A 70,668-nucleotide genomic window follows, 5' to 3' on the forward strand; every position below is an offset into this window, starting at 1 on the left:
TTATTGAATAATATTCCATTCTGATTTGTAAAATATATGTAATTTAAAAATCTTGGGAGTCCGGGGAGGTCCCTGCTTACTGGAAGCTAGCCAATGTTATTCCAATTCACAAGAAGGGCGTGAGGGAGGACCCAGGAAACTACAGAGCTGTTAGCCTAACCTCAGTTCCTGGAAAAATTACAGAGAAGATTATACAGAGTACTATTGAACGGCATTTAAAGAACAATGCAATCATCGGGCACAGTCAACATGGGTTCACAAAGGGAAAGTCCTGTTTAACTAATTTGATATCCTTCTATGATAGGGTCACCCACCTAGTGGATGAAGGGAAGGAGGTGGATGTAGTTTTTCTGGGTTTTAGTAAGGCTTTTGATATTGTCCCTCACAGCATCCTTCTGGACAAGTTGTCCAGCTGTGGGATGAGCGGGTTCACGGTGTGCTGTGTGAAGAACTGGCTGAAGGGCAGAGCTCAAAGGATTGTAGTGAATGGGCCTACGTCTGGCTGGTGACCGGTCACCAGCAGTGTTCCTCAGGATTCAATTCTAGGGCCAGTTCTGTTCAATATATTTATCAATGATCTGGATGCAGGATTTGAATGCAGTATTAGCAAGTTTGCTGATGATACCAAACTGGGAGGTGCTGTTGACTCTCTTGAGGGACAAGAGGCCTTGCAGAGGGATCTAGACAGACTGGAGCATTGGGCAATCATCAATGGGATGATATCTAACAAGTCCAAAAGCCCGATTCTGCACCTGGGATGGAGTAACACTGGGCACAAGTATAAATTGGGAGAGGAGTGGCTGGAGAGCAGCCCTGCAGAAAGCGATCTGGGGGTGCTGGTCGACAGCAGGCTCAATGTGAGTCAGCAGTGTGCCCCAGCAGCCAAGAGGGCAAACCCCATCCTGGGGTGCATCAAACACAGCATAACCAGCCGCTCAAAACAGGTGATTAGCCCACTGTATTCAGCATTGGTGTGGCCTCACCTTGAGTACTGCGTGCAGCTCTGGGTCCCCACAATTTAAGGAGGTGAAGGTCCTTGAATGCATCCAGAGGAGGGCAACAAAGCTGGTGAAAGGGCTGGAAGGCATGTCCTGTGAGGAGCAGCTGAGGACTTTGGGCTTGTCTAGTTTGGAGAAAAGGAGGCTGAGGGGCGACCTCATTGCTCTCTACAGCTTCCTGAGGAGGGGAAGTGGAGAGGGAGGTGCTGATCTCTTCTCCCCAGTATCCAGTGATAAGATGCATGGGAATGGTTCAAAGCTGCACTAGGGGAGGTTTAGACTGGACATGAGGAAGCATTTCTTTACTGAGAGGGTGGTCAAACACTGGAACAGGCTTCCTAGGGAGGTGGTCGATGCCCCAAGCCTGTCAGTGTTTAAGAGGCGCTTGGACAATGCCCTTAACATGCTTTAACTTCTGGTCAGCCCTGAAGTGGTCAGGCAGTTGGACGAGATGATCGTTGTAGGTCCCTTCCAACTGAAATAGTCTATTCTAAACACTTACTAATAATTCCCCTAAAATGCCATTTTTATGTCCAAGAGCCAATGAGACTTGCCACAAAAATGAACCACAAGGGTTGGTTTTCTTACAAAAAGGTGTGAGCACCTTTCTTTCCCAGTCTGAGGGAATAAATCCACACTTATTCAAGTGACCCAGCACAAAACTGTGTTAATGCAATGATCTGATCAATTTATATACAGAAAAGAACAGGAATCAGTCCCACAGTGGTCTAAGGAACTTCAAAAAAATTCCCAAGTCATAGCTTGTCCCAAAACATGGGAACAAGAAACAAAGCAAAGGCCAAGTCTTTCACTCTACTACACAAGTTAAAAATAGCTAAGAAAGCCAAGTAAGCAAAGCCAAAGCCAGAGCTATGGTGGCAGGAAGACCGAGGTTGAAGGGAGTTACAGGCATGTCTTCATATGGATATTAAGTTCCTACCACAGCAACGGGGAGTAAAGGGACCATTGTTTTCTGGAAAACTGGAAGCTGGAAGACGTGTGAGTTAAGCTCACGACAGAAGGACTTGCAGTTGCACAAGAGAGAGAAGCTGAAAATGTAATAAGGGGAGAAACAGCCTCACAGATGAATGTTTTCCACCGTCTAATCCCTGCAGATCCCAGGCAACACAAAGAGAATGCCACAGGGGAAGAGTATCTCTTGCAACTTCCCTTACTCTTCAACCTGGGGTGAATACTCAGCCGTGCACGGTGTCATTTTGGGTTTACACCACCACAGATGAGATCAGAAGCTCAACATCCTGCTTTGATTTTAGATGAGAAAGACGGTAACAACTGGACTAGTAACACGAACATCCTCAGAAGCAGCAGTGTTAGGAGTAGAAAAGAGGAGCCTCTCCCGGAAGCTGAAGTGAGCCTGGTTCTCATGTACGCTGAGGCCACTTGACATCATTCTGGATAAAACGGGGTTTACAAGGGAATGAACGTATAAATTAGCCCTGCTTGAAGGGTCCTGGCTGACAGGCAGAGAGTGGGTTTGAGGTGGAATTAACTTCATCTGTCCTAAGCCACCTGCATGGGCTCCCTCTGAAGTCCCTGGCAGTAGGTAGGTGCCTGTCAGAGAGACATGGATCCACACTGCACATCGCAGCCGAAGTCCAGCTCTGTTGAAAGCAGAGTGGTGTGGGACAGCAGAACTGGTTGTTGGAGATCACAGCCAGAGCCCACAGCAGCTTCAGCAGGGTTACCCACCTTCAGCAGGGTTACCCACCCAGCCTGCCCCTTCCACAGCCCTGCTGAGGAGTGCCTGTGCTTGTCAGGAAGCTCCTCTTCCTCCTCCTCTTCTTCCCCGGGGCTCAGACTCAGAACTAGAAGTCCCCAGGCTGTGCTCTTATACTTCAACACTCACTCCAGCCTTCTGGTTATAGTGTGCCAGTACACTGAAAACTTCTGATGGGCCCTGGCCAAAATTTGCCCAGGCACTAGTCCCTGGATTCAACAAGCTTTACACCAACCAAAGTGGCGTTATCAACAAAAGAATAGGTGAGCTCCTCACGTCAAGAAAACACGATGACCCAGACTTGGACTCAAGTCCCCTACCTCAGACTGGATGAGATCCCAGCTGACAGCTGCTTGGATTGACCGAGTTTTCCACCACCAAGAGAAATCCAGTCTGCAAGACCTCAAAGTGCTATGATTTTTTCCTTTCTGCTGCCATGCCGTACAATAAATAGATCATAATGTCATGTAGATGAGACTTGGATCTACGGTCATGCCCCTGTTCCTTGACTCAAAAGCACTTCTCTGTGTCCCAAAGCAAGCTCTGGCTACAGCCTGACACCATAGCAGAGAGTGGCTCACCCACAACCAGACCTTTTCTCTCTCTTTTCCCTCCCGAGGAGAGGCGAGGACATCTTGGCACGGAGGCTGAACGGGAGCTGTAGCATACTCCATGCCCAACGCTGCTGTGCAAACAAGCCTACTGCCTGCTTTCCCCTCTCCCTGCCAGTGCCTCTGTGTGTCACCTGCAAGTCGGAAGGTACCAAGGAGGCAGAAAGCAGGCAGAGAGCCACCGCATCAGTAAACGCAGCTGCGGACCCCATTTTATCCTGCTGGGGCATTAACAGATCAACAAACAGCCTGTTCCCATTGAGCTTTGACACAGATCCAAGGGTACACCTAACTCTAGCTGGTTTTTTTCCCTTTTTTTTTTTTTAAATGTCTATAAGGTGATTACATCCGGGTTTGTGTCCACACAGCAAAACCAAAGAGCATTCATCGTAAGAATAATGATGTAAATGTGGCTTCTTATCCTCCAGTGACTGCCCATCTGGCAAAAAGGTTTAGAAAATGTAACAATAGTTTTGAAATAAATGGGAGGAAAGTAAAGGCCAGCAGTGTACTTTCCACATCAATGGCAAATATACTTCTGATGTGGAAAGTAAACAGCTTTGAACAAGAGGAGAAGCCGCAGTGGACAACTTTACCCCTGTGAGCTGCAGGCTCGAATGCCAGTGCATTAAGACTGAGGTAGAAAATCCCAAGTTCATCACCTCACATTGCAAAACCAGCTATTAAAAGCTGTATCGTCTGTGGCCGGATAGTAACAGGCGGCCAGCTAGAATTCAGAGGATTAAAAAACCTTGCTACGTATTTCAAAAGCTTACCTCCTTGTATGGAGCGATATGGGTCGGCACACCTGTATTCTACAAGCATTGCTCAAAACCACCCCCCTGGCGAGGCTATTTTTGGGGGGTGTCTGCATGCAGAAAGAGATGCAAACCTGAAAGTCCTGAGAAAACGCTAAGGCAGCATCTGCCAGCTTGCTGCCACCCTCTCCCATGCCCTGCAACGCTCACCTGCCGGGGCGGGGGAAACTACCGCCTAATTACAGGTCGCGTCGCCGTTTGTTTCTTTTCGGGTCTGTTTTTTATCGCTACCCCGGGGTGCGCCCCGCTCCCCCGCGGCGCCGCTCCGCCCCAGGCCCGTGGGGCTGGGGTCCGCCCGGGGGTCAGCGCTCCCCTCCGCGCCGTGCCGTGCCGCCGCTCGGGCGCGGCCGGGGGGGACCCCGGGGAGGCGCCGCGGGGCCGGGCGGGGCGGGGGCGGCCCCGGGGGCGCCGGGAGCTCCCTCTGCTGATTGGGCTGCGTGGCCCGGGGCCGCCGCCGCTGCCGCCGCCGCCGCCCCGCTCGCTCCGCTGCTGCTGCCGCCGCCGGACTCCGCCGCTCCCGGGCTGCTGCCGCCGCCGCGCCGCGGCTCCACGCCGCCTGCCTGCCTGCCTGCCTGCCTGCCCGCCCGCTGCCTGCCTGCTGCCGGGCCCCATGGCGAGCACGTCGGCGGAGATCATCGCCTTCCTGCTGACCATCTCGGGCTGGGTGCTGGTCTCCTCCACGCTGCCCACCGACTACTGGAAGGTGTCCACCATCGACGGCACGGTCATCACCACCGCCACCTTCTGGGCCAACCTCTGGAAGACCTGCGTGACCGACTCCACCGGCGTCTCCAACTGCAAGGACTTCCCATCCATGCTGGCGCTGGACGGTCAGGCTCCCGCCGACCCCCACCCCAATTTCCCCCTCCCCTCCTCTCCGTGCCGGTCTGCGGGAGTCGGGGGCTCCGGGGTTCCTCCCGGGCCGGCCCCGCAGCCGGCGGGGGCGGGCGATGCGCCTCGGCGGGGGCTGGCGGGCAGCGGGGGGTCGGGGCGCGCCCAGCGGGGCCGGGGGGGGGGGGGGCGGCGGGGACCCCGGCGGAGGCGGCTCCCACGCGGGCTCGTGGGCAGGTGCCCTCGTGTCCCCTAGCAGGTGGCAGCGCCCTGCTTGTGCACACCCGTGGAAGTGGGTTTTTTCCCCTAAAGCCCGCTGATTGAGATCATATTTGGTGCCTGAGTGTCCATTTTGGCCTCTCTCGCTGTCGCTACCTGCCTTTTTTTTTCCCCCCATCGGAAGACTCCGTGCTTGTGGATTTGACACAAGAAGAATGCAGGCGAATTTTTCTCACCGATTTATTTTCCGACTGTCGTGACATTCCTCTTTTTTTGTGGTTTTGCCAGCTGTGCAACGGTCGGTGGAGAAGAACAAGCCTTGGCGTCATTTTGTTTTAATTAATGTTCCTTTGCTTTTTTTGCTAAACGGTTATTAACTCGGATGTAATTGCTTCATTGATAAATGACAGCATAAAAGCTTGGGGCAGTAAGGGATGCAAAGGTATGCAAAAGCGATGCATAGCTCGGCTTAGTTTTAGGGCAGTGTTATTTTGAAGCAAAGCTGAGAGTTTTGCTGTAGTGCCTGAAACCAAAGACTGAGTTGGGTGCTGCGTTTCTTCCCTTGCTAAGGGGAAACATTTGTGCCCTTTAAGGAAGCCCTTCTGGGAAACTGGGTCACTGCAGGAAATCTTTACAACTAAACTTTTAGTTGATAAATCCACACTGATTGTGGCTGGTAGAAACAGTGGAAATGCGGATGGCATCAGTTTATAGCCTCAGGAGTGACTGTAAAGAAAGGGAGGAAAGGTTCTTAAAATTACGGCACCTTTTCCAGGTTTTTATAGTCATAAACGAATACAATATACAATGTCCCAGTGGCTTTGATACTCACAAAAAATCAGGCCTACTGTTTACGGTCTGGCCAAACACTCCCTTTGCACTGGAGTCTGAGAGTGGATTTTGGTGTGAAAGGTTTGTTTAAACGGAAAAGAAAGTCTGTTAATCAAATCACTAACAGAGAAAAATGTTATCATATCAGGGATTAATATTATCATGAAGCTAATTAATACCAATATCAGAAAACCTTTAACCTCTGTATGTACAAAGGGCTAACAGAGGTCAAGATACTAAAAAGAGGTAACGCAGGCAGCCCTTAAGCATCACTATTGCAAGATGCTTCCCTTGGATGGAGAAGTACCGTTCCCCAGACCTTCTTTTGACCCAGCTCCATGGTGGCAGAGGGGTTTGCTGGTTCCTCTGAAGGGGTGGGAGAGCAGATGGGCCTCCGTTGGCATCAGTCACTCTCTGGCCAAGTGTAGCAGCTGAGAACGTGGTTTCCAGGCTTAGGCAGGGAGCGGCGGTCTGTGTGCAGGCGGGCACAGAGTGATCGCCAGTGCGTAACCTTTCTGATCCACCGAATCTATTGTTTAGCTGTTCTTTTAGTTCTGGGTTAATCTGTTTTCAGAGTAAGAAAAGCGCAGTTACAAAGTGTGCAGAATTTGGAACATTTAAAATTCCAAAAAGAAGAAGAAACTTGACAGCAAAGTCCTTACCACCCCGTCCTCCAAACTCTTGTGCATTGAAACCCTGTGTATTGGGTAACATGTTCCACTTGCCCAAGGAATGAGTTTCTGAGGCACCTTCTGCACAGGGAAACAGCCATCTGAGCACTAACTCATGTTGGACAGAAGTGAGTCTGAAACGCATATCTGGAAGGGCCTTATCCCATCTTCCTGGCCAGCCTGTTTATCAGTAGTGGAAGGTTCTTGGCTTCAGTGTTTCTCAGTAACATCTCTAAATGCTGTGGGGCCAGATCCTGGTACCCAGGCACAATGCAAATGAAAGGTAGGCTGGAGAGAGAGTAACGTAACCCCCCCAGCACAGGGCAGGCAAGCTGGGACAGGGTGGAGGGGCAGCCACCACAGTCAGAGGTGCTTTCAGTCACCTAGCCTAGCCCAGACTCCCCTCGTGGTTACAGGCTCTGCTGGGAACCCATTAGCACCTGACAGTGGGTGTGTACGTCCCCTTTTCACCCTAATCCTTCCCCGGTGCAGTGCATCACACATAGCTTAGAAGGATTTGTATGTCAGCGTGAAGCCGAATCTGCCTCGGCCCTCAAGTAGCCTCTCCCTTCCCTCCTCTTCCTCTTTGCACAGACTTACGTGGCTAAGCTGGATCCCGTTCCCTGTGATCGGGAACATGGGAACTTCCTCACTCCATCCTCAGGTGGGGAGCTCAGAAAACACAAAAAAGGGCAGATCTGGCTTCCCATTTTCCCTGAAGTGTTTGTGAGCAGAAGCAACAACGCTGTAGAGATACATGTAGTGATAACGTGTTGCTCTCCTCGAAATGGTAGGGCAAGACTGGGAAATTACTAGAAATATTTTTGTTGTCCCAGGGAAAGGTGGCTCTGCTCCACTCCTTCCTAATGCAGCTGGAGAGGACTTGTCTCACAGAGCAGTTCCTCTTCTACAGAAATGTTTTTTTGTCAAATCGGAAACCTCTGAGTTTTGCTGGTCTTCTTGTCCAGAGGGACCGCTCAGGTCTGCCAGAGGATCAGAGGCAAAATGAGGGGGTAAGAAATCGGGGTATCACCATGCCAGTTGCTGGGGCTCTCCTGTGGGGTGCAGGAGAAGTCCTTCCTTCTTCAGAAGCAGTGTCGTAGTTTGGGTCAGGAGTGATCCAGAGATGGTTCCCCGTTACCCTTGGTTTGGTTTGCATCACGGAGTGGTCTTGGACTGTGCTCCCCAGATGGCTGTAGGGCGGCACGGCAGCGGGGCTGCCCTGATGGCTTTAAGGCCATCACTGCACACGAGCGGCCACCAGAGAAAATTGCATGTGATGCCCTTCCACCTTTATGCATTCCTGTACAAGGAATCAATTTGGCCAGCCCTCGTTAAAGGCTCAGCCCCACATTCTGTCAGCAAGCAAAAATATTTTTGCTGTCTGTGGGACTTACAGTCATTTTGGGTTTACTTTTGTGCGCTACCGGTCATAGGTGGAAACTTAGCGATGAAACCACCTCCCCGAAAGAGGACGTATCAGTTTCCATGTTTCCAACGGTGGATCCGATGACCTTTTGCAAGAACAGAGCTGAACAAAAATTTACTTACGAGCTAAAAGAGGGTATTAGAGCTTAGAAAAACATGCAAAAGCCATGGGTGTGTACTTCTAGAAGGAATCTGCGCTGTATCTGTAAGGCAACCTCTTATACTTCATGTGATGCAGACTGCAAGATGCCACCAGAGGCATTCATTGTGAAAGTGACAGTCCCCAGAACTTTGCATTTATTTTTTTTTTATGCATCATATGATATGAATATATGAATTCCTCCTAAATCTTTATGAGCATCAGAGGCAAGCGTGAGAGCAGTGAGGCAAGAAAGATGAAGATCTAACAAGATTAATTTGAATGCAAGACAAAACACATTTGTTTAAAAAAAAAAAAATCACCTTGAAATAGGTTTCTCTTGGAATGCTGCTAAACATGACTTTATGAGTAATGCATGTTTGTCTGCTTAAAACATATGGCTTTTTCTTGCTTGGGAGCTTCATTTGGGTGGTTAATATGTACATGACAGGCTTCCTACAGGAGTTGGTGCAAATACAGACAATAAAAAATTGGAAAGGGGGACAGTCTTTTGTCTTGAGTGGAGGAGTGTGAAGAAATAGGCAGCTCCCCTTTACACTTTTCTGCATTATAGCTCTTGGTAAGCAATATAATGTTCTTGCTTTCTAGGAAGCAAAGAAAAAGTTTAATTACTCTTACACCCAAATGCTATACATAGTTTTAACCTCGGGTCCAAGCAATAGGAGGCTGGATTTGGTGAAAAGGTTGATTTCAGCCTTTCATGCTTCCTAATGCTCCAGTCAACCTAGTGGGACTAATAGAGTCTTCTGCTCTTCCACGTTACTGGTGTAGATTGTGATTTTTTTTTTTCATATGTTTTGTTTTAAAAATGTGTGCCAGTTGGATGATTGCTGTGGTGAACTGAAACAAGTCCCGCTGTGGCTGGCCTGCCCAATTCGGTGAAATATTTAGTGAGGAAGGTTATTCATTCAGCAGAACTGAGCAGTCCTCCAGCTCATGCTGTTTATAATTGAAAATGATTTCTGAGTGAGTGAGTTAATTATTTCTTGCTGTCTCACTACCCTCACTACCTATTCTAAAACTGTGTATTGACCTTCAGGAACTGCTGAATTTCAGCCCTGTGGTTCCTAGCATATGCTGGATATTTTGGTTGGGGTGAATATTTATTGTTTTTCCTAGGAGGTTCAGACATAAATAAAACTTTAGAGGACCTCCGGGTAAATATGTTCATGGTTCAGCACTTTAATGTGTCAATTAGCTACTAACAGTGTCAATAAATTGGGCCTGTCAAAAATAATAGCTTCCTTGCCAGTCTTCATCTCCCGCTTTACCTGTGTGCCGCAAGAAATACATTACGCACCACCGAAAGTAGTAAAAGCCCATTTTCCATGCCTGTAGCAAAAATTAACAAAGCAAGACTGCTTTCTTCAGACCTGGGTCTTGCACAAATGACTCGCTCTCTTGTATTCCAACATGCGAGTCGTATGACAGTCACAGTTATTTCATTGACTATTGTATTTCTTTAGCAGATGGGCTACAGAAGCAGGCTGCAAACGGAAGAAGTCTGTATGCGTGCCAACAAATATAGATAAATGCCAGTAGGCTGTGTTCGCAGACATGCAGCACAGCACCTAAGTTCGGTAGGACTGATAAAACGAGGTGTTACGTGCTACAAATTGCTTCTTGTGTGCTGCTTGTTGCACAAAGCTGTGAATCAATGGGGTTTTTTTAAACAGTGTTCAAACACAGAGCGGTCATCCTGGAGCTGATATGCCTCCAGCAGCAGCTAAAGTGGGTGGCAGTAAGGAGAGCAGAAGGCGGCCAAGCGTCAGTGGTAGCCATCTGCAGCTCAAGGACCTGCCAGCCAGACACAGATTTCTCTTTAATGAATGTATCCACTCTCTTTTTGAATCTCTGTAAACCTTTAGCATCCACATATCCTGTGGAAAGGAGTTCCACAACTTCGTTATATGAACAAGCGCACTTTTCGTTTTGAATCTGCTGCCTTCTGTTTTCATTAGATGTCCTCTAGTTCCTCTTCTAATATATTAATTTCCTATATATTAAAGACTTTTATGCGGCGTTTTTTGTTTATTTGTTATTACGTAAAATTTGGTGTAATAGGCAATGAAAATGTGGTTTAGCTCTCAACATTTCCACCCACTGGAGATCAAAGCGAAAAGAATGAATACCCTGATAGTGGAAGTACATTTTCGTTTTAAATGAGATATAACAATAGGTTATGAAGAAAAACATCTTGTGATGGTTATTCAGCTGTGTAAGATTGCAGTGTTCCACCCTGTAAACAGTGATACAAGATTATCACAGTCTTTCAATCACAAGATATTCTCGGAAGGGAGAAGAGGCCAAGCAACCTATTGTCCTGCTGAAAGGCCCTGCCCCTGGGAGGGCCAGTTCAGCGCGGCTTCAGCCAGCCCAGCAAAATTGTACGTGGCTAAAGCCAGCCGCAAGCCATTTGTCCAGGCTTAAGTATGGCAGTGATTTGTTTTATCTCAGAGGGCTACTGCTGTCCATGAAGCTGAGCATGTGTTTGACTTCCTTGCACAATGAGGGCCGCCTTGGCGGATCCAAATCAAATCGGTGGCATGTCCAGGCAGGCCCAGGACCCCAGCCAGGGTCAGGGCTGCCAACCTGCTGCCAGTTGTATTGCACTTGCGACACACATGCGCACAAGACTGACATGTAAGACTTGCTCTGTGTGCACAAAGTGGCTCTGCAACCTGTGACAGCCGCTGCACAGACCACGTGGAGTTGCTCTTCAAAACCTCTTGGGTACAACCTCTTGCAGATACTCTACCCGATGCCACGGGATTATTTTTTGCAGTCCTGAATGCCACAGTATGTTTCTTATGAGCTGGGCTCAGGTGATGATGCCCTGTGAAGGGCACGCATCACCTAGAAGAATACACTCAATAGTAAGGTGACGTTACTCCAGCCAAGGTCTGATTCGGTTTGCAGTAGTGAATGCCTAACGCTGCGCAGAGGGAGAGGAACTACAGTGAAACCCATTGTGGTCCCAGTTCTCACATTAGCCTTACTCTTTCTCACCGCAGGTTACATCCAAGCCTGCAGAGGACTGATGATCTCCGCCGTCTGCCTGGGCTTCTTTGGTGCCATTTTTGGACTAGTTGGGATGAAGTGTACAAAAGTCGGAGGCTCCGATCAGACTAAAGCAAAAATAGCTTGTTTAGCTGGACTGATTTTCATACTGTCTGGTAAATATACCTTATTTCTCTAAGTTTGCGTATGTGAAGTCATACAGTTCCTTCTTTTCCGCAGAAATCCGCGCACAATTCTCCATGACTTCATTGGCTTCAGGGTCAGGCCCAAAGCTCTTCTGCTGGCTCCACTGAATGGTTTGTCTTATGCTTTTCAGGGTTGTGCTCTATGACTAGTTGTTCCCTGTATGCAAACAGGATTACGTCTGAGTTCTTTGATCCTTCTTTTGTTGCACAAAAGTAAGTACTTTCCTATACCCATAAATCTTTCAAAGAAATAGACCTTAAGTTTCGTACTGCACGCCAGGGCCCGTTTAGACAGAGAGCAGGTGCTTCTCCTGTTGGGCAGAGGAGGAGAGTGGGCTGCAGTTTTGTTTAATCATATTTTCCAACTGGAGTAACCGTGTGCTGAAATTTAATGAACGAACACCTTCCCGTACAGTGATTGCTTTGTAATCTTTGTGCCCAGGCTTCTTGCAGCTCGGCAGGGTTCTGCCCCGCTTGCCACAGAGCAAATGGGATTGATCAGGAGTGAAGCTTGCGTTTCTGTCAGAGATGCAGCAAAAGGATTGCACAAGACAGAGGCGCTCATTAGGCACATCATTCGATAGGAAAGGAAGAAAATTATTTCCTTAAGCTTTTGGTAGAAGGTGGTTTCCATACAGGTGTTGAGCACTGCACAATCTTGACTCCTCTTGAAGAGAGACTTCTGCAGGCTCTGTGGACTTTTTGCTGATGGATTTTCAAACCCAGATGACTGAAGTTTGGATCATAAACCTTATCGTAACCCGTGATCTTATAAGCACTAACATAAATGCTTTGACTATACTTGTAATTAAATTCAAGGGAGCAAGTGTTTATAGAATTGCAGGATCCATACCAGAAATAATGAGCATCCCTAAAGATTCCCTTTAAAGCTGTGCAAGTTCTCAGGACCTACAAAGGCAGCAATTCATGAACCAGTGCTTGGATTTTGGATTCACGTCTTAACTACCAAGTCTGAAAATGTTGGCTGTAAATTATAGCATCATAGACTTTCCTTTTTTGGCTTCTTACATAATGTAAAGTTATCTTTAAAGGCAAGGATTTCAAAGTTTTCTTGGTGGTGGTTCCAGAATATGTCAAGCGTTGGGTATACATTTCCCTGAGGCCCAAGTAAGGGCTCAGTAAGGAACCCTGAGCCTTTCCATTTCTCCTTCATAGAAAGAAAATAGTCTGAATAAGTAACATTAACTGGATCCATGTTTGCGGTAGGGCTGACACTGCTTCTCCTGTCTTGAAAACAAGTTCATATTAGTTTCCTCCATAATTTTGCTATTGTTTCTGCTTGTTTGATATGGTGAGGACAGGATCGAAAGGCCTCCAGAAGAAACAAGGATGTGAGGTACTGTGAAGAAAATGGAGCCTGGCTATATAGCCAGAAGTTAATTATTCATCAGGCTTACTGTTCCTAGTGAAAAATACCGTGGCTGTTGACAGAAGTCCCTTTCCTATACTGTATTCCTACGCTCTGCTGCAAAAGAGCAGGCAGACCTCACAGTGGAGTTTTAATGTGAGGGAATGAGAAATCCAGTTTAAATATCGAAATAGAGGTAGTCAGTCCTGGTTTCGGCTGGGACATTGTGGTATATTGTGGAAATTTGGCATTGGCTCTTCACTAAGAGAGGGTTTCAACCTTTCACCTTTTACTGCACATTTCTTTCCTGAAGTTATTCTGGCAGTGTCAAAGACAGGCTTGAGATACTGTTAGTGGAAAACAGATGACACAAGATGTTTAGCATCATCTCAGCTGTCAGAATTTCCCTCCAGCCTTCTGCATTTGGAAGAGGCACCCTGACTATGTATGGGTGCAGGAGGAATCAGAGACCGGCCTAAAGGTGTTGCCCAAGAGACTTCTGGTTTGAATTACGTACCTAACTGAGGAATGACAGGCACCATGGGGACATACTAAAACCTGCCTTACTTAGAAAGAAATCTTAGGCTGGACTTTATGTCCCGATGAGATAGTTTGCACTGCCAGTTTAAAACAGTTCCAAAGGAATTGCATGACCCTACATAGTAACACGCGCGGTCTTGGGGACAGCACAGGACGCCTTGGTGCTTGCAGCCAAGATGGATTTCATTTTTCTTCAGACACCTCTAATAGGGGAAAACCTGTGCTTCTATTTTGCTGTCTTGTTAACGTTGCTCCCACAGCTTCTCTTAGGAAACTATTTTGTCACTGTACTACTTTGAATTAAACACACACCCCCCCTTATAGTCTTTATCCTTTTTGTCCCTTGCCACAGTTTGAACTCCATAATCATGATCATTCTTACAGATGAATGGGGTTAGTTTATCCAACTTATCTGACTAACTTCCCATTCTCTTTTATAGAGAATTGTTTCCCTTCAGCTTTCTTGTCTCTGAATGGATTGTGCACAGTTCATACAGGCCCTCTTTCCACTGTCCCGCTGTTACATTTGAATCTATTTTTCATTTTCCAAGAATTGTAGGAATTAGACATTCCAAATGTGTATTTCCCTTGGGTAGCTGTGCTGATGCGGTAGGTAGGTAGATATGTCCTTTACATATGCCGACATCCAGTTGGCTAATGAAGCTTCTACTGGTTTGCTTGGAAGTTTACTTCATGGTCCTAATGTACGTAACAACTAGAATATTTTTCTTCTATACTGATATTGTACCTTCTTCCTTTCACTGAATTCTGCCTCCCTGGATTGCAGCAAAAAATCTGCTTTTAGTCTGCTTGGTCAGTGTAGTTTAAGGTGGCTTTCAGTTCTCTGCAGTTGAATTCTCGTAGTCCTCAGCGGTCACCACTTCTAAGCCTCTTCATCAATGAATGTCCCGCTCCCCCCTGAGCTGCCAGTGATCCCTAAGCAATCTCTAATCAGATTGATTTCACTGATTGGAGACAGTGGATACGCAGTCACAGACTTCGGAGAGTGGCTGCTTTGGTTCTTGCAACCAAGAATTATAAGAACAGAAGAGTGAGTTTCCTGCAAAGATTTTAATGATAAAGAGGGAAGGGAAAAACAGCAAGTGCAGAAATTTCTTCTTAAAAATCCTGTATCTCCTTTCTTTTTCTTTTTTTCTTGTGGTACCAATATATGTAAGGGTCTTTTCATATGGTAAGGTTTTTTTACATACTGGATTTTGATGGGAGGGTAGGGTTGGCTTCTTAAATGCTGAAAAGATGGATTGGATAAAATCCAGGAAGCCATACACAGGTTGATATGCAATTGAAAATTTGAAGTTTTCCTCATAAGCACCAGTGTAAATCAGAAAGATTTTTTTCTCTGTTTAAAGATGTAGAGGAAAGACCAATTAGGCCAGCTCTGCAACTCATTAACCTAGCGGTGTGGCAGTCACCCGAGAAGGGTCCATATATGCAATCTGTTTATGCATGTTATAGTAAAAAATGTTGCTTTAAAAGTACAAACAATCCCAAGAACAAAGGCCGGACCCCATGTCTTCTTTCCCAACTGGTAGGCAACAGTCAGGTAACCCTTTTCTACCCAATTAAACCCAATGGAATCTTGATTTCTTTTCTGTACAACCGAAGAGCTTCGGGAGGGGAGATGGCAATCGGTTTCCTTGTCTCTCTCACATTAGCCTCTGGCCACCCGTTTAATGTTGTTAGATGGAAATGTGGAAACGAACTTGTGTTTCCCACTTTCTAGGCAAACGGTCTTGGCAAGTAAGTTGTTACAGCAACAGCCTTCCTGGTCCAGCTGTGTCCTCCAGCACTGCGGCGGTCTGCGCTGACTTTTGTGGGGACCCTAACCCTGGTCCGTGTTCCTTAGGTGTGCTCTGGCAGTACCTGCGGGGATGGAGGGATCCCCAGGATGGGGCTTGCCTCGCATCGGAGTTGGTCACTTCGATCTGCCTTTACAGCTCGTTAAAAGAGGTGCCTTGAGGGTGTTTTAGAAGTGTACTTTGTGTGTATTATTTCTTGCGTGTTGACTGTAACGGGATCCTAGGTGATGAGCTCTGATGTAGATATCTGCTTCTAACAGAGAACCCCCAGTCCTTGAACAAGACAGAAATCTGCTCGAGTCTTGTGGAAACCGTAGCACATGGTTGGAAATGTGAGCATAGCCAGAATTAAAGCTTTACAGGTTTGGCAGATTTTGAAGTCAAATGGAGCTGGGTGTGGAGTTTTCCAGGGTGAGAGGCAGCTGAGCTATGGTCTCCAGCAGTTTAATTTGGGGGTTGGGTGCCGCAGTCCCACACTGGGTATGGAAAACATTTGGGGGAATCTGATCCTTTTTTAGCAAGGGATGATAAATAAAAACTCTGCTTAGATGATGTGAACGGAAAATGAAAAAGAGGCCTAGAAGTTACAGCACTAGCGGGGCCATGAAGAGTCAGGTGCAAGCCCTCACCAAGTGTCCTACCTCTGAGCTCCAATGTCTCCATCTCTTTCCGGCAGTAAGTCCCTGAGTCAGAAATGACTTTAACCTGGGTGTCCATAGCATCTAGCACTGACATCCTAAGGGTGGCTTTTTCTCCCTGTGTGACTTTTGGTTTTTTTAAAGTCTGTGCTTTACCTCTGGTTAGAATCTCAAGAAAACATGGAAAAGTGATTTTTTTTTTTTTTTTTCTCCAGCCAGTGTTCACCCTCTTGTGACCTGTTACAGAAGTCATTATATCATTTTCTGGGTGTCTGGACTCACAGGCAATTTTTGAGTGTTTCCACAGTGTCGTCTTTGTAAAGATACAAGTTTTGTAGAACAGCTTACAGGTGTTTTCCGTTATGTATTTCAGCTAATGTGAAATGAGGATGTGTTCACATGGAAATGTTCAGAACTAGCTGAAAAGCATGCAACTGCACAGTCTTTCAGTTGTACAGGCAGGCTGTCAAGCAGAGGCTTTCATTCGGCTGCCTCACCAGCGCTTACCATAAATAAACTTGCTAACAAAGGCTTGAGCAGCACAGCCACCTGACCAGTAACTGCGGCTGGATGGGGGACAGGGGCCTGTGTTTTCAGCGCAGGATCCTAGGAGTCAGGAGGAGATAAAGGTTTCCTCAGGGAGGAACTGGAGCAGAGAAGAAGGAGCAAGAGACACACAGTCTGTCCTAATAGTAAGGAATATGAAACTCTGGAGACTGTTGGGCCTGCGGTCTAATGCAGGTCATCCTGAAAGTGTTTTAAAGAGCGGTACCTCAGGCAAAGCTCTAGGGAATGGAGCAGACAAGTGGCAACCATGGCTTGCTGCTCGTCTTGAAGCTCCAGAGCTCAGGTTATGGGCACTGAGCTCGAGCAGGGGGAGGAAAAGAATCTCTTCCCCATGCTCTTCTTTTCCTTCATTTACTACTTTTGCTTTAGAAACTTGCACTTACCCTTGTGTGACAATGCTCCTAAAGCACCACCATCTCCTCTCAGCAGTGAAACTGAGCAGTTTCTGGCTGCCATCAATTTGTGGCTGCCCTGGGCGGCAGAGGGAACCGTTGCTGTGCCCAAGGACTCGGAGGGGAGCCACAGGGACTAGAGGAGCAGATGGTTGCCGGCACATGCACACGTGCATGCGTATACACATGTACGTCTGCATGTGCATGCATGTATGTACATATCTGTATATGCATATATCAGATATATATACACACACTTGTGCAATATATACAGATCTATTGCATATGCATATTATATATATGTACAAAAACCTCATGTTTTAAGGAGGCTGGAGCGTGGATAGGGAGGGGGAGAGATCCTGAGAGCCAGAGGGGAGAGTTAAGGAGAGTCTAGCAGCTCTAGTCGCCAGCTCAGCAAAAGCCCCAGTCCAGCTTGGGAGCCAACGGGAACAAAGCTGAAACGGTCCAAGGGGACAGGAGCTGTGCGCTGTAAACGGGACAAAGAATCGTGTAACCCCGCAGCCAAGCAATCCAGGAGAAGATGTGGAAAAGCCAGGCACCCCGGCTGGCTGCGCGGGGAGATAAGCATTGCCCAAGTGTACTGCAGAGACAGAGTTTGCCTCCTGAGTAAGAGGAAAATAATGAAAAGAACGTGGGTGAACGGCAGAGCTGCTGATTTTGCCATGAATAACGTGTATGTCAATGGAAAGTTATTCAGGAAAAAATACAATTTAGTTCTTTTATTCTGAAAAAAACTGTTAAATCCATGCTCTCTTTTGTTAAACCCATTTATTAACTTCCTGTAGGTATGAATTAGGAGCAGCTTTGTTCATTGGATGGGCTGGAGCTTCACTCTGCATAATTGGTGGCAGTATATTCTGCTTCTCAATAGCTGAAAACAGTAATTCTCCAAGGTAAAACACAAGTTGTACTTACTGAAAGAAATCAATACTAGCACATTTGTACCTGCTGTATGTATGCGGTTTGATTACTTTTCCAAAGCACTTTGTAGTGAGGTTCAGAAAAAGATTGCGTGGATGAAAGAAAATAACGGCATTTAAGGATACTGCTCTGTCCCTCATCAATGTAATTAAGAAAAGCTATTGACTCAGAACAAATACTTGTGTTATATATGCTTCATAAATTTACTACAGCTGGAAAAAAAATGCATTCACTGTTGTAGGAAAAGCGGTCAGGTCCCTTTACAGGTGTGAATAGACAAGCTTCTTTAATACCGAATCATCAGATCAAAAGTGAGAGAGGTGAAGGACAGCGGTGGTGGCAGTGGGACTTCTAGGAGCAGAAGAGGGGTGATAATGAAGAGGCACAGCTGGAGGGAGTAACTATTCACCTAGGATCTGCCACAGCCTAAATATTTCATGATTGGGCCCCAATTTACTTAGCTGTGAACAAGGGATACGCGTTTATAGAAGAGTGAATTGCAAAGACAGATGCTGGAGGGGGAATGTCAAACCAGAATGAGACCACACAGGGAAAGAGGGTGTCCCCCCTGCCCCCTCCCCTGAAATTTATAGGTATGTTCCTATACATTTCTTCTAGCTTTATATTACTATAATGCTTGGATGCAGAGATGTTACCGGTCTGTGGGATGAGCTGTAAATGGCTGATTTTCTTTTCTTTTCAGGAGGGGCTATGCATATAATGGAGCCACATCTGTGATGTCTTCTCGTACAAAGGTCCACAACAGTGTCCCAGACAAAACCCCACCAAAGCACTTTGACAAGAACGCTTATGTTTAATTGTACTATTTGAAGATTCAGAGCGTTTTAAAAATGAGTTTGTACGTTTCATTCAGAGTGATTTTCCCCCCTGACCCCAATGTACTTACCACTAAGACAATGACTTTTTAAAATATTAACTCGCAGCTTTTTACATATTGATGTAAATTTTATTATATAATATTTTAAGATTGATGTTGGTATTGTAAAGTTTATACCTGGAAATCATGAGCTGATGTTGCTTTCCTGAAAAAAATAAATGAGGTATTTACCAATTCAGTATGTCAGTTGCTTACGGGAACGGCGTCACACGCGTCATGTTGACTGTGCTGCATCATTGCAACCGCTTCTGAAATGGGCTCAGTACTGGACAAAACAGCCATACTCTCTGCAGGTGTCGTGGTTTAGGCCCAGCCGACAACTTAGCACCACACGGCCGCTCGCTCACTCCTCCCCCTGCCCCGGTGGGATGGGGAGGAGAATTGGAAGAAAAAAGGTACAAAATTCATGGCTTGAGATAACGACAGCTTAATAGGACAACACAAGGAGAGAAGAAATAGTAACAATAATACTAATAAGGAATATACGAAGCGAGTGAGGCACAATGCAATTGCTCACCACCTGGAACCCGATGCCCAGCCCATTCCCGAGCCGTGATCCCCCCTCCCCCCTGGCCAGCTCCGCCAGTTTATATACTGAGCATGATGTCATATGGTATCGAATATCCCCTTGGCTAGTTTGGGTCAGCTGTCCTGGCTGTGTCCCCTCCCAGCTTCTTGTGAAAATTAACTCTATCCCAGCCGAACCCAGGACAGCAGGTTAATATGTAAAATATCTCACCACTGATTAGCAGTGATGTTGGAGCTGCAGACCACATCGTACCTGCAGCGCCAGACGACAGTCAGTGGGAATCAGCAGGCTTTTATCTCCTTATCACATTGCCAAGGTGGAAGAACGTGCAACTTGGTCAATTCAGTGCCATAGGAATAAGAAGAGGAAGAGACTGGGTGAAGTGAAAATAAGTGTGGGATTTGGGGAGGCAGGAGCAGGTAATAACAAGAGTCAGGGCCAGCTGTTAGGAAAACAGTCACTAGAGAGGGTCGTGCATGGCCTAAGAAGAATGCATGCGTGATCATGAGCTTTTGTGTGCACGGCCGGGAGAGCAAAGGTTGAGCGAGGCTGCAGCCCACGAGGAGCTTTGTGGCGGGCAAGACAAGGCTCGGAGACAGTTCCTACATTCTGCATTTGCTTTGTGCCACTGGGCTCCCGCCCTGCCTCAGCACTCACCCCTGCTGGCAACAAGTCACTTCCAGGGCGTCGGTTGCGTTCCCTCCCGCTGGTCAGGGTGCCGGGACACCTTCGGCTCCAGGATGGCTCCAAGCCACTGGGTCACGAAAGGGAAGGAAAAACGCCAGGCAGTACCAGCTGGCCTGCTCTGCCAATGACATTCCTGAAGGGCTGAGCAAGTAAAAGCAGGCAACACTTAACAGCACTATTTTAGATAATCCTGAATTAGTTACAACAGTTCAAAAATTCAGCTAGTACTGTTTTTTTTTTTTTTTTACCTGTCCATAGAAATGTAATGGCTTTGGAGGGAACATTTGTACAACAAGTCATTAAATGAGATCAGAGATTATGACTAACCACACAATGCTTTCTAGACTGGGACCCTAAAATCAGACACAAACTCAGGTCTGTCTTGAGGTTTGAACTGATGGACCCTTGGAGTTTCAACACATTGGTTATTTTGGGACAAAGATGTAAATATAAAAAAATGAACAGTCCTATTTAATAATGGCACAGTACGATAGAAAAGGTTTTGTATCTGATGCCATCTAAAATACCTCGGAACTACAAAGCCATTCAAGGTTCTTTTTATTTTGCTTTGTTTTTGTATTTAAGTCAACACACTATTGTGTTTTTTGAAGAAGGCAGCCAATATGGACAAAACAGAACTATGAAAGTATTTCCGCGATGGCAGGTCAGTGCTTTCCTCACCTTAGCTTGATGTTTTAATCTTTTTTCCAATTTTTGTGCTTTTCTGTTAACTAAGACTCAACTCTAATACAAAAAAAAAAAAAAGAGTAACTTCTCAAAATAGGAGGCATTTGATAATAACTAGTTTTATAGCTGAGGCCTTTTTTTCTTTTCATTTGGTGTTTATTGTAAACCATGGTAGAAACTTAACATTTTAATACATGGAAATATTTTCTTTAAAATGGTCGCAATTTTATATAAAGTTTATGGTAAAATACAAGAAAATATGCATTTAAAAATTTTATAAAGTAATACTCTGCAGTAAATGCTGTTCATTCGTTAACAGGCTTTCTTGCAAGACCAGTTTCAATCTTTAATGTAAACATTAGAGGCAAAATCTTCACCTCAGTGAAATCAAAGAGACTTTCACCACTGAATTCATGAGAAAGAAGAATTAACTCTCAATTTCCAGACAGACATGGCCAGTAAAGCATATATGAATATTCTTGTTTCAAACTCAGGACTGAAAGACACAAGAGCTCTGTCAACAGTATTCCTTGTTATTACATGACCAATATGAGAAATGAATAGGAAAGACTTGATGTTTTCAACTACATTTTCAACCCCAACAGAACCCGAAAGCAGTGCCTCCCATCAGGAACGCAACAATTATATATCTGAAGAATCACTCCAATCTGTTACAGTGACTAAGCTGCTTTTTAACGTGCTTGTATTATCAGCTTCATGAAGGCCTGTTAAAATAACAAAAAAATATTAACAATTATTAACACTATTTTGGGGACATTACTAGTTTGTATTTATCTATGAGATAAAATCACATGCTATGTGAGCAAACACCTGTGGACTTCAGGAAGTCCAGAATTTCAACCAGTGAGGAAATTACAAGTGTTGATAATATGAAGGCTGTTTCTGTCAGAATACAATGCACAGTACAAGCAGTCAGTGTCAACATTACCTTCCCTTTAAAAATAACCTGAAGTATCTTTATATAACTGACACAGCTTTAACCTTTACGTATATTGAAATGTCAGGCTAGAAACTACTATATAAGTTCTATGTAAGATTGAGGCTATTACTTTACCAGTAGTTCAAATATTTATCTCAGCCTGCTAGGTCACTTAGATATCTTGAACAAACCTGAAATTTTATTATTCTCAAGACAAAGTAAGAAAGTTTCCCTCCTCCCTTAAATTTGGGAAGGGATTAAAAAAAAATCCTGGGTGATTAATTTTTAAGATGAGGTTGAAGCCTCATAGTACTATATGTTTTAAAATCTCAAATTTAAGTTTCTTGGCATCTCTGTGTATTTGTGTGTGTGTGTATTGTTTCCGTATAAGTATGTATCATAAATATCATATACAATATGATATTTATATGACATAAAACCAAGCACACAGTTTTTCTTACTTGTTCTTTTCTTACAAAGTACCATATATTCAATTGCAATGTGTAATACACTATACTTAAGTTCTCCTCTAGGTGTGTCAGTCGCTTAAGGCTTATAATGTAGAATTATGAATACGTTACCTTCCTCCTTTGGTACACTTGTCTTCGGAAGACCCCAAGCATGTACCACAGATGCAGCATTTGACTCATTTTTCTGAACTGTCAATGCCTTCTGACCTCTACTATCTTTCATCAATAAAAAGTCATCTTCTACTGATGATATATCCCAATCATCTTCATCAACTTCTGTGAACTAACAGGGAGAAGAAAAAAACATGCATTTTTCCCCTGTCTGTCCAAGTTGTGCTGAGATCTTCCATAAACTCAACAATGTGAAACTGCTAAAGAAGAATGCACTGGCACATGGCCTTTATGACATCTATCACCACAGTTGTAAAATCCACATAATTCAGTTACCTAAATTATATTAATTCACTACTATAGTTCCAAAGCTAAAAGTTTTTTTTTTTTTTTTAAGTCACGAACTGCAAAAGTTAAAAGTTCTGCCAGTTCTAGAACTGGCAGAAACCGATGTTTTCAGGTATTACATGTCCAACTTAAAAAAGGATCGCCTTTTCTGGGATATTAGCTATTCCAATGAGATGGAAAGTCCTTTAAGCATTAGAATGTATATTACTTACATGAAAATAAAGACATGACATGTTATCATGCAAGTTGGCAGTTCAGTTTGCTATACAAGCAGTCTGTATTCACACTAGAAAAATCTAATATTGCAATAAAGGCCTTTTCAATTTAAACCTAATTTATTTAAAGAGAAAATTAAATAACGAAAGTTAAAAAAACCACGTGGTGCTCAAAGTTAAAATATGTATTCCTCTTAAGACTCACTGTCAGCATGTACGAGCACATTTTTAATTAAGTGGTGGATTTGCATAATGAGTTCACAAAATGAGAGTCAAGTCAAACAGATGAACCTGAAGGCAGCGAGTCCATGGTCTTTCTTACCTCATCTGCCTGAGAACTAAACATCTTCATTCAGCTTTTGAAAGAGGAGCTACAGCATTTCCCTATTTGTCAATCAGATGTGGTTAAATGGAATCGAGCCATTGTTAGAGAGCTTAACTGTGGAAAGTGAAAGATGGTTTCTCACAAAGCTAAAACCTTGTTTCATTAGACTCTCTCAATATTACAGTAAGATATAGAAGGTGCTTCTATTGCACAGAAGAAAGATTCAGATGCTATTAGAAAATAATGTAAGGTATGTACCTACTAGAGAAAAATCAACAAATATGAACGTGTCGTGTGTCTCGACAGAAGGGAAGAGACTGCAGTAATGCTCTATCTTGCAACATAATTCAATTTTAACATTGCAAACTGTTTTTCAAAAACTGACAGATCTGCTCAGTGTGCTGTATTATTAACATACCAGGATTCAACATTTTGCTGTTTTAAGTTATCTGCATTTGGAGGGCGCGGTACTGGGAAAGTCAGTCACATATATTGAGAAATGCTGGAGGAAGAGTTTCCTCAAACATTCACTAAGTCCCAACTGATTTTTAAAGCACAAAATACAGAGAAAAATGTCAACTTCAAACAGAATTCAGTTTTGATCAAGTGTAAATACACAGCACCAATCAAAACTGCTAAGCAGTTTTATTAACTCAAAGACTTACTCCAAAGAAATACCATCATCCATACAATGGCTGGTACAGGTGAACTCCAGTAACACAGCTTCCGGTAAGCACAAAATTAATTTTCTCTAAAACATTTCTGAAGTAACTTCTGTGAAACATGACCTTATAAAACATACGACAATGGGATGCCTTATAAAGGTTTTATGGTATTGTGGGTTTTGAGAACGACCATTAGCAGCTATAAGTATTTAAGCTATTAGTATTTAAGCTAATAAAAAAGTTTGGATTTTCAGAGAAACCATCATTCCAATGGCATTTTGTGCTTATGTCTTTGGGCACCTTTGAACATCCCACCTAAAAATTAAATAATTAACTTGAACTATACATCTACATTTAAACATACAAATATGGACATGAATATATGCACATTCATAATTACCAAAGAATACAAGATGGTGTGTTGTTCTGTAAAGAATCCAGAAACAAAGTAGCAATGCCTGCCCTGGGTTCATAAACTCATTTCGAACTCATCATGTCCATACAGGAACATGTCACTGTGTTAATACATCAGGAACACGATGTATTCTAAATGAATTATAGCAAAAACATTTTTCATAGAATCATGGAATGGTTTGGGTTGGAAGAGAGCTTCAAAGATCATCTAGTTCAAACTCCCCTGCCATGGGTAGGGATATCTTTCACTAGATCACGTTGCTCAAAGCCCCATCCAACCTGGCCTTGAACACTTCCAATGATGGGGCATCCACAACTTCTCTGGGCCACCTGTTCCAATGTCTCACCACCCTCATGATAAAAAGTTTCCTCCTTATATGCAATCTAAACCTACCCTCTTTCAGTTTAAAACCATTGCCCCTTGTCCTGTCACTACAGGCCTTGGTAAAAAGTCTTTCTCCATCTTTCTTACAAGCCTCCTTTATATTTTGAAAGGCCACAATAAGGTCTCCCCAGAGCCTTCTCTCCTCCAGGCTGAACCCCAACTCTCTCAGCCTTTCCTCATAGGAGAGGTGTTCCAGCCCTCTGACCATTTTTGTGGCCCTCCTCTGGACCCGCTCCAACAGCTCCATGTCTGTCTTGTACTGGGGGCCCCAGAACTGAACACAGTACTCCAGGTGGAGCAGAGTAGAGGGGGAGAATCACCTTCCTTGACCTGCTGGCCACACTTCTTTTGATGCAGCCCAGGATACGGTTGGCTTTCTGGGCTGCGAGCACACGTTGCTGGCTTATGTCCAGCTTTTCATCTACCAGTACCCCCACGTCCTCTCCAGAGGGCTGCTCTCAATCCCTTCATCCCCTAGTCTGTATTGATACTATGGATTGCCCCGACCCGGTGCAGGACCTTGCACTTAGCCTTACTGAACTTCATGAGGTTTGCACGGGCCCACTCCTCAAGCCTGTCAAGGTCCCTCTGGATGGCATCCCGTCCCTCAAGTGCACCACTCAGCTTGGTGTCATCTACAAACTTCCTGAGGGTGCACTCGATCCCACCATGTGATTAATAAAGATATTGAACAGTATTGGTCCCAGTACAGACCCTTGAGGGACACCACTCATTACTAGTTTCTACTTGGATATTGAGCCATTGAGTGCAACTCCTTGGATGCAGCCATCCAGCCAATTCCTTAGCCATCTAACAGTCCGTCCATCAAACCCATATGTCTCCAATTGAGAGGTAAGAATGTTGTGGGGGACCGTATCAAAGGCCTTATAGAGTCCAGGTAGATGACATCTGTAGCTCTTCCCTTGTCCACTGATGCAGTCACTCCATCGTAGTAGCCTACCAGATTAGTCAGGCACAATTTGCCCTTGGTGAAGCTATGTCAGCTGTCTCTAATCACCTCCCTGTCTTCCGTATGTTTCAACATACCTTCCAGGAGGATCTGTTCCATGATCTTACCAGGCACAGAGGTGAGGCTGACTGGTCGGTAGTTCCCAGGGTCCTTCTTTTTACCCTTTTTTAAAAATGGGTTTGATGTTTCCCTTTTTTCAGTAAGAGACTTCACCTGACTGCCATGACTTTTCAAATATGATGGAGAGTGGCTTGGCAACACATCAGCCAATTTGCTTAGGACCCTCGGCAGCATCTCGTCAGGTCCCATGGGCTTATGTATGTTCAGGTTCCTCTGGTGGTCTCGAACCTGATCTTCTCCCACGATGGGAGGGACTTCATTCCCCCAGTCCCTGCCTTGAGGTTCAGGGGCTTGAGAGATGTGGGAAGAGAGGTTACCAGTGAAAAGTATGGTACCTTTAAAACACAGATTTCAAGGCCTATTTTCCTACAGCTCTTTGCTCTTGAAGCCCAAATTCCTTAACACAGTGGCCCACCGTCTATAGATCTTTACAAAATGTAACATCACCTAAATTTAACTGTGAATATTTTACAGTCTTGTATCATCTGACATTGCAGAGAATTTGAAAGTAACATTTGGACAGAAAATTACACTGTAATAGTCATGTTGGAGTTGATAATTTTGAGTCTGGTGTGATTTACAGCTCCCACACAGTCAATGGACAAGTTAGGTGTCACCAGTGGCAATTAAAAACACACAGGCTAAATGTGATTATCCTACCATTACAGCTAAAGCCGATTAAGACAATCAGCCCTTTCTGGAAACTGAAATAGAAGTGTCACTGTTTCTGGGAGGAGTGATAAATTTCAGATTTAACTGGCAGTCAGGAAGCCCTAAGGTGTAAGTTTTATTATGGATAACAGGATTCTCAGTAATTATTATTTGTTTATTCAGTGAAAAAATATTTTCTTGACTGCTAGAACTAGTATCTGGCTGTCTACTTCAATCCAATAACAACTACTAAAACTGAAATAAAAAGCACTATCTGCTGTTGACTTCTGATTTGGAGTAACTTTTGTTCCTTTTAAAAATTGTTCAGGCAAAGGTCAATTTGCATCGAAGTGGCTTACCAATTATAAAACTCTAAACTGAGGGGAAGACTGGGACCTTAGAAGCCTGAGGGGTAAAGAATAAGTTGTGTTAGTATTCTAATTGTGAACACATGCCATACTCAATAGACAGACATCAGTGATAGATCTGATGTAGTCTGAAAACAGTATATGATTGTAAATAGATGCAGCAGAACAAAGACCATACTCAAAAATGGAATTTGTCCCCTCATTAAAATGTATTTAAAAGTTCCATATCAGCTAAAGCTCTAGAAATAAAAATATTTTAAAATATTAGATAAGCAAATTCATTTTTGCCTCCATCAAAACAAGATACTAGGAAAGCAAGTAAAGAAAGGCACTCTCTATGCTGCTAGAATAGGAGATAAAAATGATATCAATTGTGCCCAAACTTTAGGCTAGCTGTAGTGATCCAAAACAGTCATGATATAAGCCAATAAGCAGTGTGGATGAACAGCTCACTTGCCACAGCTCACTTGCTAGCTCTTTTCTATATACTAGTGCAGACGTACCTGAAAAAACTACTTAGCTGTAATTCCAAAACTGTCTTTGAGAATTAAGTTCTTCACTACATCAAGATGCTTTCAGCAGGAAAAAAAAAGTAACACACACACATATATATATATAGTTCAATTACTTAATGAAATAATGACTATTAAAAGTGATACCTTCAGTTCTTTCACCTCTTCTTTCTTAATAAATGCCTGCGCGACGTTAATCCCTCCAGCTGGTTTGTTCTTATTTCCATGGTTAGAAAGACTCTTTCCAACTTGTTCGGTCAGTTTCTGAATAACTGTTCCTAAAGTTCATAAAAAATTATATTGACAGTTTCCATTCACATGTAAGGGGCTTTACTGTAAACCCTCTAGAAATCTTCCACAAAGTAAAAACAAGTAAAAGAAGTCTCTCTAAGGCAGAGATTCTCTTCTTCTGCATTTATATGAAACAGCATGATACACATCTAATTTGAACTGACATCTCTAAGTACTATATTCATATAAACACATTAGCAAAAACATAAAGTGCAAACAAATATATATACACCCAAGACTAGATACTCTGCCTTCATTATGTTTTCTAACACAGAAATATTATCAGGAAATGCAAAAGCATGCACAGCTATTACAACATGCATATACAGAAGTAGTGAAAAAACCTTTTGAACTTTTGGCAGGTGTTCCAGTTTCTTCAATTTCACTTTCCTCCGTCCCATCCATATCGCTTTTGCCAGAAGCCTTCTGAAAAGCACTGACTTTGCTGCTTGATGTTTTTGACTGCTTTTGCAATAATTCTGGTGAGATGTAAGACTGTTTAATATCATCTTCATCTGCTTCTTCCTCTGAACTGAACGGTGGAGTTCTAAGCAAAAACACGTATAACCCAAGGAATTACTGGGTTTCAGTGACTGCATTGCTATATATATATTGCTATATATATATATTATACATATTTAAGCTTCCTTGTATTTTCCTTTCCAATAACATGTGGATTTTTTTTTACGTGAAAAAAACAGGAGCTCCCATAAATTCTAACTATCCATGAAACTATTTAAAAGAAATCGCACTGCTAAGCAAACTCAGAAAGTTATCACAAAATGATCTCTTATATAGACATGACTATTTCCACCTATTCAACTATCTTTACAAAACAACAGACCAATATGTAACAAGCCTTGCCAGGCAAACAAAGATAGGCTTTCATGGATCAGCAGGGAGAGCAAAGTTCAGGGTCAAGGAATCTGCACCACAGAAAGTCTGTTCTGACATTCTCTTAGATGAAAATAATTGAGGAATTTTTCAGTGCAGGAATTTACAAAGTAACGTACCTGATGTGAGTGGAATCTGGAATATTGTGTTTCATTTTCATCATAGTAAGAAAATATCAATAAACTGAAAAAATTAGGTCACCAAAGTCTTTAAATACTTTTAACTGGGTCAGAAAAAGCATCTGAGAACGAAACTAAAGGAAGTGATACTACTTGATTTTATTGAATGTCCCTCTCTAGTTCACAACAAAGAATACATCTGCTGAAAGGAGAACATGCTATCTTTCAGGGATTATACACACTCAAATGGAATAATACTTTAAAACAAAATATGAAATATGCAGTCCAGAAAGTGTTTATAATTTTAGCTTAATAATAGCTTTTGTGTGGCAAGCATGTGAATATTCAGTCACCAAAAATGTTTTCTTCAAAAATACAAGGGAACAAAACATACGTGATGCTAGATGTCTTTCTGGAAACTCCATTTCCAAAAAGCTTCCTGGATCTAAAAATAAGACAACAAGTTATTTCAAGACTGACACTCAACTAAATAAGCATAAAGTTTATATAGAAGTAACATGAATTCTTTGCTCAATTCTTACAATATTAGCAGAAAATGTTCACATCGGCCACAAAACCCCAAACCCATAGGATTGTTACCTGAGGTATGAGTACTATGAGAATAGCATCTCTTACTTTGGTGTAGATGTATTCTCAGCAATGGCTGTTCTTTGTTCAGCTGGGCGGACAGCTGTTGAAGACCGTTTTACTGGTTTTCGTGGTGTGGCAGATGAGGAAATTCCCAATTGATTGAACTTCTGCTTATCTACAAGAGAAGTTATCTATCTCATTATTAGAAACAATGTTTGGTATCTTTTATATTTAATTTCTAAAATTAAAGATGTCTCTACTGCAGATTATAGTTTTACAAAAAAGAAGAAAAAACGTAATTTTTTTCTTCAAAGCAGTTCAGAGTTACCATGTATCTTGCCAATACAGGAGCTAAGATTTCTACAGTTAAACATGTCAAGAACCCTTTAAAAGAAACTGTTTAGTTGGCCATAACCATATAGAATATTTATATGAAAAATTATGAAAACAGCGGTACAGAAATGTTACTAAATAAAACCTTAAATAGCAGTTATAAAATGTAAGAGAATAGAAAAAAAAAATTTTAACCTTCTGAAGGAAGCTGAGGACACGGAACAGGTCTATTATAAGATGATGATTTCTCTTCAACCCTAACGCTAACTTGGCGTTCAAGATGCTCTCGAATTCGGTGAATGTCAGGCTCTTGCTTCTGTTTGCATTCTCTAGCAGATTCAATAGCACGCAAAATTTTATTTAAGCGATCATTTGGGATACCGCGAACACCCTAAGGAAAAAAATTGTATTGTAAACACAGGGGCTATTATTTCTGGGATTTATATCCTACAATCATATACACTCTTTTAAACTTCAAATATCACAAAGCTTGTAGAAAAATCACAAAAGTTGGTAACACTGCTCACAGGTGTAGCCATATCCTCCACAGCTGTAATTTGATGGACATCCTCTCAGGTTAATGAATTACACTTATTTATAATACATGGAAATTTAGCTTTGGATTTTATAGGTTGAGGGTTGTGGTACAAAGTGAAAGAGAATAGCAAAAAAGTGGGACAAAGATAACCCCTCTTTTAAATAACTCAAAATAATCTTACTGCTTTAATTCCCAAGGATTCCAGCTTCTCCTCCAGGGCTTGCTCCAAAACAACTCGTAATTCCTTAGTTAAAGAAGGATCAGTCTTCAAAGCATTTATTAAATAGTGGTTACTTCTACCTCTTTTATGATCACCTTTCTCAATTTCTGAAATAAGAATGGAAAAATGCATTTAAGAGACATTTGAAAAATCCACAGTACATGAGACAATTAAAAACTGCACTGAAGCATGCATTTTTTTAGAAACACCATAGACATACGTGTGCACTTTCTGTCTATATGGGGTTGTATTCTTTTTAAAATCTTGGGCTCGCTTACAAAAGTCAGCTCACTTGGAATCTATACCTCAGCACCTCGTACTCACCATCAAAAATACCTTTTATTTTTCTTGTTACAGAATCACTGTAAAGATATATGCCTGAACATTTAGCAACAAAGATCTTTACTTTTAGAACTGTACTTGGAAACTTCTGGCAAAGAAAGACTATCTTCTGATAATTAAGTTCTCTAAAAGTGGTATTTCAAATCAAAGCTGAACTCTAGCAGGGATTAGAAAAGGAATATGACAAACTTGTTCTCAAGAAAAGCTTCAAACAACGTAATGTTCTCTGATAAAAAACACCTACTGAAATAAAATCTTCGGAAAGTTGTAACATTTTCAAAAGTCTTGGTAAAGACAAAACCTTAGTCTGAGGCAGACCATTTCACAGAAGATACATGACGGATAATACTTATCTTCAAAACTCTTTCAAGGACAAAGTTCAGTGTTGTGTTTTCTCCTGTGCAGGTCTATGACATCATACATACTTAAAGGCAGACAAAGAAGTTTCTATCTCTTTCTCTTGCTTTAAGTGTCAGTAATGACAGGAACTCTTAAGCAGGAAATAAAGAATCATCTAGACAGATTCTTCCATCTAAATTAAAGACTGACATTTAAGTTAGGCCAAAGTATTATAGGGTCATACAAGGGAGTAAAGAAGCAAAACATACTCATTTGGAACCTGCCTATAAAGTGTCTCTGGCAAGACAAAATTTTACTGAATGCCACTTATACCAAGAGAACCAATAATCTGTGGGACCATGGTAGCTGCTTCTGTCTGGCAGTGGTCAGCAAAGCTGGCAAAGCATACATAGAGGGGTATACAACATGCCAGGAAAGCATGCTGTAAACCACACTCCCAACTTCGCCCCCTGAAATAAAAGGTAAATGTTGGGCAGGAGTTTGTCTCTTTCCAGTATGCCTTACAGGGCAGCGGAGTCATTTGCCAGCCCACAGACAAGGACATAAATCAAGGAATAATTCCATATTGTGACTTTCAAATGTTTTCTTTCAAAACAAACGTGTCACTTTTCCTATTTTTTAACAACGATTGCTTAAAAAGCAGTTCCATTTGCTTTTCATTTTTCTTTAAGGGAAAGATAAGCACCCTGAAGAGGACTCAAAAAAGCCTCAAGATACACAAATGATATTTAGGTTGTTTTGAGGATGTGGCTTCCGATGGATCCTGGAAAGAACTATAGGTAATGAAAACTGAAAAGAGTCCAGCTACCATACTAATGGATCTATGTTGAAGAGGACAGAATCTGGCTGAAATCTTACATGCCTTTGGGAACTGTGTGGACAACTCACTCCCTGACAGAGGTGGGATTAAAAGTGATTTGGCTGGAGAGCTGAGTCCTAGAAGAGGCAAACTACTGGTCGGTGAGGAAACATAGGCCTGTCAGACTATCCCCAGTCAGGAAAAGGTGCATTATGCAGTATGAAATCCTCCCAGAAAGCCAGACATGAGACATTTTAAAGTGGAAGGCTCCAAGGAGCCTTCTGAAAATCCTGTTCCTTTCAGATGTTAATCCTTACAATAAAATAGATCCAGCTAAAATAATTTTAAAATTCATAATTACTACACACTAATATGGGTAACAAGACTATCCAGCATTATCCTAATTAATGACAATATTAATTCTTGCTAATTAACTCAAGCCAAATCCTCTTTGCCAGAGCCAACTATTTAAGGAACTGTTTTCTTATTCATTTTTGTTTTAAAAAAAACCACTAAATACTAGATTTAGCAACTTTGGAGACAAGAGACCTTAAGTCTGGTCCACTGTCTCAGCTCCTACATAATCCTATGAAATAATGTGCCAAGTCAAGAATTTTCACACTCTCCCTTACAAATGGCTGTCACTGAAAACAAAAAAATCTTGGTCTATCTTTTCAGACTGCATTCTTTCTTTCTCTCTTTTGTACTGCAGGCCATGCCTTTAGGCACAGCAGAAGAATCAAAGACAATCCATCAAGAGAGAAGATAGCAAGCAAGAGAAATAGCAGAAAGAACGGCAAAAATGCAAGCAGTCTTTATTTCAGATTGTTCAGAGTCACTGGATTTTCCCTGGGGAAACCTCTCACGCACAGATGTATTCAAATAACAATTTTGTTTTCAAAACAGCATCATTCCTTCAAAATTCAAACTTATTGGCTATAAGGTTCAAGACTGATTTTGATTTTTGCACACAGTACAGATTATTATGCTATTCAGCTATTTGGTGTTTCATCTCAAGTACTGTTAGCCTTCTTCAGGAGAAGAATACCATGCAGGATGAACCAATGCTTTCTGTTCTGTCACTGTAAATGTGGCCTTCTCCAAGTTTTCCTCAGATGAAGCAGAAGAACAGCTGCCAACACTGGGCTATGTAATTTCATTCAGAATTGCACAACTCTGGCTGAAGCTGTGGCTGCTTAGAGGTAGGTGTAACTTAGATTACTTGCAAAAGTATCTTTGGTGCATTTATGAAAGTCAGCAGCTTCAACCTCCACCACCAACTTCCTCCTTCTATCCGAACTCTTTATCCTCTTACACAAAGTTTGAAAAAGAAGTGAGCACACATTGCAATAGCATCAGCACCAAAAATTTCCTAGTAAGGGGGTATTCCCCATCCAACATTTTTGCTCTGCTTAGCTCAAGTGCCTTTAGACACATGGAATATGCCTGCTTTAAAGAGTTAGCCAGATTTTCATAAAAACATTGCACTTGGATAAGGAAATCATAATATTTACAAGCACCAATAGCAAACAGGAGACTGACACAAACAAAGAATGTTCCCACCCAAATCACATAAGCACATTGAAATACAATGAAAAATACCGTAGGTATCAAATAGTATTTACTTCTTATTTTCAAGAAACACATGCCACTATATTTTGAGCTGAATCAACCATTACCTTTTTCCTCTTCTGAAAGCTCCTCTATGGGCTCCAGCATATGCACCAAGGGTGCCTGCTCTAATAACGAGGAAGAACAGGAACACCAGACAAACAGGACAGAAGAAGGTCAAGGTCCAGAGTGGGAAAGTTAGGCAAAACAACACACTGATGTCAACTTTCCTGATTGCTGACAACCTGCTTAACAATCACAAACCCAATGCAACGTGTCTCTTCACTGCCTTGGTGGTACATTTTTGTAGAGGAGACCCTAATACAATAATCACTTAAGGAGCAATTCAGTTGCCCAAACATGGGTGTCTAGTGTCATCTCAGACAGATCAGAGCTTTAAGCTATCAGCACAGAGCTGGCTAATACGTCACACAACTATAGAAAAACCCGTGCCCTTCTGGAACGGCACCCAGAGGCCAGGTGAGATGTTTTTAGGCATCTACAATGACAAGGCCACCTAGGATTAAGTAAATGAATACTGTCATTCATTTCTCATAAGAAACATTTTAATTTTAAAATTTGTTTTAAAATATTGTTTATGTGAAATTTTATACTAAAAGTTTACAAAAGGCAAATAAAATGGACAGACATAGAAATACTCAAAAATATATGGAAAAAATATGTTAATAATTCTCTGGAATAATGAGTTAAGTACTGAGTCCATACATGCAAGACATAGAGAAATTTTTATTTATATATATATATATTTCCAATAAAACCAATTTAAAAAATCTTCAATCACTCCAATATAGTGAGATTCACTATTATCACGTGCTTTAAAGAAATCTTGAAATGTCCTCTGCTGAAAACAGCTTCCTAAACACATTGAAATTATCATTCTATAGGCTGTCAGGTACAATTTGTTTTATATAAAGGAAGCCAGAGTACAGTTTATTTACAACTTTACAGACTTCAGATATAAGAGATGCATGAAAATGCTTATATGTAGACTAATAAAAATTCAGGTTTTTAAAATGTTAATATTCACCTTCCATAAATTAATTTATTTCAATGAAAACTAGAACTTGAGTTTCTTCTGGGGTTTATGATAAAAACAGAGATGTGCAAACTATACTTTCAGCATTCAGCTACTGGCAGTATAGGAGAAAACAATTTATTGGCCCATATTTTGGGCCAACATACATTTGCCCCAGCCTTCACCAGAAACCTTTGGCACCATAAATGGTTGTTACACTGTATGGGTAGAAGGGGAGGAAGTGACGCGGCATTAAAAATGCCTGCTCTTCAGCACTTCTCGTACAATTAGGTACAAACATGGATGCACTGTGATGGGTAATCACAATGAAATGAGCACTTGGAGCTAAGTGGCACTTACTGTCACAGCTCCAATACTGCCTGTGTTAAGAGGACTAAAACTGGTGGTGTAAATGCTTGGGTATGGTAGCTGCTCTCTCCATGCTTTCCATACTTGCGGTTATATTCAGCCTCTCACCTGCTTTTCCAAGCAGGTTACCAGACTTAACATTTGCTCCCATATAACTTGCACTAAATAAGAAGTTCTAAAAAATGCTTCTTACACCATCACAAGATGCTAACAAGATGCAAATGTCAATATATTTTATGGAAACACTTAAAAGCAAAACTCAGAGACAAACAGGCTTCTGGTCTTTCAGTCTCTAAGGCTGTAAAATTTAACAGTGGCCAGAGCATTCCTGGGCACTGGAACATGATCCTCCACACTACTGCTCCTGGCACACTGTTGCCCTGCACCAACCAACATTCTCCAAAACAATGTTCAGGCACGGTTTGGGATCATTCCCAAAAGCCTGCAGTGAGCCTGTTTTGGAGGACAGAGCCTGAAACACAGACGAGATGTTCTGGGGGGATTTAATTTAGCTGCATAGGCATTGAGGCCTCTGAGTTTTTTGGCTGGACCTACTAGACAGTAAGCCAGTTGCTGTGTAATTGGATTTAATCTATGCTTGTTTTACCTGTAGTTTACTCCAATGCAATCTGCTTAAAGGAGCTGACTCTGCACAAGCCCTTGTCAAGTAAGTTAAAAGCCCAGTCCCCAGAACTCAGACCTGAAAAGAATCTGCTGATCTGGCATAAAGGTACATGCTTCTCTTCCTCAGTATACTGGAAACAGAGGAAGTTAAAAATCAGTAAAAGAATAGTTGCAAAAGCAAAACAAAAATGTGTTACTGTTACATGTAATACTGTTGTTCACTGCATGACGACAGAGGAGATTGAAATGCTAAGACACAGGGGAGTGCAACATCCGGAAACACCAACTTCTCCAACGTAAGTGGGCATTTTCTTTCTCTTTACCATACACATAATTCTAGGAGACATTTATTAAACATCATGTTGGAATCAAATGTAAGAAAAAGCAGCTTGGTTCACCGCTCCTCTGGTTTATAGACAGGTGTGGAGATCACGTCCCTTAAGGAGCCCTCTCCTTATGTTTACCAGAGATGTGCTGCTTCTAGCCATCTGATCAGACCTCTCAGCTCTTACCTTAGTGCACATCCTTGAAATCAGCAGCATCTAAATATTACCAAGCTTATTTTTGGGAATCGTTTAAGTCTCACTACCCAACTAGACCTCAAAACTGTACAAAGCAGTTTCTGCTAACTTCAAATCTAAAATGACACTGCTGATGCAGACTGAAATCCTAACTACTCTGTAACCTCCTCTAGTTCATCCGACCTTTTTGCCCAAAATCTCACCAAGCCACAATCCAATGTTATCCTTAAACAAGTAATCGCTACAACTTCTGACTTATGTAGAGCCAGTTACCTTCCTGTCAATTATCAGCTCTAAACCTAGTTCAGCTGACCCTAGCTGATGCTGCTCTACATCAACATCTTCAACATCAGACCTTGCTGGCCAGGATCTTACACCTAGCTTTCATCCTAGCCTGAGTGCTGAACCTAGACAGACTGCGACCTTCCTTTTTGGCCTCACAACTAGAAATGAATTACTCGCTCCTAGTCACTTCTCAGTTCCTCACTTCAGCTGAACACCCAAACTGTGTCCTTGCCTTACTGGAAGCAGATCTCAGGAGGCTGAAGCAAGGCAGGAGGCCTTGTGTCGATGAACAAAGTATAACTGTGGTTGCATCTGAACTGGAGATTACATTAGTCTTGCAGTTCAGATGCAAACTCAATTATAGTTTGTTCACTGACACAACTTGAACCTGGCTCTCTTCTCCACCCCTTTCTTGGCTATAAAATAGAGATAAATTTCAATTTCGTACTTAAACCTATTCAGTCAGGCTCTGCTGCTGCTACCTTACTTAATTGATCCTTCTTAACTTGACCATAACTCTCTTTTCCAATCGATGTCTGTCTAAACCTAATCCTAACCCTAACCCAAGCTCAGTGATACCTGTAAAACCTTGGCTCAGCAATAACCAGATGTCTCTGGGTGATACCAGCCCTTTGCAGACCCTGCCATAAATCAACAACTTCTGCTGGCATGCACCACCTTAACTCCAAACCTAATTCATTTGGTCCTCCCCAACAGTCTCACACGTGATGCTAATCAAACAGTATTATTGCTAAATCCTATATCTAGCCCAGTTGCAAATTCTAGACACATCCTCCCCATATGTCATCAGCCAGCCTCAGTCCCAAACCTAGCTCTACCTTTATCCTCAGAAGAACAGTTCCTGTCAGCCTCAGGCTTGAACCTAACTAAACGGCGACTTCCAACATCAGTCTTAATGCAGGCTGGTCGTACTCATATCTGACTGGCCTGAATCCAGCCATATTAATACTAGCCATCACTAGGGCCAGCAACCTTGAGATGACCTCCACAATGATGAGTCTGTTGTCCCACATATTCCAGAATATCTCTTCTGCCAGCTAATGTGTGTGGAGAGATAGATGAGATGTATCAAAAGTACAGGTTGCCTTAATTTCTTCAGTGGATAATTATACTACTGAAAAATCATGCGCCTGGCATACTTCGACAAATCATTAAATATCTGTTTTAAATCATATTTAAAGACAATTTCTAAGCAGGTGGAATAGGAAAATATATTTAACAATAATGAAGAATTCAGGCTGTGTATGTTTCAAGCATATCATACATTATTTGTCTGTTCTTATCTACTAGTTTAAAAAACCCCCTTGGAACTATTGGAAAAGCAGTCAAGTACTATTGGTACTATTGGAAAAGCAGTCTTCTGGCCAACATTTAAAGGAGAAATCCTGTCTATTTACTCTGAAATATGAAATGCTAAAGAACTTTTAGCCTGAACAGAAGTGTTACAATTATCTATAGTGGAGCATCACCTACAGTAAGCACTTTGCACTTGCAATATGAAAACCCAGGATAAAGTGTAAAACTTATTTGCTGTAAATTGCTGCACTTCTTAAAGATGTAAGGAATGTAAGCCATGGCTATAGTCATTATATACTCCTTTAATTTATACTCAAATTTCACATCGAAAGAGCTGCCAGACTTAATCTGTGATACCTGTAATTTTGACCGTCATCTTTGAATCAATGCACTTCATATATTTTTCTCCTAAGTAATCAATGGGAAGCCATATACTGCACATAAGCAGCATAAATATTAATTTTAAACCAATATTCTTAAATATGATAAATTTTTGACACTTACCTGAGGCCTCTAAGTTAGAAGCCTAGTCATCTCAGACTCCTTCTACAGTCAACGAAGAGACACAGGCAACTTCAAAGACCAATTCAGATCTTAGTTCAGCTGAACCAAACTCTGAAGGTGCCCCTTTTCTCTGTTAACTGTCTAGGAAGACTACTTTGACTAAATTTTCCTCAGATGCTTCAGCTATGTCCCTAATGATAGCTGGGCCTTAGTCCACACTGTGTTTGAAGGCTGAGACATAGGTTTTAATGGACAATCTAATTAATATCTTTGCTTTTTAACTACTGTCTTCAATTTCACCTAATATTATTGACCTAACAAAGATTAAATATTGAACAAGTATCAACATTTCAAGAGTAATATAGGAGCCAAAGCCTGATTATAAAATACGATTTAAAAAAAAAAAAAATAGTAATTAATCCATTGCCTTTTTGTGAGACTGAAATAACCTTTGAAAATAAGACTTAAGTTATATCTGCACAAAACCCTAGAGCTAGCTCAGAAACGGACAGAAGAATGGTCAGCTGGGATGGCATTCAAGGCGCACTATTAGCTCTCGCAAGAAATCAGGAACGTTAACACAAAAGCACCAGGCTAACACAGTTATTCCAGTACTTTACACCTAAGATACCTCATTTGTAATTTGGGTATCTTTTCATAACACAGATTTAAGATGTGCAGAACGAATATTAGGATGCAAAAGCTTCCAAGCAACTTTGAAAAGTGTGCTTAAGTTCACATTAGAGAGCCTTTTCCAGAATTAATTTTCTTTCAAACAGAAAAAAAAGAAAAGGAAGATATTCCATATGCAGGCAATTGTTTGTTAGGGAAACTACAGCTCTAGTGATTTCAGAGATGCTCTGTGCTAAATAAATTTGTGTACAGAAGTTACCAGCAAGCGCTTTCATTTTCATAATGGCACGAGATGCAGCCATGATGTCTTAATTCAGTATGTAAGTCAATCCCTTGAGGAGCCCTGAAAATTTTGGGAAAGACACTATAACTTCTGCTAACCTTTATATCCAGAAATTAGGTAAGGTAAGTTTAAAAAAAATCCAGAAGGGAAGAAAGGGGACAGACAGAGACACCTGCAGAGATAAATAAAATAATCATCAGCAAAGGAATCTGAAGGAAACACCTTTGAGGTTTCATAATAAACTGATAGTGAATCTTCTGTATATCAATGGCAGGAACAGCCTTTTCTATCTTGGGAAGTTTCACAAGGTGTCACAAACTTCTATTTGGAGCAGCAAGAAACCAGGAAAGATCTGAATGAGCTGATTTAAATTGTCAGAGTACAGAAAATACTAATGTTCACAGAACTGTTTTCCTCCTCAGTACAAATGAAAGATAATGCACTAAGAAAGCAATGCTTGACAAGCTTGGTGTGTAAGCCCTTAGCAGCAATATTCTTCATAAAACTCATTTCTTAAATTCAGGGCAATAGCTAAGCTACTTGCTGTGAGATCTCCTAGTCAGAACCAGCACTACCATGTTGGTGCAATGAAGCTGGTTTGAATGAAAAAGAATTAATTACTAATAATCTATACTTAATATATTATTATTAATTTTCTCCACACAACATTTCACCTATATAGTTTCACTTAAAAACCTTCAAGCAATGAGCCACTAACCTTGCATAGGTTAGAAAGAAATCTCTGTAGTATTCAAATAATGTTACCATATAATAAATAAAATCTATTTTCCTTCGTTTAATAATTCTTGTCACAACAAATATTTTGAAATCAACACTTCATCAGTTTTTCATTCCTCATCAAGTTATCGAAAGCTTCTGATGTATACTGCCCCTTCTTCCCATATGCCTTTTCAGAACTTTTTGAATTTGTTGAAAAAGAAAAATTCTGTATATTTTTCTTAGACAAATCCCATTTCATCTCCCTTTGACAGGTTTTAAAACTAAGAGAAATAATAATAAAAAACCATTATTTAATTATAATTCAGTAATTCAAATTAATAAACTTTTTTAACATTTAAACATTTTACTTGCTCAAAGTTCATTTTTCATTACTTTCCTACTTAAAATGAAAATAAAGAATTAATTGATTGCAGAATATTGGTATGGTAACAATACTCTCCATTACTTTGCATACTGAGGAAAGAAGAAAACTATTTTCACAAAGTACAAAACAATGTAAATGGAGGTTCACCCCTTCCCCCCACTTCTAAACAATATCACAATGCCACAAGTTAACTAAATAATGATCTATACGTAACTACAGATATACTCTGGAAGAACTATCTGGATGTGATGACTGTCTATTTTGATGATTTCTTCTGTATTTTTCCTCCTTGCCATTTGAAGTCATATGAAAAATACGGTATTTCAAGACTTAGAAACAAACATCTCCACATATTTCCCTATACAAATTCCAGTATATGCATATACCTATCCAGTATATGCATATACCAGATAAGCATATTTTCTATAAGAAAACATAATTTTATTTCCTCAATTAATTTCATTTACCTTAAAGTGCTTCAATACTATACACATGCTAGGAAATATTCGCAAATTATTTTCTCTTGTTTTTCATTTATTCTTTTCAATAGTGCATCTTTACAATTACTTGATAGGAATTCTCAATGCTGACATACAGCAAAGCAATTCAAATTACATTCTTTCAATATAACTACCCTTACAGCTATGATTTGACAAGCAACACATTTGAGAAGACAGAGTGTTAGATTTGAAAGTACTGGATCTGAACTTATCAAAAAAAACTTACCATGCATCACTGGTAGACTTGGTTTAGATTCTTCAAGATGCTCTACAGTAGTGTTCTGTACTAAAACAGCATAAAAGTAAAAAATAATGTAAATGTATTATAGTAAACAATAACAGACATATACAGATTCTTAAATGTAGCAATATTTACTCATTTATAAATTACGTAATTTTTGGCTTTAATGGGGAAAAAATTAAACAAATCATTTACAAAGCAAAAAAAGGTCCTTCACAACATAAAAGTACATCTCTATATATGCTTAACATTTTTAATACTTCTAGAATCAGGAAAAGAAACTAGTAACTAAATCATCACTGAACTGGAATGTGATCATCTCTTTGGTCACGTCTGTATGCTGTCTTTGTTTCCCAGGGAAGAAGCCTTGGCCCAAAGCTACTTAGCCAAGTCAAGCCTGATCAAGGCTTGTATTCCCCAAAGAGGATCTGCTGCATCCACACTTCATATCAATTAGCGCAAACCCTTATACTTGTCTGTGCTTCAGTGTGCCTGAATACGACCAGCTCCAGCTGAAAAGCCATACAGCCATACTATTACTATGCTCTCCTCAAACTAACCTACTCCCTGCTGTTAAGATTCAGTTCAAGCCAATGTCTTGCTAATAGAGCAAGATGGGTTCCAAACTGGGATTAGAATTAATTCAGCTGTCATCATCTATTGCAATAAACTTATTTCAAGTCACTGCAACTGCAGCGTCAACTATATGGGTGTTTGTGGTGCAGGACTACATCCTAAAACACTATTATCAGGTTTAGCTATTTGTAATGGACTTCAGATGTTAAAGCATTGCACAGACAAAAATATCAGAGTTCTTAAAATTCTTTGAACATCTGTATCTTAACTGACAAATTAATCAATTTTGCCTACTCTTTCAGTATGTTCCCTTTTGTGAGTTCTGCAGCCTAAGGACAGTCAAGCATGAAAAAACAATTAAAATTACACTTCATAAAGCAAAGCCAAAAGTTGTTTACATAATACAAAATAGAGATGCTATATTTCACATCTCTTCACTACTGAAGTGATCAACTTTGTACACTAGAAGTCCTTACAGCTGCAAAACATGAACTTTGCAAATCATGGCATGGAAACAGGGAGGTACCCTGTGAAACACAAATAAATTGCCAGTACTGATTTGATTTCAATATGTAGTTAGTAAAGTTGATGTCTGTATTTTTTAATGAATTGTAACTTTTTTTCCAGCCAAGCTGCTGAAATCAGAAACAAAATCTGCTTTTTCTTACAGTTTGTACTTACCATCATATGGTTTAATGCTTGCAACTGATGTTGTGGACAATTCTTTTATCTAAAAGAGGAAAGACAGATACATGAATAGTTACACATGTAAATGATCAATATCTAGAAATTAATATTTACTACAAAATACCTAGTTTCAGTACTATTCCATAACAGAAATTATCATTTATGATTTGGGGAGAAAAATACTACTTTTGTGGAACTCTATTCTACTACTTAATGCATATTTCATTCATGCTTAATGAATGCTGAAGACTTATTTCTGTTTGTTGTCTTATGTGAACTCATGCTTTGTACACCCTGTTATTACAAGCTATAAAGTGAAATGAGAGTGGGCTTATGGGCCACTTCAGCACTTCCAGTTTCAATACTTGCTGCTTCAGCAATTCACATTCAATTTTGCAAGTCTAGCTCAACTCCAGGGAAACACTTAATTACACATTGATTTTAAATGCATGAACAGTTCTCCTGTCTGCTCTACAGTTTTGTCTATTTGACACCCAAGACATGCACTGAACAAAACTGAGAGCATACAGGAAACAAGCTGGCTGTAATTCCATCTAAAGAAAACAGGAAACTTGTGAATCCTGTATCATTAAAACAGTGTTCTGCACTCCAACTCCCCAAACAGAAGCTAAACCCAAACCATACAGACACACAGTCAATGTCAGCTGGAGTCGGCACAAGATATTGGACCCTATTCCTCTTTTATTTATCAGTTTGGTTATAGCTAGTAGTGCCTCAATTAATTGTCCATCCAGTTTGGATTCTACAAAAGTGTTAGCCATTTCTTAAGCCCTTCCAGTCTCCAGGGACTGAGAATGTAGATCTTCACAACTGTATTTCACAAACACTAAATTCAGATCCCTCCAAACCTATTTTACATCTGTGGTCATACTGTTCTGTTTTAAAAGATCACTTTACTGCAAGAAATTTGTCTAGGATTAAGTCCTCTATTGCTCCAGCTATCAAATTTGTTAAGGCGGAGATGTAAAAGCTATTATTTGTCTTTCCAATTCTTTAAGCACTTAAGTATAGGTTTAACGTTAATCTCACGAAAAACGTGTAAAATCAGATGTTGATTTGTAAAGAATGCACCATCTAATACAGGAATAGGTTGTAAGGACCGCATAATCATGCCATAGTCTAAACTCCAGACCACCCAGATCTTCACCCTCCGATCACCTCAAAAAAATCTATAGTTATGTTTGAACAAAAGCGTATTTTTAAGAAAAAACAATTCACTTCCAAACAAATAATTTCACGGAATCATAGACTATCTCAGGCTGGAACAGACCCATAAGGATCATCAAGTCCAACTCCCTGCTCCTTGCAGGACTACCTACAACTAAACCATATGACTAAAAGTGTCATCCAGACGCTCCTTGAACTCTGACAGGCTTGGTGCAGTGACCACTTCCCTGGGGAGCCTGTTCCAGTGACCGACCACCCTCTCCGTGAAGAACCTTTTCCAAATGTCCAATCTGAACTTCCCCTGACGCAGCTTCATTCCATTTCCTCGTGTCCTATCACTGATCACCAGAGAAAGGTCAGCACCTCCCCCTTTGCTGCCCCCCTTGAGGAAGTTGTAGACTGTGATGACGTCGCTCCTCAGCCTTCTCTTCTCCAAACTGAACAACCCAAGTGACCTCAGCCACTCCTCATAAGTCTTGCCCTTGAGACCTTTCACCATCTTGGTCACCCTCCTCTGGACACATTCTAATAGTCTGATGTCCTTCTTGTATTGAGGCGCCCAACACTGCACACAATACCTGAGGTGGGGCCGCACCAGTGCAGAGTGGGACACTCACCTCCCTCAACCAGCTAGCTATGCTGTGCTTGATGCACCCCAGAACACGGTTGGCCCTTTTGGCTGCCAGGGCACACTGTTGACTAATAGTCAACTGGCCATCAACCCAAACCCCCAGATCTTTCTGCAGGGCTGCTCTCCAGCCCCTTGTCCCCCAATTTGTACATATAACCAGGATCACCCCGTCCCAGGTGGAGAATCCGGCACTTGCTCTTCTTAAATTTCATACGGCAGTAATTTAATTAATTATTCTCACAGTGATAAATATGATACTTTAGTGTGAGAAGTCATGTATTTTGGATTTCAAATACTAGATCTCATTATGATTATTTTGTGGCAGATTAAATCCTGTTCACTATCAGAAATTTCTCATCTGAGGAGGTCTTTGGTGACTGCAACCTAGTAATCTTTTAACTTTGTGCTGAACTTATTAAAAACATTTGGTTTATTAAGCCCTTCCTTCTAAATTGTGTTTTAATTCCTGGTTTACATTCCCGTGTCTCTTTTCCAGATCTATTCTTATTTATCAACATAATTTCCAAAATGTAACCAAAATACTACAGCAATACTATTAAAATTGGGAATATTGAATATGCAACCAGAGATATATCAAAGACCAAATGCTAGTAAAATGTTTCTCTGTGTCCTGTGCTCTCTGAAACACGGAGTGCTTCACAAAACAGACCTGCTTCTTCTGAGTAATAATCAGATCATTCTGCTCCTGAAGCCTCTGCCCCAATTCTTCTATCCTCCTCTTGTAAAAGGTGTTATTTTTATTCAGGTCTTCTCTCACTGATGATTTAAGCTTCTCAATCTGTGACAGTAGCTAGAAAGCAAATCAGAAGAAAAGTAACTTCACATTAATATCATATAAAATGTTTTAATGCTATGAAGTTTAAACAAGCAAGTGTCATGCTTAAATATTTTAAACATTTTTTTCAGCAAAAACTTAATGTCTCCTGTGATTTCATTGGGACTTGCATATATTACAAAACAGTTGTCTGGATCACTTTTTATTTACACAAGGAAGACTACCTAAATCTCAATACAAAGAAAGGGACATACAAACACATTGCTGAGATTGCCTAAAAACAAGATTGCAGGAAAAAGCATATGACTCTATAAAAATGTTTTGGTTATAAATAGTGTCAAATAATGATATTTTAAGGAGATGAGATGTGAATTTGCATGATAAACCTAATACATTAGCTCTGAATGTAGAAGAAAGGGAACAATATTTTAGGTGCACCATCCCAAAAGTAATACTTACATTACTCCTCCCTTATTCTATTCTTGCATTGTATGTGGGTGTATCATTAACTACATCCTTTTTGGGGAATGTTCCACGGTTCCTCCCCACTGCTTTCTTGCCAGAGGAGGAGAAGCATTGGTCAGACCACTATGATCTGCTCAGTTCTTACATGGTCACGCAGATGAAAGGAAAATGAGAGGAAAAGAAGCAAGAGAAACAAAGCAGGAAAGAGATTAAAAAGAAATGCAGACATAAAAAAAATCTGAGGAATAAAGCTTTGTATAGTAAAATATATAAACTGATGCAAAATAAAATGCCATGGTGTTTTTTCCTGGAAAAGCTGAACAGATTCTGCGTCAGAAAGCTACAACAGAAAAAGCAGCAGAGAAGTGATAGAAAAGAGAAAAAAAGATTGAGACATATGCCATAGGTCCATGGTAGCAGAAGGTACAGGGTAGATGAAAGCTACATGTTGGCAAGTTATATCTCAACTATCCAGCATATCCGCATAACACAGGAAACACTGTATAATACAGTGCTCGCAGAATTAATTGTAAGCTCTTCAAAAGAGAGATAGAGTTTCAGGTGTCTGTCAGATTCTTAAATGATAAATTCTGTTTCAGCCCTGGTCTTAACTGAAATATCAAGACCCTAGCATAACAGAAATACAGAGATAATAAATACATCTATGAAGACACACTCTTATAAACTCTTGACGTCTAGGCTTTCAATCCAACAGATGTATTATAGCATATCAAGAACTACTGAAAGCGTAAGAAAATAAGAAAAAAGCCTCATTTTAGTTTAAGTGGTTTGCTCTGCCACTTACCATGGACTTTTCTGTCTCATGGTCATGATGAAGGGCTTGTATTCTAGACGTCCACTTACTTTCCTGCATAAGGAAATCAATATTAATTCCTGTTAACAACACATTAACATTTAGTTTGATATATGCAGCTTTATTTCTTGTTAATAACACATTAGCATTTAGTTTGATATATGCAGCTTTATTTTTCTAAATAAAGCATAAATAATGAAAAGATTATTGATGATATGAAACTTGAGTAACTCCATATTTAAGGCCTAGAACAGTCATCAGCATGTTTTATACATCTGAGTGTGGTTTTCTTACCAATCACTCTAGAAACTATATATTTGCTCCTTGATTTGCATATATAGTGACTGTGACTGAGAAATACACAAGTATTTTGATACATCTCTGTGTATTATCAATAAGAGTAGTAAGAGCAGGGTTTTTCCCCCCCAATGATGTCACTTCAAGCACTCATTAACACTGTATTTTGCGTAATGATGATTAAAAAAGCATTAATATACGAGTTTTAGACTGAACAGAATTTTCTTTGATGAAATAAAAAACATAAAGTAAAACTCAGTAAGTTTTCCACATCTTTGAGCAGACGTGACCAAACTTTTGGATGATACCAGCAGTATACAAAGACCTTCACATCCCAAGAACCATGAAATATATAATGCGTGTCTCAAAAAAAAAAAAAAAAAAAAAAAAAAAAAAAGTAAAAAGGTTTGTGGGTATTTCCAAAGGCCTCACAACTAATTTTTTTTTTTATAGGAACAACCTGGACATGCAGGTGAGTCTCAGAGCAATGTGATGACCTTGGCCTCAGTGCCCCTTCCTAGCTCAGTCTTTCCTATAGGTGGGACTTTGGATTGTCCAACAGATTTGCACTAGCACCAGCATCTGTGCTGGTCAGAGGATATAGTCCTGGTACAGAAGTTGCACCTGATAAGCTGAAGTGCTTCATATGGCTCCAAAGCCACAGGTTGACAAATCCTGTCAGAAAGTTTCTTAACATCTTTTTTCATCTTGGAAAATTGAAAATTCCAATTTTTTCCATAAGTAGCCTCACAGATCAGCAGACATAAATGGTTTAGTAGTGCCTTCTGGAATTGAACTGCAACCACATTTAGTAAAGCTAGATATATTTAATAATAAAGAATAAGAGAATATCAATAAATAAATAACAATTTCTTTATAAAAGATAAGGGAAATAATTCCTTGATTGCCATTACAGAGATTGTACTAAATAGTAGTAAATCTTTAAAAACAGCTATTTCAGACTTAGGAAGGATGAGAATTTTACTTATGGATTTAAAATCCTGCTCAGAGATGTACAAAAATGAGAAGAAACACAAGTAGTCTATCAAAAGCAATACATTAAGTTACAGTGTTACCTGTTTTTCAAGAAGTTTAACCACATTGTGATAATCCTGAGGACTCTGAGGTTTCTCTTCTGTAAATTCTTGGCTGTCTTTCAGCATCCCTAAATTAGATTTTTGTTGCATATTGGACTTTTGTAATTCTAACAGTTGCTAAAAGGAGGGGGGAAAAATGAAGACCTGAATATGTATACAGATTTTGTTTTCTAAAACTGTAATTTAATACAAAATTTACTTTAAACATAACTACACAGAGATTGCATCAGACACTTCTCACATCTCTCATGAGTTCAGCATTTATCAGATTTCATGTAATAATTAATATATACATCTAACATAAATATACCTTGCAAATATACACAGGAACTAGCAGCTATAAAATATAAGCTGCTCTGGTAATGCCGTATGTATTTGTTTTCTGACCCACCTATACTTTTACAATTCTCTTTCTAGTCAAAACTCTGGAAAGCATTTCCAGAGCATCTATTGAAAACATATGCCGTTCTGCTGTCAGGACTGTAACGCAGAGGTTAGTCCCCTCCACGCCAGTTATGAGAATATTAGTATAATGGATGCCTAACAGACAGCAATAATAACAATATCTACTAATCTATAAACAGGCTCTCAAAGGTTGAGGAGTAAGAAAAAACTGACTTCGTTGCTGAAGGCATAATTCATTCATCCAAAACAATGCTATTAAAAAAAAGAACTGAAATTGTGTTACTAAAGTACCAGTATACAAAGATACAATTATGGCTATCATTCAACCATTATTTTTAAAGTTTTGTAAGAAGACCTCTAAGATGACTACATCACATTTCAAATATGTGAAGTTCACTGCCATCTACTGTAAGGGATTCATGCCTTAAAATGTCGGAAAATTTAAATCACTTACATTTTCTAATGTTGAATTTCTTGAAGATAACTCCTTAAGCTCTTTCATAAACATCTCTTTCACTTTTTCTATTTCATCAGCCAACTTATCTTTTTCCTCCTCTTTCCATTTATGAAATGATTGTAGAATTTCTTCTTCTTTTGATTTCTGCTGTTCACATTCCTGAAATTATTTTAAAAACATTATTTGTTATCTTTCCCCACATGCAATACCAATTCAAGCACGCAAACTATGTGTGAGAAGCAGTCACTTCCAATGGGCAACATTGTGATATCAAAAAACATGAAAAAACACCAGTTTCTGAAGAATTCTGGGGTAGCATACTATACATTTTGCTAGCAAAACAAGCACACTTCAAGAAGTTTTGGTAGTTCATTATTTTTCATTGAACAACACCTGAATGACCTTACTTGGTCATACCAAAGATCCACCTAGTTCAACATCCTGTTTCTCACAGAGGCCGTAAGCGTATCAGTGGGAAAGAATAATACCAGCGCAAGGAAACATGCACGTTCTCCTTAACAGTCTCCAAGCTTCCAACTGTTTTCAGCTCAGAGGACTTCCTCAGCTTGATAGTTCTGTAAACTTAGGAACCTTCGATACATTTCTCCTCATATACTTTTGCAGTCATCCTGTGTGGCTGCGTCAGCTTTTAGCAACTGCAACATCTTTTGCCAATGAGCTCCACAGGTCTACTACAAGTTGCATGAAGAGCCAAGTACTTTTTTTTGGTTTGAATCTGGCTCCTGCTAGGTTCATTTGATGGATGCTAGGTCCTGAACCGGAAAAGAGAGTGAATGATTGATACCTATTCACTCTATTTAACTCATGACTTCGCAGACATCAGTATCTCACCCTTCATCCCCACCAAGCTGTTGTCTCCTTTTCAGACTGACAACTCTTAGCCAGTCATTCTAAATACAGACTGATCATCCCTGTAGCCAATCTCCATAACTTTTATAATTCTATCATATCCTTTTTGAGATGAAGGGACTAGACCTACAGACAGTATTTAGGCTGTGGCTTGTACAGTGATTTTTCAGAATAATTCGTAGTATTTGATTTTCTTTGCTGTCTGCTACTAACCACTGGGCTGACATTTCCCTGGAACTATGTATCACAACCTTAAGATCTTGCCCTTCAGTAATAACACTCAGCTCAGAACCCATCATTTCGTAGATGAAGTTAGAATTCTTTTTTCCCCACATACATTTACCCCACTTTATCTGTTAAATTACTTTTACCATTCCATTACCTAGTCACTCATTTTTGTATAGTCCTCAACTTGTTCAAAGTCCTGCATTTCACTGTCCAGAATATACACACTTTTTAGGCAACCCCTACATCTTTCCATCACAGCATTCACTCTGAATTTGTTCTCTGACTAACTATAACAAGCAATCATTGTACACTTATGAAGAACGGGATGTTCTGTATCCTTTCACTTGAAAGGAGTAGAAGGGACCAAAAACTGGAAGCATGACAGTTTTTATCCAAATTCCCTCCAGTAGTGGGGAAAAAAACCTAAAAAAAAAAAACCACAGGGGAAAGATCTCCCGCTCTTTCAATCAAAAGACAACAACAACATGATACCTGAATTGACAGTGGATGTCAGTCATGGCAGACAAACTGCAACCAGTCACACTTCACATTTCTATCTTCCCTGACATCCCAGAAAAACACAGAAGCTTTGAAAGCTTCTTGTTGTGTAACACTGCAGGCTGTAGCTTCAGGACATTTCAGGCAGTCCCCTTGTAGCGAGGAGTCCCAGCTAAGACAACTGACTTCGAAATAGGCCCCTAAGGCACCAAAAAATCTGTGCTGCACTGTTATGAATACTTCCAAGTTCCATCTCATAAGAAAAACAATGCTTCAGGGGCAGGAGAAACACGTTATAGATGTACCTCTCAAAACTGAGGCACAGAATGAATGAGCAGAATACCTAGCAGATGTCCACATAGGGCCAAGGCTCATTATTCTGACCCTCCTTGCACTCCTAGGTGAAACTCTACCCACGCTCTTCATTTGGTCATCCAGTTACTTTTCAAAATGGAAAAAAAACAGGAAGCTGAATGGTCCTGGAAGAAGGGGAACAGGAGGGCTGACGAAAGGAGAGTCTGAAGCTGTGTTCAGGAAAAGAAACACTGCATGTTTTACAGAAGACTAGCCTTTCCTCTGAAAACAAGGAAGAAAATAATTAATGATAGCGATGTTTTGTTGATCCCCTTTAAATTAAAAATGTAGTGTTTCTTTCCAAACTTAATGGTTGGTTTTATGTTTGAAGGTCCTCAAACTCCACTAAGAAGTTCTGAATATTGGGTGATATATTAAGACACGGTTCTCACAGGTTATGTTAACAGACACAAAACTCTGCTTTTGAATGTGATACAGGGCAAACTGCAATACCAAGATCAACATCCAAATGAATCCATTAGAAGTATCTTGTCTCTTATGCCAAGAATTTGCTCCTTAGTGAATCATAAAGCCCCCCACCTTTAAAAAAATTGCCATCCCTATTTCGATAGCAAATTATCTGATTGTATTTACTTAAACAGAAATGAAAACTGTGAGATGACCTGAACTTATCAAGCTTTTAAAAAAACAGAAACAGGTTAACTTAGAGACTCTTTTTTTCTCTTTATGAGCTAGTAAGCACTACTACAAGAGTCAATATCATCCTAAATAAAGCCTTGCATGTGATTACAAACAGATAATTACTGCTTTTAAATCATTCTGGCTTGAGCTTTTTTTATTCACACAGCAGTAGCTAAGATTACTTTCTGCTTTGGCTCTCTGGTCAACAAATTTCTAAGCATTTGAAGACCAACATGCAAGGTCTAGATTGCTTTGTTTCTTCTCAACCTCTCTTCCTTGACTGCTTTACACCTCTGTTAGACAGTAAAGTTCTTCGCAGTAAAAAATAAATCTTACTCAGTTTATAAAGTCACATATAAGTCACAGTCATATACAAGAAACATTTAATCAACCCAAAATATCATAATATTAAAAACAGCTTGTATTTCACCACAGCAAGGCAATTTTATCTGCTTCAATAACAGGCCACACTTATCTTATGAACTGGCAAGTGCTAACAAAAGTGTTGTCTTAAGTGTCCATTTAAAGTATGTCTAAAACAAAAGGAGAAAGCAGATGTTCAAAATTACGGGGGGACGAGGGGGAGATATGCTCTAATGCCCAAGCACCATTGCTGCCAGGCACACAAGCTGTAGATACATTTTTGTTCTGTTCCAGTTACAAAATGAGCGAACACAGTTCAAAGTACTAATTCTTTTGAGAGGTTCATATTATTTAGTACATACTACCTTAGAAAACCTGACCATATTAGCCTGTTGTTCAGCCTCTAACTGGGACTTGGTGAGCTGCAACTGCTCCTTCAGTTTATCAATCTCATCCTGCAATTTGTCTGTCTTTGCTTTCCTCTTCTGTTCTGTTTGAAAGAAACACAGATTTAAAAAATGTTTGTTGTAATTTCTGGAACTGTGATACTGCAAATGTGTTTCTATAGCATTTCAATAACATCTTCATGAAGTGTGACTCTCATAGACCATTTCCCCTCCCACTACCATGATACTCCAAAGATGCTTTTAAATATGTATGTTCTCTGGACTGCTAACATTACCCTCAAAGACTGAAAAATACCAATATTACTGAAATGTGAAATAGTTTATGAAATATTTACAAGAGAAAGTACTATATAATCTAATTTCAAAGGAATTCAAGCAACACAGGCTCAAAAAAGTATGTATGAAGGATAAAGTGAACCTCAATTATTCAGTTCTGTTAGGTTTAATTTATTCTAAGTAACTTTTGTAAGGAGTCCATTTGGAATACAACCCATTATTTATCTGGAATGAGTCAGAGGGAATGTCACTGTAATAAAACATGTTAAAATATGCAAAAATTATAACAATCTTTAATCCTGAAACATTTGATCAATTTACCAAGGATTTACTAACCCACCATCTGGGAATCTGAGCACAATGCAGAATATTATTTCAGAAATAACTGCATGGAGTATTTCTCTCATACAGTCATTTCAGACTAATTCTTTATATAATAATTAGTTCAACTGGTTCTGCAGCATCTTCCACTATCATTTTTATCAAGTGTAAAGTGCACATAAGCTTCTTTCTTCTTCCAATATATTAATGCTTCCTCAGACACTTCTTCAGACCTTTCTCACTGTTCCTCCTGTTTTATTTGCCCGACAAGCTACAGTTCAGACCTCACTAGATTCTTCCCACTCTTTCTCCTCGCAAATGCTCTTTTTTCCTAACTCATTTCTAATCACCGCCATTTGTCAATACTTGTTAGTCCTTAGCAATGAATCATAAGCATGCAGCCTAACAGGAAGGAGGGAATTTAGAGATGAATGAAACACACTTTGAGAGCAATGTTTTTCAAACTAAACATTTTTCAATGAAGAGACAAAAGTATATAAATGAGTGGTATAGCAACCAAGATTATCATAGGTACATGAACTTAGATTATTCTTGACAGTTTCTTTTTCTCATTATATTTTACAGTCAGTTTAGTTCAGGAGAGCCTGATCCTATTCAAACTGACTTCAGGTGGGCTGGATTACTTCTGTACTGATAATTCATATATATTCACAAAATTTATTTTCCTTAGGGCAACTTGTTCATTTTACCCACACCTTCATAACACACATGCCTAAAGAGAAATTGTGCTCTGAACTCTGCTGCTGACTAAAGTATTCAGTGGAAGTCCTAGTTTGAAAAGGTACTGTAAATACGGCATACAATTTTTTGTTAATTATTTTCCAGAGACTGAAACATATGTCACCCAATACATTTTGTCAGTAAGTGTTGCTTGCATTCACACAAATTGATATCCGCCACCTAAAAATGGAACATGAAAATCATTCTTCCCAGTTACACAAAAGCATGGACTGCACATCCTCACTATATTTACACTTTTCTAAACTATTTATCCTGATTTTTTTGATAACATTAAAGTACATACCAATCTGAGATTCTTCCAGATGACGCCTTTGCATGTGACTTTGTAAAAAGGAATAATTCATAAAAGCCTTTTCACAAAACTGACACTACAAAAAACAGATAAAAACATTTTAGTTATTATTAGTAACATCTGTTTGGTAAGTATAGCGGTTAAGGTTATTACATTTTGTCCAGACGTCAACAAGCAGGTAACTTAAATAAAATTCCATTACACAAGGATAATGACTAAAATTCTTACAATGCCAAATTTCTGTAAAGTTATTAATATATTTGTGTTATTTAATGTCTCTCAGTGATGCTCATGGGCAAGAATCCCATTGTGCTAGCACCGTACAAACTCTGAACAAAAAAGACTGACCAAGTAAGTTTAAATTCAGATATAAACCACAGATAAGAGATGAATATAGGTAGGTAGAGAAGTATAAGGACAACACTATTCAGCAAAATACACACCAACTCCAGCCAACTAGCAGCTCAGGTATTCTTAAGACTCTTGTATCACAGCAAAAGAGAGCACCATACAGTCAGAAAAAAACCAATAAAGATGTGTTTGAGTATACATAAGTGAGTTGTAAGATGACAATACTAGAAGGACCATAGATATATAAAAAGGTCAGACATTTCAACCAACATAAGGTAACAATACACAATTTTGCAAGAAAAGGCACATACATTAGTATGCTACCTAGCATCCTTCTGAAATTTAAAACTTTAAATTACTGTTCCTATAATTTGCTATTTTTTAATTTGAATTTTAAGTTATATTTTAAGTCAAATTTGGATCCTACCCATTTTAAAAGATTTTTTTTTGTTCACCTTCAAAGTACATTCCACTAACGTTCAGAATATTAAAAACAGATGGGTAGTATAAGGACAGAAGCTACATCTACAGATTTTGCAACATACTGGTAAGACTGTGAATCAAAGCCCCTAATCGCTTTAGGTAGGGTTGCTTGTTACCTCTTTCTTACACTTTTTTTTTCCCCCAAAATAAATACTTTTTAACAAACCACAAATACTCAGCTGAGTCCTTTTTCCTCATCAGTGTGATATGACTGTAAAAGACTGACTTAACAGATTCAAGACCTTGTCACCATAATCAAATTCCCAGATTTCATGTAATATTTAAAATACTGCCACTGATAGTCAGGTAGGCTATTAAATATAGGTATCTTGCAGCAAACAGCAAAGCCATGAATTATTAAGACAAATTTTGTTGGACAAATGCAAAAAAGTGCTAACATAAAACCAAAGGAGATATAGTATGGCAGCAAAGCATTGCTGCCAACCAAGAGGGAGCTCACACTGTAACAGATTGCACATGATTTATGGAATGAAATTGACTGTGAAATAATGTTATCCATTCAAGCACAAACTTCATGTCAGTTTGACTTGCTGGTAGTGAAAGAAAGCTCTTACTGCAGGAGACAGGATTAACACAGGGAATACTTAGGTTTTGAATTATGTAACATTATTCTTGCAACTACTTTTCACAGTGTTAGAAGCAATGTGCACTTTATGCCTACATTGTACGTGAGAACATAAGATTAAAAATTATTATTTAAAATTAAATTTGTATTACTCCAATGAAAGTATTGACCAATGAGTCTTAAATTTATGACTTGTAGGTACCACTAGCATTTTATAGTATTTAATGGCTGAGTTTACATTGGTGGTGGGTTAAAGGCATTAAATCTGAATTCCAAAGCATGGTTACATTAGATATAAAATGTGTCTCCACTAAAAAAGGCAAATAACTACTTACAGGCTTGTTTGCTAAACAGCCAAGACTTTAAGGGAATGAAGCTTGAACTACCCTCTCAGGAACACCAGCAAAACCCTTATTAGCTGGAACTGCAGATCAGCCAAGATCATGGCACAGATAAATAATACACAATTATTGTTTACTGATCACACTGCTGCCCTGCATTTACAAACCCTAGGAAGAGTTTAATTTATCTCTGGCATTCACACTCAGAATCCTGAAAACACTGTAGGAACTACAGGAACTGTTCAATGTCACTCCCTGAACTCACTTTTCCCATGTGAGCCTAAATAACTTCTAGAGACAAGAATTTACTAACAGAAAGGAAAAAAGGGGGGAGGGCAGACATTTTCTTTATATGAAATTAAACTAAAAATGGGAAATAGCTTTCCATCTCTGCTTTATTGTAAATGCCACTGAACAGAAGATTAGTGATGAGCCAGGTTCGCTACCATGTTCTTCAGCTTCCACCGAGACAGTTGTATCCTACAAATATTTCAGGAAAACTTGGTAATATTTAATGGCCAATCACAGTGTGAGAATTAGTTAAGTTTACACATAAAATTATGCATGCATCAGTTTTCTTTTGCAACACAGGACAGACAAACTGCTCTGTAAATTGCATAAACGCTTTTTAAAATGATACAACATCAGCAGCTTGTCCTTAAGACTAACACTCGAATGCATTGAGACAAGGTTCTCCTGAAGTCTACCATATGTATAGCTCTACTCCTGGGACGTAAGGTATCTTTTCCCTTACAGAAACACTTGAGCCAACTTAGCTGATGTCTTAATTAAACTTTGCCAGCCTGCTGAAATTGGTATTATACTGTGGGATAAGATTGTACATACTATAAGAAAACTTGCATTGGTTCTGTACTGCAACTATTCCATGATTAAGGAAAATTTTAACAATCACAACTGCTAGTATCCCAAGAATAAAAAAAAAAAAAACGGAAAACTATAACTTTAAACACATAGACACAAAGAGCTAGCCTGAAATTATGTCAAGTCTGTGCTCAGTGTACTCTCTAGACTTCAGACTACATTTGAAGCTGCAGTCTGCATTCCTGAAACCTGTTGAAAATGCTGAAGCTGAAAAATATTTAAATTAAACTATCAAACTCAGAACACAAAAAGCCCTCCCAAAAAAACAAGAGTGCCATGACACAGAGAGTCAGAACAGCAATGTACTAAGGCTCTTAGGGAAGACCCTTAAGGAACAGATTGTTGTGGAGTTAGGCATGAGCTACCCCACTGAGGCTCTTTACTGTCATGCCTGAGTCACTTCTGAGTCACACACACAAGCAGAAACTCTGTGCCTGGAGAACGTTACTACAGGAAAGTGACAACTTGCAGACAGGTGGGTTACTGCTCAGCACCAGTTCTAATGTACTTGCCCTGTGTGTTTTCTGACTGTGTAGTTGATAGACAAGGAAAGACAGCAACAGAAAGTAGTAACGTGTTTATCACAGGTTTTGTATGTGTGTGTATCTGACACTTCAGATGCCTCAAAAGCGAATCCAAGAATAAAGAGCACTTGTTAGTAAAAAGAGGATTTGTTAAAGATGATGTAGCACTCTCCCAAATGTCTGTGATACCACCCAAACGTTTGTGAAACACAGATGAGAAGTGAAGCACCCGCAAGTGATGCACTCCCTTTTTGCAGGGTCACCGGTCCCTGCAGCTCCAGCCTCTTGCCCAGCAAGCAACTGCGCCCCAGCAAAGCAGGGCTCCTCTGCCGCCTGTCCCCAGCAGGCTCAGAGCTGGCAAGGTGTGGGTGGCTGGGCTGCCAGGACCTCTCCTCTCACCTGGTGGTAGCTGGCTCGGGCCTCCAGCATCATCTGCTGGGTGCTGATCATCTTCTTCCTCCGCCGGCACTCCTCCTTGAGTCCCTTGATCTCCTGCGAGCGATGGGCCACCTCCTTGCCCAGCTGGTCACGCTGGGCCTGGGCCGCCCGCAGAGCCTCCTCCAGGCTGCCGAGCTGGGCGCTGAGGTACTCCTGGGAGTGCAGCAGGTATTCGGTGCAGAGCTGGGCCAGGCGCAGCAGCTTGAGCAGCAGCGGGTCGGCGGGGCCCTGGCAGTGGGGGCAGCGCTCCCGCTCGGCGCTGCAGAAGGTGACGTGCTCCAGGTGCTCCTGCAGGGCCGCCACGTCCCCCTCCCGCGACACCCGGCCCACGTCCACGGCGCTCAGCCGCCGCCAGTCCGGGCCCTCATGGCGGCCGCGGAACTGGAAGGCGGGAAACGGCGCTGGCCCCGCGCCGGCCCCGGCTCCCCCCGCCGCCGGCGGGTAGTAGGCGCGCTCGGTGAAGGGCTGCGGGAGAGAGAGACACGGCTCAGCCCGGGCCGGCACCCGCCCCGCCCCACCGCCCGCCCTGCCCGGCGCTCACCATGTCCGGGCTCCGTCCCGCAGGCTCCGCTCGGCACCGGCGTCCTCCGCGTCGCTATGGCAGCCCCACCTGCGCGGGAGGGGGCGGGAGTGAGGCCCGGCCGCGCCGCCTCCCGCCCGTCCCGGGCCCGCCCCGCCGCTCCCCGACACATCGCCCTCCGAGCGCCCTGCCCTGGCAGCGCCCCCTCCGCCCGGCCCGCCGCGGGGGTACCGGCGGCTGCAGCCCGGGACAGGCGGCGAGCTGGCTGTCGCCACGCCGCCCAGGCACGCGGCACCCGTGTCCCACGGCGGGGACTCGGCTCCGTGCTCGGCACAAATCCCGTCCGCTTCCCCCTCCCGGTATCTCCTTCCCTCAGCAGCTCCACATTCGCATGGCAGCGTCATGCTAATTAGCTCTCTCCCGCGGGTCCCTCCTGCCCTGAACGCCGTACGCTTGTACCAACGCATCCTTGACCATCTTCACACACGACTCACATCAACAAATATATCCTCAGCAATGCTATTACGTATATGGACCCTCACCACAGCCACACAGCGTATGTTTTCTCTCCACATTCCCTTCACTTCCATGAAGTCTATATGTGGCACTGTACAGACACATTTCACTTCACTGCATCAACGTGCCTCCCCACCCACCACCCTGTCCCTCCTCCGTGCTGCTCCTGACTCACAAACCTTTCTCACTCTACCACGACGTTACACTCCTCTACCCGTGTGCTGTCCTATGCCCTTCTCCAGCCTCACCTACTCATCTCCCAGATGTGGTGACACCTGTCACCTCCCCACCATCAGTATAGGGTTCATAAGCCATTTCTCTGTACATCTGCTTCACGCTGCTGCACCCTCATGTGCCTCAGCTAGTAGCTCCATACAGTCTCTGCAGTGCAACTCCATACCCTCCCAATGCCTGCATGCCAACCTCCTGCCAGGCGCTTCCACACACCTTCCTCACCCTAACACAGTCATACACCCTTTGCACGCCGCTTCCAGATGCTCTCCTCACTCATCACACCAACACACTTCTGCCTGGTGTCACCACGCGCCAGACCACCTCTTGCAACCGTAAACCCTACAACCTCACCACAGCTGTCTGTCATTCCTGCCTCACTCTACCGATCCCAAACACTTCATCCCCATGAAGGACCTCATGGCCTGCATACATCACCTGCTTCACCATTCATGCCCAAATACTTTTCTTCAAGGCAACCAACAACTGCTGCCTATCGCCCTGCCTCACCACAATTCCCAGTACTCCCCAGCTCAGTGTTCCTGTTTCCCTGCTGCTGCTCAGTTGCTTCAAACACTGTCCCCAAGTAGGAGCATCCTTCTCCTCCATCATACAAAATTACCCTATTCCCTCGCTCATCCTTACTACTCTTTTCCAAAAGCCTGCTCTTCCTGTTACCATTTCTTAATATTCCAGTCCCCTACACTACCTCTGCCTTACCGCCATGTTCCATGTTTATACCTACCTGGCTTTTCAGTCCCTTCCACACATGCTTCAGTTTCTCATCCTCCTGGTCATTCCTAGATACATACCTCTCCAAGAACATTCACACCATAGATACTGGATCATACACTCCATTCCATAGGTTCGTCTACACCATATATCATAGACTCACAAAAATGTTGTTCACAAGGGACCTCTGGTGATCATCATCTAGCCCAACTTTCTGCTCAATGCAGGGCTATCACCAACACTAGCTCACATCACCTGTGGCATTTAAGATGAACAAACAGTCCATGGCCTCTCTGGGCAACCTGTTGCATGGCTGTGCTCTCCTCCTGACGAAAACATTTTCCCTAATATCTCACCAAGTGTCTGCTACTACCAAGAAAAAAATGGTTCTGATATTTTTGCAAATATTCTTCAAGTAACTGTAGGCCACTATTAGAGTGTCCCTTTGCCTTCTCTTCACCACACTAAAAAAGCCCAGCTTCCTCAAGCTCTTCTTGTAGATCATGTGCTGTAGACCCTAACCACCTTGCTAGCCCTCCTCTGTCTCCTTTCAGCTTCTCCACATCCCTCAGACTCCCCCTTAATATTTTCCTCCATTCACCTCCTAGGAACTTGCAATGAACTTCACCTCTCATCTGCACTTTTAACATTGCCCTTTCCAATATAAACGGTAACATGTCTGCCATTAATCACAACATACACCTCCTTCCATGAAAATACCAACAGTGTTGTTATATGCATTAATGCAAGGACCCTCACAAATTACAAGCTCTGAGTTTTATGTAGGTTTTTATGCTGGTTGTTGTGCTGAAAAGCTTGTTTGCTTTTCCCACATACATGAATTGATATAACAAAATACACCTGGCCTCAATTAATTCCCCCATCTTAGCAGACATAGGTTGAATAGAATAGAATAGAATAGAATAGAATATTTCAGTTGGAAGGGACCTACAACGATCATCTAGTCCAACTGCCTGACCACTGCAAAAAATTAAAGCATGTTGTTAAGGGCATTGCGCTAACGCCTCTTAAACACTGACAGGCTTGGGGCATCGACCACCTCCCTAGGAAGCCTGTTCCAGTGTTTGACCACCCTCTCAGTAAAGAAATGCTCCCTAATGTCCAGTCTAAACCTCCCCTGGTGCAGCTTTGAACCATTCCCATGCATCTTATCACTGGGTACCAGGGAGAAGAGATCGGCACCTCCCTCTCCACTTCCCCTCCTCAGGAAGCTGTAGAGAGCAATGAGGTCACCCCTCAGCCTCCTTCTCTCCCAACCAGACAAGCCCAAAGTCCCTAGCTGCTCCTCACAGGACATGCCTTCCAGCCCTTTCACCAGCTTTGTTGCCCTCCTCTGGATGCATTCAAGGACCTTCACCTCCTTCTTAAATTGTGGGGACCCAGAGCTGCACGCAGTACTCAAGGTGAGGCCGCACCAATGCTGAATACAGCGGGATAATCACCTCTTTTGACCGGCTGGTTATACTGTGTTTGATGCACCCCAGTATATACATCCAATCTATGGTCAGGGCCACCCCTAGAACAGCTAGTCTGTGGTGCCCCCCTTGAGCTCTGCTCTCCATATGCATGCTGGCTACATTCTGACTCGGCATCAGGAGGTGAACATCCCCGTTCCTCCTAAAGGACACCCAGGCACATAGCAGATTCATCCTCCAAAAGATGGACCTCTGACAGGGAGAAATGGGGGTCTCGTAGTGAACACCCACAGCAGAGGTGTCTTCCTCACAGTCAGCGCACCCAGCGTGCACCCCAAAACCACGACTGCGGGACACACCTCTGCTTCACAGCACAGACCCAAGCATTTCCTCCAGCCCTCAGCTACCAAAACCCCAGCCAGTGCCAGAGAGACCCAGGTCAGTCTCAGATCACTCACTTCAGCAACCCAGGGTCCAACTCTTACCAGCCTCTCCCATTCTTCACACCCACATATACCCCCGCACAAAGGGAAAGATGGAGGAGATCCCTTTCTTTTCATACCCTGGAAAGAGAGGTATGAAAGGAGGACTTCTCTCTTGCTTTATCCACATACTGAAAAGTTACACCCTTCTGTCTTCCCCACTTTTGTATAAAGCTTGAAACCAACCTTTCCAAGAACATATCTAGGCCTAGCACAAGGTTTTGTTAATCTACAAAACGAATTTCAATGTATCGGAAATTTGACCAGAGAAGTTAGTAACATGAACGCAGGACAGCGAGCCCTCCTGCCTGTTGGCTCAAGCCACCCTGGAAGGCAATCTTCCAAAATACTTGGCACCACAACTTGCTTTTTGGACCTTTAACCTTAAGCCTACTGGCCACACTTTACTGCAATACCTAAGGTTCAGTACATCTTCCGTTCAGATTCTTCCATTGCTTGCCACGACATTTTTTTAATTTAGAAAGATACTGCGAGGTGTTTGTAACATTGCAGTCTTTTCCTGCAAGGATGACATTTTTGCCACCTCGTTTTCCATGAACAAGGCCTCCAGCAATTGTGACCTTTAAAGAAATCTATTTAATATTTTTGATATATATCAAATATAGATCTGCCTGGTTTACCACTGAACTTTGCACTGCTCTGACTCCTTAAGTAGTAAGAAAATATACCACCTCCTTTAGAGCTATTTCTAATATACTGCAGACTCACTTCCATTTACAGTGTATAAATATACTTTTATTTGTAAGCAGCTAGATTTTTAAAAAATGCTCAAATAGTGACTACTGTCCAAAATGTTCATGCCTCGAATTCCTTAAAACACCTTGAAAACTTATATTTGGGTATTTTTCCTAGTCAAAGGAACTCTTAAGTTGTACATAATGAATCTGTCTCCCAAAGATCTGAGCCTAACACATGCTCTATGTATTTGACATAGGAGAAATTTCTTTACATAGAAAACACGTGAATTTTGTAAACTACCAATCTGAGCGTCAAGCAGAAGGAGCCTGAAAAAGCACACACGCAATAAGGGTCTTTAAGTCACAGATGCACGGGTTTAATATAAAACCATGTTATTTCAAACCAGCAAAGTTAAACCATACCCATGGATATGCTTACTCTCCTCAACCACCATATTTAGTCAGGAATATCCATACAGAGTTTCATGCTGCTCCAACTAAACCTGCTTTAACTGAATGTGACCTCGCAGTGGTGCATCACGAAACTGAGGAGAGGCACAAGCCACCCAGATATCTGAAGGAAGGCAGAAAGATACATACAGGCCGAGACAGCCCTTTTCGATCACTTTTTTCCTTTCTTTCTGACAGATTCACTCCATCCTTGGAGCTGCACCCACGCAGAAGTCAGGGCTATCATCCACCCGCGGGGCCCTCTCGGTCAGGGGTGGCACCGCCGTAACTCGAGGGTCGCGGGGGGCGGCGGAGGCCTGCTCCCCCGGACACCCCTTCCCACAGGGGTCGGTGGCACAGGGGAAAAGCCGGGTTTCCCTCCGGCTGTGCCCGCAGGCCAGGCCCGGGCCCGACGGGCAGGCAGCGGGGCGCTCGGCGGGGTACCGCGGGAGGCGGCCGAGCAGGGCCGGGCCTGCGGGAAGCCCTAAGCCGGGCTCCATCTCCCAGCCAAAACCTCCGGCGCCGCTTCGGAGAGCGGCCTCCCTCCCCGCTCCCTCCCGCCTTCCCCTGAGGAGAGGCCCCGCCGAGCGCTTCCCTCACCCTCCTGCGCCCCAACGGCTGCCCGGTCCCGCGGGGCGGGGGGGCAGCCCCTCCGCTCACCTCAGGCTGCTGCTCCGCGGCGGCGGCGGCGGGGGTTCGGCCGGTTCCCCGCCGCCGGGCGCGAAGGGGTGGCGGGGCTGCGGCCGCTCCCCGCCCCCGACCCGGGCGGTTACTGGTGCGCGCCGCAGAGGGAGGCAGCTGTCCTCCTCCTTCTCCTCCTCCTCCTCCTCGCCTCCCCCGTCCCCGTCCCCCCCGGCCGTGGAGGTTGAGTCGGGGCAGCGGCAGCGGCGGCTGCGGAGGGGAGCGGGGCGGGGGGCTGGGGGCCGAGGCTGGCGCTGCTGGGCGCAGGCGAGGGCTCCCCCGCTGCTCGCCGACTCTCGGCTCTTGAAACGTGCCCGGCAGATGTTTATGCCCAGGCGGGATGTCCTTTGTCTTGGTCCTAGCCCAGGAGCGGCGTCCCCGAGCCTCTCCGAGCAGAAGCAGCCTTTTTTCTTTCTTTCTTTTTTTTTTTTTTTAAATATACAGGAAGTTACAAGAAGCTTTTGAAAGGTTGCCTTTTGAAATTAAAGGCGCTTTTTGCCACGCAGTCACCGAAGACGATACATTTAAACTTGTGAGGCAGCGTAGCCCTCAGCGGGAAGGGGAGTCCCTGCCGCCGCGGGGCCGGCAGCGCGCCAGGGCAGGCGGCGGCGGCGGCGGCGGTGGCGGGGCGGGGGCGGCGGCGGCGGCGGCAGGGCCCGACCCGCCCGCGGGGCTGCGGAGGGGGGGCCTCGGTGGACTGCGGCGAGTGTAGCGTCAGCTCCCGTGGCGGGGGGGTGGCGGCTTTTTCATGAGTGTTTTCCTGAAGTGTGCCGAAAGATAGAGGACACCAAATTCCAGCGAGAGGGTAAGGCGGGAGTATGCATTCCTGAAGGTATCTTAGGTGAAGAGATTGGGTTCCATGACATATGCATCGTACCGTGCAGGTGGAATCAGTACAACGGCTACAGATTATATCAGATCCTCCTAGTTTTCATCCTCTTCCCTGCAAGGTTTTGAATTGTGTTTTTCCAAAATAAATGCTGTGCAGCCTTTGCGGCAAGGAGGCAAATTTCAAATAGTTTGTATTTAATATAAAATATCCCAGCAAATTCAGCGGAGGAGATGACCATTGCACATTACGATGCCTTATCTTCACTGAGGAGTTCCATTTGGTCACGGAGACACCATTTTTTTCCAAAGTACATAAGCAATAAGCTCTGGAGAACTTTCTGGCTCTCAACATGCATGCTCAGAGATTTACCAAGATGCCACCTTTCCTTCCTGAACCATGAAATTCTGTTGCAACAGTGTTGATGTGGGCACATATGCTGCGTACACCAGATTTAAGGAAATAAGTAATCATTTGAATGCTTCAGTTTGTAACATCCTATAAGGGTACCTCAGTGTGCTGCAGTTACTAATGGGTGATCAGGTTAGAGCTAGTGTGAAGGAAAACCTGAAGATGTGTAAAATGTGGACGTCAGGTCCTCACTACTGACTTGTGCTTCTGCAGATCTGCTCCTGTTGGGCTACTAAAGCAGGTATTGCCAGAGGAAGATGGGGGTATCAAGGCTTTACTGTGGTAAACCTTAATTAACACTAATAAGAGAGAACTTTTAAAACTAGCAATGCGACAGTCACAGCCTCTTTGGGTCAGGCCTAGAGGCAAATATGCAATATGAGTTGATGAGCACTTTATGTGAATGGTTGGAGCACTCACTTAGTGACATGCGCAAGTGCAGTCCCTTCTGTGCCCAAGACATTTTATACCCCATGCCCTTCTTAAAATACCCTAATGGCAACACCATAGTCTGTTCAGCATGCCTTCTAAGGATCTCTTGCTGAAGCTGTTTTTTGTATCAAAGTAAATGCTAACTGGGTGAGAAAATGTTGGAGATTCTTGTCAGTTGATGAGGGGAGGTGTGTATGGAGTACGCAGAAACACTTGGATCTTGGTCACTTATCTGTTTAATAGAAAATACACATGCAGCCCTTGGAACGAGAGCTAGAACCAAGTTTTCTATTCTGTGAGGGTGGGGACATCACCCTGTCTGCTAGACAGAGTCTCCTTCTTTCCCTCTTACTTCTTTCCAGAGCTCGATTAATCTTTAATTACTTGCTGCAAGCCTCACTTGGCAAGAGGGGGTATTCTTTAACCCACATTAGTGCCTGGTTCCTCCTTCCTCACCTTATATCATATAGCTTGGTGACAAAAGTACTCTCCTAAAACATGCATGGATTTACTAGGAGAAGACCAAGAGCATTTTAGCTTTTCCCCATCAGCATGACTTGACGCAGGAGGTTTAGGACAGCCAGCAGTCCGGCTGGAGCAGACAGGTGATGACTGTTCGTGGATAAACAGGCAGCGGTGTGCAACCACCATAAATCCAACGTGCACCTACATCTGCCTAGAAGGTTTCAGCTGATACCCAGCCGCACAGGTGATGTGGCCTCTGAACTGCTGCCTTGAGAGGCGGTTAACTTTCTCCATTGGCCGCCTTCTCAAGTTCAGTAATCGTCACATTTAACAGACGTACTGCGAGAATACATGTGGGATATGCTCCTCCGGTGAACTAGCTTAAGGGTATGCCCAGCCTGCACATGCCATGAAGCGCTAAAAAAGACTCTCAGCAGCTCATTTCTTGAAGATGGGGTGCTTCGGGCATTTTCAGCCAAGGTGGTGTATTTTTTTCTTTAGGTGCCTGGGAGACAGTGAAATACTAGCTTCTCCACTTAGCTACTGACCTTTTTTTACAGTAATAGATGATAGCTGAATGGGCATTTTGGGAAGCTAAAATTTGGGCTGAGACACTTAAGACTTTCTAGTGTCCTAACTCAAAACCTTTTCTTCCCTTCGCATTGTTTTATTCTCAGCTTTTTAACCAGTGCTTTCACACGTCAAGTTTTACACGTTTTTCCTATTCTAGTCTCATTATTGCTCACTAACACATTATTTTCCATGTGCCAGCATACTATGGGGAATGGATTAAATAAAGAACATCCCTAATTTGTGGCCCAAGCTTATCAAATAATGTTAAGTCTACATTACTACTTAAGTCCTCTACTTAATGTAGAGGACTCTGGCAATGTGTTTTGGTTGTGTGTGTGATGGTTTTATGAAACTATTTTGTATGATCTGCTGTTCTAGGAGGATTTTCCATATTCTGTTGACGCAGTGCAATGCTGAATGTGTTTTTTCTTGGTAGAATTCATTAAAAACAAGTAGGGAAGACCTGAGGTTTCTCGGAAGTAGAAAGATTATTATGGGGAAGCTGGTGACGAGAGCTAAGAAAGAATTCAAATGGGATGAGGAAAGTGAGTTAAAGTGCAAGAAGTAAACCTAGTATATTGTGATTGGAGCAAGGTATTTGTGAGCCTTATGGGGGGTACCTGCAACTGGAGAACACAAAAAGGAGAGATTATTCTCATTGTGGGGTGAAATACTGTGGCATCTTGGTCACGGCTATTTGGGAAACGTCCTGGGTAGCTGTGGAAGGTGTCAGGGCCCAGCATGGGCCGGCTGCTCCCCATGGGGCAGCAGGGCAGGGCCCGGCAGCCAGGGCCCGTCCCACCCCCCAAGAGCAGGGCAGCTGAGGGTACCGGGGCAGCCCCAGCCCCAGGCATGGGGCAGCTCTCTGGGGACAGGGACGGGCTGAGGCTCGGCAGGACCCATGGCCAGGCAGGGCCAGGCTGTGATGAGCTGGAGACTGGCCCTGCTGTGGTGTCGCTGGGGCAGGGGCTGAAGACCCCAGGGGAGATGACATGGGGTCCTGGGCCCTGGGCAGGTGGGGGGGGGGCTGGGCAGGGACAGTCAGGCCTGGCGGTGCCTTCGGGGCCCTGATGCAATGCGTTAAGTGAAAAAATTATCTGTATGTTTTGTAGAATGGAGGAGGATGCCATACATGTTCTGCAAGGTGTTTTAATTTGAAAGGGCAGTGGAAAAACTGTCTTGGGAACTGAGAAATAGACTCTTCAGTAATCTTTCTCCTACAGCACTCTCAGAGTGACGCATACCAGTAATCATTAACTCTGGTGGAAAGATGACTTGAATAGCACGGTACAGGTATAATAATGAGTCTAGGCAGATTCTCAGTTTATTTAATCTTTTCCTTCCTGCCAACTCCCTCCACGGCACATTTTTCAATTTTAATGCCTATAATACTTCCATTCGTTCAATCTTTCCATCACTTAGTTTACCTGAGGAAATTATTTAAATATGTATTTTTATCACAGGAAAACAAAGCATTTAAAGGAAAAGAAAAGTAGGATGAGCCACTCTCCTGTCTCCTTTGTGCCACGTCCTTCATTCCAACACACACCACCAGCTGTGATTAAGCAGTTTGAAGGGACACTGCCCCATGTAGTTTAACAAATTTCGTTTCAAGTTTGGGTACTTCAGAGTCTTCTCCAACTAAATCTTCTTCTTTTCTTCAAATAAAACAGTTTCTCTTAAAGGTTTATCTTCACATAACGAGTCTAGCTGGATTTTACTGAGACGGCCACACAGTTCATTTATCTTCCTTTCTCCCAAACATGGAGGGAATTCAACCTAACTCTAAAGAAACCTCTGTGAACTCACTGATTGTGAGTTTCATCTACTTTACACATAGATATTATTGTAATAGTGTCTTGTCTCTCTTATTTGTGGTGAACACCTAAGTCATATGCCAAGAACAGCATCATGAAGCTTTTTTACTTCTTGGGCGAGTGTAACCTGAAATTTCTGTCTCATTTCTGATGCCTTTTTGCCTTTGCGTTAACTTCTTCCCCAGTATGTGAACAATAAGGTAATTACAGGTACCATAGTTTTAGCATGGGGATACTTTCTTGACCATTCAAACCCCTTTCTTGACCTGTCATAGTTTTCATATGGCCAAGAGTCTCAGGGCACGGACTACGTACCTCTGTGTGATGAGGAGAGGGAAGGCTGCAGGCAGGACCTCAGCCAGGATGACTGTGATTCCCCTTAGGCTCCGGCCATTCCTTTGCCAAGCGGAGTTTGACCGGGAGCCCCTGTGGATACTCAGCAGAGCAACTCAAGCGATGTCAGCCTCAGCCTGGCTCACTGTTTGCCGTCACTCAGCAGTCAGCATGCCCCAGAGCCCTGTCGTTGAGCTTGAGACGCAGCGCTGAATCAGGAATCATATTTGCACTGCTTCCAGGCGGTCTGCAGCTCCAGGCAGGGCGGGTACCCCTCTTCCAACCCATCGGGTTCACACGCTGAGCTCCACTCAGCCAAGCTCAGGTTTGCACTCAGAAAAACATCCACTGTCCACTGTCTGACAGGTGAGGTATTTACCTTTTTTGTATTTAGAAACCATTGATATAACTGGAGCAATAGGAGGGTCACTGAACACTGACACCGAATCAAAGACTTAGTTTTTAACACTTAGCAACCTCTAGGTGAATTTTTAATGGCATACATTAGATCCTTGTTCTTTTTCTAGCACCTACATTGCAGTTTTACACTGACTGGGACACAATCATTTTTGTGGGCAAAAAATAAACTGTATGAAAAAGGAAAATGAACCACCATCTCTCAGAACCTCCCTTTCAAGTCCATGGACAAAGATCAGCTTTTCCAAGTGCAAGTTTAGAGCATGTAAATTAAGTTCTTGTGCTGAACTGCAGGTTGTAGGAGCCTTTCTGCTTCCATTTACTGCAAAAGGAGCCCAGAAAAAGGAATTTCCCTGAAGTCCTCTCCTATGAACACCAATCCAAATGTGACATTACCAAAAGACGTGGCTACATAAACAATAATCTCATGTTAACCAGATGTACAATACTATTTCATTTAGCTCCAACACAGCTAAGTTTCTGATAGGGATGTACATAGGTGAGAATAAAAAACAGGTGTAAGGTCCGAGAGACCTCTTACAAGAAGAAGCCCTGAGAATAGTATCTCTGTGTTATCATCCTCTCTCAGCTCCTCCTTCATTTTATACTAGACTGAGCATGCAATGTAACGGTCTGCTATATTGCTTCTTTTCCTGTATTAGGAAACTGTTTGATTTATTTGAGTGTTTTTGGAATTAGATTATTAATTAAAACATATTGCCAAGCATACTGGCTCACAGGTAATGAGCAGTGTCCTTCCAGTACCTTCTGTGTTGTCGTGTCTAATCCAGACTTCTTACGGTATCATGTATTATGTATTACTGTATCATGTATTATGTATTCTTACTATATCTAGCAGGTTTCTCGGTTAATAAATAGAAACTACAGATTTAACTATCTCCACCATGTGACACCGTATTCAGTTCACCGTCCCTATTAGAAGCAATGAGTAGGTTCAAGAGTCATTCCTTGCTAATTGCTGCCCTCTGCTGTTAGTATGTATATATTACCAGCGGTAACTCGGAGAAAATTCCTTGGCTTTCTGTCTTTTGACCACTTTCAACATTACTGTCGTCTTTGCCGTCCACTCTTTCACTCCAAAACTCGACTGCTGAAGAAACTTGTTTCTGATACCAGTCTAATTTAGATTAATCCCTTTGAAAGACTTTTTGCATTACAGCTGTATTGCTTTGCTATTTTCGAATTCCAAAATACAATGCTGGCACGTCATATAGAATCAGAATTGTTTAGGTTGGAAGAGACCTTTAAGATCATCGAGTCCAACGCATTTGTTCTTTCAAGTCTTTCTCCTCTTCTGCATCTTGTCCGCTTCTGAAATTGCACAAGGGAATATGCGTTAAAGAACTTTTTCCTCCCAGGTTTATACTTAACATCTAAATTATATATGTTTGGGGATCTATGATAATCAAGAATGGTCCTTCATGGCTTATGGTCTCTTTCAAGAATTACTGTGTAATTCTGTGTACTTGGTGGCATTTTCTAGCACAGAGTGACAATGATAAATGCTTTTTCTTTGAGCAGATCATTTTGTAGTGTTGGCATTACATACTGTTCTTTACATTACTGTGTCAGCCTGAAGTATTGACCTTGGCTCAGTATTTCAGGGCCAAGGTCAAGGATCAAAGGCTTGTCAAGCATCTACTCAAAATGACACTTGATGCTTTAATCATGCTACTTTCATCTTGCTTTAAGGGATTTGATGCTTGAATCTTTATGCTTGGTATTCCAGTATGAGGTACTGAGTTTTCTTCAGATTGTTTTCTCCTAATCTTGTTATTAACAGTCCACTAAGTATATCATCATCCTTACTATTATTTTCAGTTATCTTAGAGGGTGGGAGGTGTAAATTCCCTTCCATATTCATTTTATCTGGTACTGTTTTCCTCAGGTAAAATCAAAGGAATTCATTTACTGTAACAGTGATTGCATTCTGCTTAGTTCAGTTTTAGGCTTTCATATTTTGTCTTATCCATAGTGCTACAGAGTTGTCATGTTCTTCCTCATGCTGACATCTTCACAATGTCATCAATTATTCGTTTCACATCTATCACTTCTTATATTATTTCAAATTCTTATTTCTGAATATCTTCTGCAGATCAAATTTCAAGGTGATACCTTTGAAGCATCATCTTCCAAATGAAACGTTTGGAAGATAAAGAGGGGTAACTTACTTTTCTTTTTTCAGTCTGATCTTTCAAGAAAGCTTGTAAATTTTATTATCTGGGGTGAGAAGGGTAATGTGACAGTACCTGCGGAATGAAAAAAATTTCTGTGGTTGACGCATCAGACTTCAAGCCTCAAGTTTGTTACTTTCTCAGCAGATTTCCCCTGAGAACAGGATTTTTTTTTTTTTACATTGATGGGCTAGAACATATAATATGCCCCTAAGATGAATTGTTTATCCAACAATACAAAGCAGATGATAATCTGAAACTATGAACGACAACGCACATGCAAGATTAGTTTTTCTGTGATAACTAAGAATACGTTGTATTTCATTATGAAAAGAAGGAAAAGAGGTCTTAAATATATGTTAGATTGCAGCCTATCTTACACCGGCTTTGCTTTCAGTTTACAGATCCAATATGAACTTCTAGCATGAAAATACTGTGCTCTGTTAAGTTGTTATCACCCATTTTTCTGCAGTCTGGTAAATTCCCTAATACTTTTTTGGCATGCCTGGAGGTCAGCATACAGTTAAGGCCATGCAGACTATCTTGGCTTTGTTGCTCTGCCTCAGTGGAGAACAGGATTTTGTCCCGGGGACAGTCAAGCACAGTTTGAAATCACATTTGCTGTCCTCCGCTCTATGACTAGGTCAGACACAGCAATAAAGAACCAGGATCAATTTACTCGTGACTTACTGCCCAATTTTTCTACAATTGAAAACCGTTTCACCCCCCCCGGCTGGTGAAACCTGGATCCTTCTCCAGGCCTGACAGCACCTGCTGAGCACCCTCAGACAGGCTGAACCTGGGCCTGGAACGAAGCCCGCCTCACCGC

General features: G+C 42.0%; 2 protein-coding genes across 2 annotated transcripts; one reads left to right on the forward strand and one right to left on the reverse strand.

The window, feature by feature from the left end:
* Positions 1 to 4,742: 4,742 nt before the first annotated feature.
* Positions 4,743 to 18,845, forward strand: CLDN10 (claudin 10). Its single transcript, XM_050910056.1, has 5 exons — positions 4,743 to 4,995; positions 11,320 to 11,481; positions 11,643 to 11,724; positions 17,644 to 17,751; positions 18,483 to 18,845. The coding sequence occupies exons 1-5, from the start codon at positions 4,776 to 4,778 to the stop codon at positions 18,595 to 18,597; spliced, it is 687 nt and encodes a 228-aa protein (XP_050766013.1). The 5' UTR covers positions 4,743 to 4,775; the 3' UTR covers positions 18,598 to 18,845.
* A 1,894-nt stretch (positions 18,846 to 20,739) lies between these two features.
* Positions 20,740 to 57,223, reverse strand: DZIP1 (DAZ interacting zinc finger protein 1). Its single transcript, XM_050903954.1, has 19 exons — positions 57,163 to 57,223; positions 56,583 to 57,086; positions 53,008 to 53,092; positions 51,324 to 51,448; positions 48,001 to 48,162; positions 47,121 to 47,258; positions 45,739 to 45,801; positions 44,343 to 44,483; positions 41,848 to 41,896; positions 40,576 to 40,635; positions 33,241 to 33,300; positions 30,022 to 30,167; positions 29,498 to 29,693; positions 29,015 to 29,144; positions 28,773 to 28,823; positions 27,710 to 27,912; positions 27,222 to 27,352; positions 22,102 to 22,273; positions 20,740 to 21,305 (listed from the first exon to the last, which is right to left on the reverse strand). The coding sequence occupies exons 1-19, from the start codon at positions 57,163 to 57,165 to the stop codon at positions 21,223 to 21,225; spliced, it is 2,502 nt and encodes an 833-aa protein (XP_050759911.1). The 5' UTR covers positions 57,166 to 57,223; the 3' UTR covers positions 20,740 to 21,222.
* Between the last annotated feature and the right edge of the window lie 13,445 nt (positions 57,224 to 70,668).

This window comes from Gymnogyps californianus, chromosome 1 (assembly GCF_018139145.2).
Source record: "Gymnogyps californianus isolate 813 chromosome 1, ASM1813914v2, whole genome shotgun sequence".
Taxonomy (NCBI): domain Eukaryota; kingdom Metazoa; phylum Chordata; class Aves; order Accipitriformes; family Cathartidae; genus Gymnogyps; species Gymnogyps californianus.

Coding starts and splice junctions, on each gene's coding strand:
- CLDN10 (XM_050910056.1), top strand. CDS start 4,776: ATGGCGAGCACGTCGGCGGAGATCATCGCCTTCCTGCTGACCATCTCG. Junction 11,482..11,642: donor ACTGATTTTCATACTGTCTG/GTAAATATACCT, acceptor TATGCTTTTCAG/GGTTGTGCTCTATGACTAGT. Junction 17,752..18,482: donor GAAAACAGTAATTCTCCAAG/GTAAAACACAAG, acceptor TTTTCTTTTCAG/GAGGGGCTATGCATATAATG.
- DZIP1 (XM_050903954.1), bottom strand. Junction 48,163..51,323: donor ATATGGTCAGGTTTTCTAAG/GTAGTATGTACT, acceptor AAATAATTTCAG/GAATGTGAACAGCAGAAATC. Junction 45,802..47,120: donor TTAAACTTCTTGAAAAACAG/GTAACACTGTAA, acceptor TTCCTTATGCAG/GAAAGTAAGTGGACGTCTAG.